This window comes from Miscanthus floridulus, chromosome 18, assembly GCF_019320115.1.
Source record: "Miscanthus floridulus cultivar M001 chromosome 18, ASM1932011v1, whole genome shotgun sequence".
In the NCBI taxonomy this organism is placed as follows: domain Eukaryota; kingdom Viridiplantae; phylum Streptophyta; class Magnoliopsida; order Poales; family Poaceae; genus Miscanthus; species Miscanthus floridulus.
Window position 1 is genome coordinate 97,856,012 of NC_089597.1, and position 72,089 is coordinate 97,928,100.

General features: G+C 46.8%; 1 protein-coding gene and 1 long non-coding RNA gene across 2 annotated transcripts; one reads left to right on the forward strand and one right to left on the reverse strand.

Annotated features, from left to right (window-relative positions):
- Positions 1-34,986: 34,986 nt before the first annotated feature.
- On the reverse strand, positions 34,987-35,544 carry LOC136520315 (uncharacterized). The gene is made up of 3 exons (XR_010775220.1): positions 35,453-35,544; positions 35,221-35,293; positions 34,987-35,149 (listed from the first exon to the last, which is right to left on the reverse strand). It is a non-coding gene; the product is annotated as an uncharacterized lncRNA (long non-coding RNA).
- Positions 35,545-39,359: 3,815 nt separating this feature from the next.
- LOC136521653 (histone deacetylase 2-like) lies at positions 39,360-44,049 on the forward strand. Its single transcript, XM_066515407.1, has 13 exons — positions 39,360-39,618; positions 39,701-39,756; positions 39,851-39,968; positions 40,065-40,127; positions 40,214-40,282; positions 40,380-40,546; positions 41,942-42,006; positions 42,079-42,125; positions 42,678-42,722; positions 42,824-42,874; positions 43,251-43,337; positions 43,602-43,689; positions 43,792-44,049. The coding sequence occupies exons 1-13, from the start codon at positions 39,517-39,519 to the stop codon at positions 43,884-43,886; spliced, it is 1,053 nt and encodes a 350-aa protein (XP_066371504.1). The 5' UTR covers positions 39,360-39,516; the 3' UTR covers positions 43,887-44,049.
- Positions 44,050-72,089: the final 28,040 nt, after the last annotated feature.

The following is a 72,089-nucleotide window of genomic DNA, read 5'->3' on the forward strand; positions in this document are numbered from 1 at the left end:
AGTGCCACCAGAGGGCTCTGCCGACGCCATCAGCAAATGATGGACCCAGATTCCACACGAACGTACCCGTTAGTGAGCTCGTTGAGCGCGACACTCGAGCCGTCAAGGCAAGTGTCGTTCACTCAGCCCCTCCGATTGCGAAAACTGAGGATGGGGTAACACGCAAACAACGGCCGACCCCTATTAGACCCTAACAAGGCTTGGGGGCTCGAGCCAAACAATACAGGGACATAGGTTCAAAGGCCCCACCTTGCCGAGCCCATAGAGTCCCCAGTTGGGGATTTCTGTTGGAAGACAGGGCAGGGAATATGGCGATGACCTCCATGGACTTCGTCAACCTATCACCAAAACCACAGTTCCGATCCCTAGTAACCCTCGACCCCAGCACATGCAGGGGGTCGGACCTTACTCGGGGGCTGGTTAAGGTATGGCTACCTCCTTTCCTTCCTTCGGTCTCCTCGCATTATAATCAATGGCATAATTCAGGGGAACATATTGGTAAGATCGTAAAAAATCAAATCGCAAAAAATCAAACAAAACGAAATTAAGACGCAAAAGCACGAAAGGCGTCCAGACTCGAAAAATACCGACACTTGTCCACATATTACATATAAGTTGTTCTCAAAATTGTTCGATTAATTACTCCTGCGGAGGGAGAACCATCTCTTTCAGACTGTTTGCCAGGTTCTTCGCAAGGGGAGCGACCATCTTCTCCATTTCCTCCAGCTCTTCATCCTCGTAGGTGGACGGAAAGCCTTCGCTCATCACCTTCAGGTTTATTTCCTTCTCGTAATGGGTGTGGGCGATGGTGAAGGCCTGGGTAATCCTGGCGTGAAAGGCACTCTCCTCAAGTTGGCCCACCCGAGCCGTGATACCTCCGACACGAGCCGCGAGCGGGCTGGTCTCCACCGGCTCTGTCACATTCAGGGCGTTAAGGACCACCCCGACTACAGCTTGTAGAAGATCATGCTCATCGCTCTCAACCTAAAGGGCCCTTCGTGTATAGGCAGCCTCTTTCTCCAGCTTGGCGGAGACGTTCTCAGCACTCAACCTTCCTTTCACTGCGTCACCAAGCTCCGCCCGGAGAGAGCGGACCACCTCGACGTCCTCATCCACCTTCTGCTGGAGGGCCGCAGCCCTACTCTCGGCCTTCCGCCGGAGGTCCTACTCCATCTCCAGCTCCTTCAGGACTTCGCCGGCCTTCTCATTGGTCGCGGCATTCCTCTGCAGCAGCTCGTCTCGCTCTTTTTGGAGTCTGGCAATCTCCTCTCCATCCAGCTTAGACCTCGCCGACAGGTCCTCGAACATCCCGTGCGCCTCTTCCGCATCCTGACGCGCCTAGGCCTCCCGCTCCTAGACGGTAGCAAGCTGGGCGGCCATGTCTGCCCACAGCCGGGCCTCCTCGGAGAGGCGATCCCACTCCGCCTTCTGCTCATGGAGGAATTGGGATTTATTCCAGCTACGAGCAACAAGAACCTGAGGAGGAAGAAGACTGATATCAGAAATGCGAAAACACAAAAACATACGAAGAAAGAAGAAAGCCTAGAAAATACCTGAGTGGTAGGGATAACGATCTCATGGAGGGCTCCTCTGGCCTGGTCCAGGGCGTTCAGCATGGTCGAGATCCCGATGTCAAGACCCTCCTGCTCCATGCTCTCGGAATGATCATCGAGTGAGAAAAGAGCCGACGTCGGGTCCTGAGCGGCCATCCACTGGAGCGGCGGCTCCCCCCGCGCAGGGGAGCGGCTTCCTCCCGACAAAGGGGCTGGTGGCGGCTCCCTCATGACCCGGTGCGGCACCACCGCCGCACTCAAGGACCCTCCGGCTGGACCCTCCTCCGTCTGGGCCGCTTTGGGCACCACGGGTGGATCCACATGGGCGCCTGGCGGCGCGGATTGCACCACGCCCTCGAGTGCCACCACGACTGCGCCCGGCTGATCCTGGCTTGGCGTAGTCACGATCACCTTCACCGGTGGTATGCGGTCCTCGGCCGGCTGTTCCACGCCCGCCATGGAAGAGACCGCTCGCTCAGTAACCTCCGCGGGCGTGGGAGCCACCATGGATGCCGTCGGTTCAGCCAACGCGGCCCCGACATCGGCACCACTCCTGCCCGAAACAGGGGTGACTCCAGGCGACGCCGTCTGTCTCGCTTGAAGGGCGAGACTCTTCTTGGGCGCCAGCCCCAGGGGGTGACCCATCCGCAAGAACCTACACAAAGGTAATAACCGTTAAGTCAAAATAAAAATGGAAAAAGGATGAAAACAGAGGAATCAACAGCTTACATTGACGTCCTCGGCCGGCGGAAGCGTTTTGGGGATGGATCCCCAGATCCCTGCCCCGACTCGTCTGGACGGGACCGTTTCATGCCTGCCCCCTGCTCCGGGGTAGGGGGGTTCATCTTGTCGGGCGCAGCGCCGGAGTCGCTCCCCTCCATCGTCTCGTCGGGCGTGGCACCAGAGCCGTCCCCCTCCATCATCTCAGGGGGCGCAGCACCGGAGCTGCTCCCCTCCATCGTCGCCTCGGGTATGGCGGCGGCAGGCCCACCCTCCCCTATCCACCAGTCCTCGGCCGACACGCCGTGCGAAGCGGCGGACTCGCCGGCCTCCACTGACCTCATCGATCTACTTCCCTCCGCGTGGAAAGGGAAGGGCCCCTGCACGGATGGGTGGCCACTCGTCAGCGTGTCCTCGTCCTCCAGGACGCCCCAATCCACGCCGATGGCTACCTCGTCATCGTCATCATCATCATCGTCATCGTCGTCATCCTCACTGCTCACGTCCTCTCCCCGATCCCGTGCCTCCTGCTTTAGTCGTCTCGCCTTTTTCATCTCTTCCCTTGCTTTCTTGTCCCGCTCGGCCGTGAGTCGATTCGCCGCCGCCACGACCTTGTCCTTCGGCAGTGGAACTGGGCTATCCTTAAAGACCAGCACCCTCGGCTGGTCCCAACGTCATAAAGCAAGTGTTAAGAGAAAAAAGAACAAAGAAAAAAGAAAAGAGCATGGGAGAGGAGGGCTTACGAATTCAAAGAACCCAGGCTCCGGCCGCATTGGGGGGTGTTCGGGCACCGGATACACAATGTTAAGGACTCTGCCCGCAGAATCCTTCGTCGGCTCCGTCGCCTCCTTGATGCGCTGCGCCACTTCCGAGTAAGGGAGCGCCTCATCAACAAGCACCGTCCCCTCGTACGATATCCCGGGCATCATCCGATGCAGGGGAAGCACACGCGCCATCAGGGGTGCCACCCTCCTAGCATGGTAGGCACCGATGATCCTTGTCCCCTTTACACCCCGGCCCTTTAGGGCTTGGAGGGTGGAAAGAAGGTCGGTGATGTGTTTCTTGTCTTTGGACTGGACGCCCCAGCCCCACGACTCTGGAACTTCCACAATAAGATGCCCAGTATACTTTGGTAGGGTGGCACTCACATCATCCCTAACATAAAACCACTGCGAGTGCCATCCCTTGTTGGATGTCGCCAGACGCATGTATGGGTAACCCTTCGACCGGGTATGGCGCAGATGAATACTGGCACATCCCATCGGCGCGTTCACTTCTTTCCCCCCAATCTTCCTCCTCGACAGACTAATGCTAAAGAAATACCGCCACAGATCAAAATGGGGATCGATCCCCAGGAAACCCTCGCATAGGGCAACAAATGCTGCCATATGCTGAATCCCATTGGGAGTTAGATGCTGTAGCTCTACCTCATAGTAATCTAATAGCCCCCGAAGGAATCTATGCACGGGTACCCCGAATCCCCGCTCATGGAAGATGGCAAAAGAGACGACATACCCTTCAGGCGGCACCGGCTCACCCTCGTCGCCAGGAAGCAACCACTCCTGGACGGCGGACAGTGGGCGGAGAAGGCCACGGCGGATGAGGCCCTCCAGACACCGGGAGGTGATGCTTGATCTGCCCCACAACTCCATTAAAGTAGTAGGGGGGAAGGGCAGGCGCGAGCTTGACGGCGGCTGGAACACGAACGCAGACCGGTCGACGGTGGCGATGCGGGCGCGAGAGGCTGGGAAGATTAGCGGCGGATGTTTCAGAACGCAAAGGAAGGGGAGCGAAATACGGAACCCTGGGGGCGAACCCCGCAGTTTTATAAGGGGCGACGGACGCAAGAAGGGCAACCGTCCGCCTCGATCTCCGGGCCTGCCACGCGCGCCACCGCGTCACGTCGCGGGACACGCGCCCACAGTCCCTATCCTCTCACCCCAAAAATCTCGGCGGACGGTTTGCCTTCCCCAAGCGAATCCAGACTCTCTACCCACTAGGGAAATGCAAGCCACAAAGGCCTGTTCTTTTCTCTTTGGCCCACCTAGGGCCCAGAAACTCGCCGGCCGGCCCAACTAAGAAGGGATCCACGAACGATCCGCAATCAAGGGCAGAAGCACCAGTTAGGACAGCCCTGAATCAGTTCCCAGCGAACGGGACGCCATGACCCACTCAGAAAAACATCTAGTTGATAAAAAACTAAGTCCTTTAGCCTTACCCGCGAAGGGGCCGATATAACCCCCCGGGCGACTCTACTCGAATCACCCGGGGGCTCGGGGGCTACACCCATCGGATGCGCTCGCGCGCTGTGGCAGAACCTCCTAAGTTATAGGGCCCACATGCACCTGTCACTGTCCGATGACTTTTGACATTTATGCATACGTTTCCAATAACTTAAAAAGACTGTCGGGTGTCCTCAGGGAACCCCGAATCATCCACGATTTCCGAGCAGGATCACGTTACAAAGTCATTGCAGTATTATAACATTTATTCAAATATCAATACCAGAGTAAAAACAGCGGAAGTCTTACAATAACATAATTTACAAAACAGTAGTTTCAAGCCTCGCAACTAGGTTCGATGTTTATTACAAAATGAAATAGTGGAGTGGCATTATAATATAATACACAACACACAAGGAGATTGCCCTGCCCAAGGGCCACACATTTACTTCTCATCGTCATCACAAGGTACAACTGTCATGCAACACGATCCAAAACAGATCTGCTCATGAGGCTCACCTGTAACAAGGGGTCAACAAACCCTGAGTACAAAAGTACTCAACAAGACTTAACCGAAATGAAAACTGATAAGACTCAGGAATGCAGGCTTAGGGATTCAAGGTATGGCTTTAACAATAATCAAAGTTATTTTGCGTAAAAGCTCTTTAACAAAATTCTTTATATAGAAAGCTTCATAAAAACATATACAAAGATGACCCGATCCGTAATGAGATCATGAAACTTCATATTCAACACCTTCACAAGCCTTATTTGAGTTCCAGTTATTAGTACTACGATGATGAATAGTGAGTTGAGTCTCCATAACCGAGGAGCAACGACGATTCGAACCAATTATAAACCCAGCTGGGACTTCCAGACCACACGACATATGCAGGTCCCTGACCTACATATACCAACCTACCCTTGGATCCTCTGAAACAAGAATGGGTCCGCGCCACTCGAGAATACAGTACTCCACCATTCCAGCCCATGGCCACGTGGGTACACGCTATTCCCGCCATCTCTCCACTCCCAGTGCGCGAGTAGCCATTCTCGTAATAGAATCGCCAAGTTCAGGCTTACCGGAGTATGTGGTTAGTACTACAAAATCTCACCTCATGCAATTCAACAACGGACGTGCCTTAATCGACACAGGCGGAAAGAACCCGCTCACAAGACCTCCATGTCTTGTAGCTCACACACACCGAGTCCGCCCGGTCTAGATTTATTACTCCACATTCCCATATCACATGCTAACATAATTAACCAATGTTCCATTTAAAACTTGCAGGTGACAGGTAATCGCCCGACTTTCATCGTTCTATGCATAGCTAAGCAAAACTAGGCATATACAAGTTTAAAACTGGTAATATGGTAAATATGGAATAACAAGGGTGGTAATGCACCAATTTGTTTTTCACTTGACTCCTAATCACTTAATGCAGTAACGAGAAGCAAAAGCGAAATCAATTCGTAAAATACAAGGTAGGGTTGTATGCATCCGGGGCTTGCCTTCGTTGACGGAAAAGTCCGGCTCCTGCGACGTTTCACAAGTATTCGATCCGACCTCAATAGACGGATCAACCTTCCCGACAACTTGATTAACTACCACGTGTTCACCTTCGTTTACTACACGTAATAACAATGCCATGTTTAACATGATGTGGAATACGAAACATGATGCTCGATGATGGATGCAAAATTAATAATTTGAATACAACTTTCCTTCGCGGTACAGTTGCAAGTCAAACTAATCAAACCTTTTTCGCAACACCCAATCAATTGCCAAGAATCATTATCAACTAATGATCCAAGGTCATCACTCAATCCAAAAGTCCAAACAAAAACCTAAATCATTAAAGGTTACTATTCGCTTTTATGAATTAATTATTTAATTCAAAATTATGAAATAAATCAACTTATTCCAATTGAGCTCAAAATTTTTGTAAATGTTCATTACATGATAACTAAGTGGCAAAACAAATTTCATAATTTTTTGGATAAATAAATAAGCCTAGAAAAATCATGGAAAGTCATTTATTAATTAATTGAGCAATTTTTATCACATCCCAAAATTACTGAAAATCAATGTTTCAAATTTTTTTCATATAATATACATCATAGAGAATTCACACAAAAATTTTATAATTTTTGGAGCTCTAAATAATTCTACACAAAAATAACAAATTACAGCACTATTCATTTAATTCTGAAAAATAGAAAAATCCATTTGAACGTTGAGTCACTTACACCCGGGTCCCACATGTCATCTTCGACCTCCGACGTTGACTACGGCGATGATGGCGCTGACCGGCGATATCTCGACGATGGCGAGATCAACGGCGACGGCGAAGGCACTAACATGATCACTACATCACAGCGCACCGATTTGTGGCACAAACGCGACCAATTACTGCCTGGACCGAGCACTACGCCGGCCATGGCGGCTGCGGTGGCACGGCGACACAACGCCGGCGAAACAAAGCCAAAAACGGGGAAACAGAGGGCATGGGAAGGTCTAGTAGCTCACCACGAACACGTTGGAGAAAAGAACGAGACCAGATAAGCTACGATGACACAGGTCGACGTTGACAGCGGTCACGGCGGAGCGATCTTCGACGACGGCGATGCTCCGGTAGCTGTGGTGGTCAAAATGAGAAATCAATGGGTCACAAAGCACTACATCATTGCGGCGAAACAGAATCAGCCAAAACCAGGGACGGAGAGGCACCGTGGAGCTCTGGCCGCGGCAAATCGTGCTCGGCGGAGGAGTTGCCGGCCGTGGAGAAGAAACACGACGAGTGGCGGTTCCCAGCGAAATTAAGCTGAATTGATGGGTTGGCTGAGCACGTAAGGATAAGGCGGAGCTAATGGATGCTTTGCTGCAATGGCAGAGGCACTGGTTCGACGATGAGGGCTCACCGTAGATGATCGGCAACGTCGAGAAAAACAGAGGGCGAAGGAAGAACAACGACGGCGGCGGCGGAGCTTTATAGGGCGGCCAAGGAAGTGCAAGGAAGCCACGACGAAGCCTTCAGCGCGCCAACGCGACGCCCAGACGGCCACGCGCGCGACTGGAAGCAAGCCGAAGCTCGCCGGCGGTGTAGCGCAAGCGGTGAACACTGTTCACAATAATTACAAGTTTGCCATTCGCCAAAATTCACAAATTACTCTCAAATTTTCATAACAACTCAAAAATCTCCAAAAACAAAAGTTGTTCAAAATCAAAAGTTCTACATCTTTGCTTTTATAACCATCTCCTAATTCGGTCTAGATTTTGAAATGATCTTTTAAATTCAAATAGGGGATATTTAACGAATTACGCCTTTTTGAATTACTCCAAATTTTTCTAAACAACTTGAAAAACTCCAAAAATAAACTTTGTATAACTTGTTAAGCTCTACACTTTTGCTTTTGGGATCCACCCCAAATTATGCTTAGATTTTGAAATGGATTTTCAGGGTAGGATTTAAATGCTGAAAAACGGGGTTTTCCCGAAAAATTCAAAAATCCAAACAAACTTTGAATTTAAGTAAAACAATACAATTCAACACATACCACATGAATATAAACTTGTTTTAGTGTATGCATCTCAAATTTTTCACCAAATGTCAAATGCTTTGCAATGCATATGATGACATGTCAGGTTTTAGTATTTTAAACACCCGAGGTGTTACAATCCTTCCCCCTAAAAGAAATCTCGCCCCGAGATTCAAAGCCATAGAGTAAGTAATGGAAAAGGAAATGTGTCAATCCAAAAACATCCAGAACTTTTCCATAAAACAACTGAGGTTCTTTCACAAAACACAATTTGTAGCAACCGAGCTCAACTAACATTATTCTATTCTATATTGACGCTAGAAACTCTGGAAACTTTTCTAACAAGTAATCTTCTGATTCCCAGGTAGCTTCCTCTTCTGAATGTTGATTCCATTGTATTTTGTAGAACTTGATTGTCCATCTTCGAGTAACACGATCTTTCTGATCTAACACTCGGATAGGATATTCGGAATAAGTTAAATCCGGTTCTAATTCTACTCCTTCAACTTCAACATTCTGTTCAGGCACTCGGAGACACTTCTTCAATTGAGAAACATGGAACACATCATGCACAGCTGTGAGATGTTCAGGTAATTTCAAGCGATATGCCACTTTTCCATACCTCTCCAAAATTTGATATGGTCCAATGTATCGGGGTGCCAACTTTCCTTTAACACCAAAACGGTTAACTCCCTTCATTGGTGATACTTTCAGATATACAAAATCTCCTTTGTTGAATACCAATGGTCTCCGTCGTCTATCCACATAACTCTTTTGGCGGGACTGAGCTATCTTCAGATTACTCTGTATTTGCCTAACCTTGTCTTCTGTTTCTTTCACAAGGTCAACTCCAAAGAACCTTCTCTCTCCTGGCTCAGACCAACTCAACGATGTTCTGCATCTACGACCATAGAGTGCTTCAAATGGAGCCATTCTAATGCTTTCCTGATAACTATTGTTGTATGAGAACTCGGCCAAAGGTAAGCACTCATCCCACTTATTGGAATAGTTAAGGACACAACACCTTAACATGTCTTCAAGTACTTGATTGACTCTTTCAGTCTGCCCATCAGTCTGCGGATGATAAGCTATACTATACAGAAGTTTGGTACCTAACGAAGTATGTAAGTGTTTCCAAAAGCTGGAGACAAACTGTGTACCCCTATCTGACACTATGGTTTTGGTACCCCATGCAAACTCATGATTCTTGCTAAGTACATCTTGGCATATTGGATCGTAGGATATATTGTCTTGACTGGAAGAAAATGTGCTGACTTAGTGAGTCGATCTACAATAACCCATACTGAGTCAAATCCCTTTGATTGTCTTGGGTAGACCAATAATAAAGTCCATACTTATGTCCTCCCACTTCCAAGATGGAATAGGTAATGGTTGTAATTCACCAGCAGACCTCAAATGTATAGCTTTCACCTTTTGACAAGTATCACACTTTGCTATATATCTAGCAATCTCTATTTTCATTTTAGTCCACCAGAATCTTTGCTTCAAATCATGGTACATCTTGTTGCTTCCCGGATGGATAGATAACCTAGTAGCATGTGCCTCATCTAGAATTGACTGCCGTAACTCAGGAACTTTTGGTACCACCAGGCGATCCTTGAACCATAACACATCTTCATCATCTATGTTAAAGCATTCCGCTTTTCCATTCTTGACTTTTTCCTTGATATGGGCTATACCCTTGTTTTCCTTCTGAGCAGCAATAACTTGATCTCGAATAGTAGCTTCAACAATTATGTGGGTCAAACTTCCTTGTTGAATTACTTCTACATTCAACTTCTCCATTTCTTGGCATAAATTCAAACCCATTGTTCTCACTGTTAGACAATTGCAATAACTTTTGCGACTAAGGGCATCTGCAACCACATTTGCTTTACCAGGGTGATAATGTACTTCCAAATCATAATCCTTAATCAGTTCTAACCATCTTCTTTGTCGCATGTTCAACTCTGACTGAGTAAAGATATACTTTAAGCTCTTGTGGTCTGTATACATATGGCACGTATTACCAAGCAGGTAATGCCACCAAATCTTCAGAGCATGAACCACAGCTGCTAACTCCAAGTCATGGGTCGGATAGTGTTCTTCATGCTGCTTAAGTTGCCTGGACGCATAGGCAATGACTCGACCTTCTTGCATCAACGCACATCCAATACCAATACCTGAAGCATCACAATAAACATCAAACGACTTCTCAATATCAGGTTGAGCTAACACTGGTGCAGTAGTCAACAGCCTTTTCAAAGTCTGGAAAGCCTCTTCACAATCTGATGACCAGACAAACTTGACTTGGTTCTTCAATAATTCAGTTATAGGTTTTGATACTTTAGAGAATTCTGGAATAAACCAACGGTAATACCCCGCCAATCCAAGAAAACTTCGAACTTGATGAACTGTGGTTGGTGGTTTCCAATCAAGCACATCCCTCACTTTGCCGGGATCAACTGCAACTCCTTCAGCTGACAAGACATGTCCAAGAAATTGCACTTCCTTAAGCCAAAAATCACACTTGCTGAACTTGGCATATAGTTGATGTTCTCTTAAGCGGGTCAGAACAATTCTGAGGTGTTCTGCATGTTCTGTCTTATCCTTGGAATACACTAGAATGTCATCAATAAATACTACTACAAACTTGTCTAACTCAGGCATAATACGGAGTTCATCAGATACATGAAATGAGCGGGAGCATTTGTCAAACCAAAAGACATCACCAAGTATTCATATAATCCATATCTTGTGGTAAATGCCGTTTTAGGAATATCTTCAGGCTTTATCTTAATTTGGTGATACCCTGATCTCAAATCTATCTTGGAGAAAACTTTGGCTCCGGCCAATTGATCAAAAAGCAAATCTATCCGAGGTAATGGATACTTATTCTTGATGGTCACTTCATTCAACGGACGATAGTCAACACATAACCTCAGGGTCTCATCTTTCTTTTTCACAAAAATTGCCGGACATCCCCAAGGTGAGGAACTAGGTTGGATAAACCCCTTCTCAATTAATTCTTGTAACTGAGCCTTCAACTCGGCTAATTCCTTAGGTGGCATTCTATAAGCTCTCCGAGAAATCGGAGCTGTTCCAGGTTGTAACTCTATATTAAACTGTACATCCCTATCAGGTGGTAGACCGGGTAAATCTTCTGGAAACACATCCGGAAATTCACACACTACCAGAATATCTCTAATCTCTTGACAGTAGTCGCACAAATCTTGCCCACTGATCCTTCTTAGGGTTGGAAGTTGGATGAGAAGTTGAGAATTACTATCAGGCAAACTTACTCTTAAGGTCCTATTCAAAATATCTATAACAGCCTTATGCTGATACATCCAATTCATTCCCAAGATTACATCTATATCCTGATCCTTAAGGATAATCATGGTAGTGGGAAAAATATGCCCACCCAGGTTTATGGGTACCTTGGTATACCATTTCCTTAGTACACAGATGTCCCCCGGGCGACTGTATAAAGAAACTTTCCTTTGTTGCCCCAATTGAAATTTCATACTTCATGACAAATGTTCTATTGATGAATGAATGCGATGCGCCAAAATCAAAAAGTATAACTGCAGGGTGATTGGCGACAGGAAATATACCCATCATCACTAGCTCTCCTTCAGGAATTTCCCCGGCTTGAATATAGAAAACCCTTCCTATCTTCCTCTCATCTTTGCCCTTCTGAGCATTCTGATTGTGGTTCTTGTTTGGTGCTTGACCCTATTGTTGATTGGCAGGGGCCTTCTGATAATTTTGATTAGCCTGCCTAGGATATGGACATTCCCTGGAGAAATGACCAGTCCTTCCACAATTGTAACACGGATAGTTATGACCCTGGGATGTTGGAGCATTGCCACCAGGAGCATTGGTTGACTGTGAGTTCGGATAGGTTATTGCAGGATGGACATTTGACTATTGCCCGGCTTGGAACTGCGGCGGACGATAAGGAGGACGATAATGGTTTACTGGATGATAAATCACTCTCTGCCTCTTTTGGTTTCCACCAAAAGGTCCATACGGCACATTCTTTTTCTTCTTGAGCTCCTTATGCTGCTGATACTTTGCCTCTGAAGCAATTGCAATATTTACTGCCTCATGATAAGTGATATTGGTACAGGCTATCATCATTGTCTGCAGTTTGGTATTCAGACCTCTCATGAACCATTTCTTTTTCTTGGCATCCGTATTGACATGTTTGGATGCATATTGGGACAGATGATTAAATCTTCCCACATACTGCATCACGGTTTGATCTCCTTGCTTCAAGGCAAGGAATTCATCCAGCTTCATAGCCATCACTCCTTCTGGGATATAATGGGCTCTAAAAGCAGTGCGAAATTCTGTCCAAGTTAATGGAACGCCTGCAGGTTGCATGGCCATCAGATTTGCATACCAAGCACCAGCTGCACCTCTAAGTTGTTGGGTAGCAAACACCGGTTTCTGAAACTCTGTGCAGTGAATAAGATCAAATTTCTACTCCATGGTCCTAAGCCAGTCATCAGCCTCCAGGGGTTCATCTGCCTTGGTGAACACCAGGGGTTTTGTATCCGTGAAATCCACATAGGTAGCCTCATGCCTGTTATGATTGCGGCCACAGTTTCCATGCATCTGATTCTGATTACTTTGAGCCATCTCATGAAGCAAACGAGAATTTTCCACAGTCACATTGACTAATGCAGCGATAGCATCAGCTAGATTGGTCGGCATTGGTGGCAGGTTGGGGATATCATCATCATCTTGTGAAGTACCAGGAATATGCGATCCCCGCATACGACGCATCTGTTCATAATAAACCAAACTTTATTCACAAGTCTTTATTCAAAGATCAAAGAGCTTACTACCCGCATTACAGCGATGCCACTTATTTAAACACAAGAACACATCTAAACAAGACTACTAGCTTAACTAGATCTTCTATTACACAACTCTACTCTTTTCCGTGATTACTTCAAACTTCAGGCTCGGTATCCATTCCGAAATTATTACCGCCTTCATCATCACTTTCATTGATCATTACTAATTCTTCAGGATCTTCTTCTTCTTCTGATTCACTTTCATCGGCAAGGATGACACCTGGGTCCATGGCATCAGCTTGAGGCTCATGATTCGGGTTTAGGAGATTGCTAAGCCTATGAACTTCCTCCTGTAGATAGGTATTATGTTCTTCTAAATCTTCTACATAGAATTCTAGCTCATGAGTTCTAGCTCTAGCTACATTTTCCCTATGCCAAGCCTCATTTCTTCCCTCCACCGTACGAACTAACATGCTTTCGCAGTTCCTATGTGCGGTGGTGAGACGCCTCAATTGATCCTGTAATTCTCCTACCTGTATAGCATCCAAAGCCCTATCTCTAGTAGCTTGTGCTAACTCTGTAGAAATCCTCTGTATTTCTGCCTAGAGATCAGGCCTAGAACTGCTACTGCTAGCACCATCATTTCTAGGGGCAAGTTGGTGACGAGGAACTCCTTTGGGTCCAGTGGACTTACGGGGCGTCATCTTGGCACGAGCCATACTGTAGGAAACCAATTTAATCCAAGTAAGACCATTTGATCAAAGTCTAAAGAGCAGCTATGATGGATTACATTACTCAAACCAGTCTCACTACTCAACTCCAGACTAAGAGGTGAAGGAAGTAACGAGTGAATTATGCATGATGCATGAATCATTCTTACGAACAGAAACATCAAAGTTTATAATGCACATAAACAACATTTATTTTTATATAGGGCATAGTAAGATTACTACTCCACCACATAAGACCCTTTTAATCAAATAAGGAATGGTGAGAAAGAAATAAGATAAGTCAGAAGCAATTTGGACCAAACTATCAAGTTAAATTTAGTCATCCAAATCATTTTGAAGTTTTTGTAAAACAATGCAACAAAAAACCTTGTAACGATTGCTCTGATACCATTCTGTGGCAGAACCTCCTAAGTTATAGGGCCCACATGCACCTATCACTGTCCGATGACTTTGACATTTATGCATACGTTTCTAATAACTTAAAAAGACTGTCGGGTGTCCTCGGGGAACCCCGAATCATCCACGATTTCCGAGCAGGATCACGTTACAAAGTCATTGCAGTATTATAACATTTATTGAAATATCAATACCAGAGTAAAAACAGCGGAAGTCTTACAATAACATAATTTACAAAACAGTAGTTTCAAGCCTCACAACTAGGTTTGATGTTTATTACAAAACGAAATAGTGGAGTGGCATTATAATATAATACACAACACACAAGGAGATTGCCCTGCCCAAGGGCCACACATTTTCTTCTCATTGTCATCACAAGGTACAACTGTCATGCAACACGATCCAAAACAGATCTGCTCATGAGGCTCACCTACAACAAGGGGTCAACGAACCCTGAGTACAAAAGTACTCAACAAGACTTAACCGAAATGAAAACTGATAAGACTCAGGAATGCAGGCTTAGGGATTCAAGGTATGGCTTTAACAATAATCAAAGTTATTTTGCGTAAAAGCTCTTTAACAAAATTCTTTATATAGAAAGCTTCATAAAATCATATACAAAGATGACCCGATCCGTAATGAGATCATGAAACTTCATATTCAACACCTTCACAAGCCTTATTTGAGTTCCAATTATTAGTACTACGATGATGAACAGTGAGTTGAGTCTCCATAACCGAGGAGCAACGACGATTCGAACCGATTATAAACCCAGCTGGGACTTCCAGACCACACGACATATGCAGGTCCCTGACCTACATATACCAACCTACCCTCGGATCCTCTGAAACAAGAATGGGTCTGCGCCACCCGAGAATACAGTACTCCACCATTCCAGCCCATGGCCACGTGGGTACATGCTATTCCCGCCATCTCTCCACTCCCAGTGCGCGAGTAGCCATTCTCGTAATAGAATCGCCAAGTTCAGGCTTACCGGAGTATGTGGTTAGTACTACAAATTCTCACCTCATGCAATTCAACCACGGACGTGCCTTAATCGACACAGGCGGAAAGAACCCGCTCACAAGACCTCCATGTCTTGTGGCTCACACACACCGAGTTCGCCCGATCTAGATTTATTACTCCACATTCCCATATCACATGCTAACATAATTAACCAATGTTCCATTTAAAACTTGCAGGTGACAGGTAATCGCCCGACTTTCATTGTTCTATGCATAGCTAAGCAAAACTAGGCATATACGAGTTTAAAACTGGTAATATGGTAAATATGGAATAACAAGGGTGGTAATGCACCAATTAGGTTTTTCACTTGACTCCTAATCACTTAATGCAGTAACAGAAAGCAAAAGCGAAATCAATTCGTAAAATACAAGGTAGGGTTGTATGCATCCGGGGCTTGCCTTCGTTGACGGAAAAGTCCGGCTCCTGCGACGTTTCACAAGTATTCGATCCGACCTCAATAGACGGATTCAACCTTCCGCGACAACTTGATTAACTATCACATGTTCACCTTCGTTTACTACACGTAATAACAATGCCATGTTTAACATGATGTGGAATACGAAACATGATGCTCGATGATGGATGCAAAATTAATAATTTGAATACAACTTTCCTTCGCGGTACAGTTGCAAGTCAAACTAATCAAACCTTTTTCGCAACACCCAATCAATTGCCAAGAATCATTATCAACTAATGATCCAAGGTCATCACTCAATCCAAAAGTCCAAACAAAAACCTAAATCATTAAAGGTTACTATTCGCTTTTATGAATTAATTATTTAATTCAAAATTATGAAATAAATCAACTTATTCCAATTGAGCTCAAAATTTTTGTAAATGTTCATTACATGATAACTAAGTGGCAAAACAAATTTCATAATTTTTTGGATAAATAATAAGCCTAGAAAAATCATGGAAAGTCATTTATTAATTAATTGAGCAATTTTTATCACATCCCAAAATTACTGAAAATCAATATTTCAATGTTTGTCATATAATATACATCATAGAGAATTCACACAAAAATTTTCATAATTTTTGGAGCTCTAAATAATTCTACACAAAAATAACAAATTATAGCACTTTTCATTTAATTCTGAAAATAGAAAATTCCATTTGAACGCTGAGTCACTGACACTGGTGACCCCACCTGTCATCCCCTTCCTCCCGACTTTGACTACGGCGATGATGGCGCTGACCGGCGATATCTCGACGACGGCGAGATCAACGGCGACGGCGAAGGCACTAACATGATCACTACATCACGGCGCACCGATTTGTGGCACAAACGCGACCAATTACTGCCTGGACCGAGCACTACGCCGGCCATGGCGGCTGCGGTGGCACGGCGACACAACGCCGGCGAAACGAAGCCGAAAACGGGGAAACAGAGGGCATGGGAAGGTCCAGTAGCTCACCACGAACACGTTGGAGCAAAGAACGAGACCAGATAAGCTACGATGACACGGGTCGACGTTGACAGCGGTCACGGCGGAGCGATCTTCGACGACGGCGATGCTCCGGTAGCTGTGGTGGTCAAAATGAGAAATCAATGGGTCACAAAGCACTACATCATTGCGGCGAAGCCGAAGCAAGACTGGCAAGGGCAGAGACTCACTGTGGAGCTCTGGCCGTGGCAAATCGTGCTCGGCGGAGGAGTTGCCGGCCGTGGAGAAGAAACACGACGAGTGGCGGTTCCCAGTGAAATTAAGCTGAATTGATGGGTTGGCTGAGCACGTAAGGATAAGGTGGAGCTAATGGATGCTTTGCTGCAACGGCAGAGGCACTGGTTCGACGATGAGGGCTCACCGTAGATGATCGGCAACGTCGAGAAAAACAGAGGGCGAAGGAAGAACAACGACGGTGGCGTCGGAGCTTTATAGGGCGGCCAAGGAAGTGCAAGGAAGCCACGACGAAGCCTTCAGCGTGCCAACGCGATGCCCAGATGGCCACGCGCGCGACTGGAAGCAAGCCGAAGCTCGCCGGCGGTGTAGCGCAAGCGGTGAACACTGTTCACAATAATTACAAGTTTGCCATTCGCCAAAATTCACAAATTACTCTCAAATTTTCATAACAACTCAAAAATCTCCAAAAACAAAAGTTGTTCAAAATCAAAAGTTCTACAACTTTTCTTTTATAACCATCTCCTAATTCGGTGTAGATTTTGAAATGATCTTTTAAATTCAAATAGGGGATATTTAACGAATTACGCCTTTTTGAATTACTCCAAATTTTTCTAAACAACTTGAAAAACTCCAAAAATAAACTTTGTATAACTTGTTAAGCTCTACACTTTTGCTTTTGGGATCCACCCCAAATTATGCTTAGATTTTGAAATGGATTTTTAGGGTAGGATTTAAATGCTGAAAAACGGGGTTTTCTCGAAAAATTCAAAAATCCAAACAAACTTTGAATTTAAGTAAAACAATACAATTCAACACATACCACATGAATATAAACTTATTTTAGTGTATGCATCTCAAATTTTTCACCAAATGCCAAATGCTTTGCAATGCATATGATGACATGTCAGGTTTTAGTATTTTAAACACCCGAGGTGTTACACGCGCACCCTCCGGCAAATTAACTTCGACGAAATCAAAAACACCCTCCAGGCGGTTCTACTCAAATCACCTAGAGGCTCGGGGGCTACTATCGGGGACCTAATACCAGGGTACCCCAGAAGGTGGAGCCGATAACCACCGAACGTGAAAAACCTCTGGACGCATAAGGGCGCCATGTCATCCCTTGTTCAAGTGATGGGAGTTCGGTTCCGCCTCGCCTGACACCTTTGGGACGGGCTCGGTCTCGCCCAAAGGTCGAGGGATAAACTCCGTCTCGCCCGACGCCTTTAGGGCGGGCTCGGTCTCGCCCGAGGGCTGAGGGATGGATTCTGTCTCGCCCGACCCCGGAGGGGTGGGGTCAGCCTCACCCAACGCCTTTGTGGGATAACCCTGCCTCGCCCAAAGGCTCAAGGCTAATCTTCATCTCGCTCGACGCCTATAGGGCGGGCTCGGTCTCGCCCGAGGGCTGAGGGATGGGGTTAGTCTCGCCCAAGAGATAAGGATTGGTCTCCGTCTCACCCGACGGCCAAAAACGAGCCTTGCCCTGGTCGATATCTGTACCTCATAATAATGGGTACAGGACGAGACAAGACGTTTGGGTCAACCATGGCTCCAAGGACCATACCCTGCGCCCTGGCAGGAAAAGGACTGCCAGGGAACAACGGGACTGATGCTTTAGACCCTTCCGGGTGCCGCAGAACCCAAAAGGCATTACAGGTGCGTGCATCTTGCCCTGTAGAGTTGTAGGCGCCGCCTTCAGCTCTGGGACACGGAACCCAACAAAGTTATACGACAACCGCTACGCTCCAGGAAAGGATTTGCTATCTCCACAAATGATGGATATTCCGTCACCATGCTGTGGACCCGAGGGAGCGGCGCCCGCTTCCCGACCCCTCAGGCCCACCTAGTCAGAAGGCCTTAGCCACGGCACTACATCGACCCCCGACCCCGCGTTCCTCCAACGAGGACTCATGGGAACCAAAAGGCGTGCGGAGCAAGGCTAGGGGAGGCTCATAAGTCAAAACCACTGTATTACAGCCCATACCCTGCGTAGGGCAGCATTCTGTAAACTAACCTGACATCCTACAGAGACATCGACAACATTGTAAGCACTTATCTTCCTTCGCACTGAAGGACCTGACCGGGTAGACGTGAGCCACAAGACTAAGTAGAGTACGCGTCCTAGAGCCCTCACCCTTGTAAAGCCAGCCCCTTCATCTATAAAAGGGGATGCGCTTCCTCCATCAAGGGGGACCCCGAAAAATAAGACCGAACAAGAGAATGCACTCATACGCACAGTCAAGCGGCTACGAAGCTCTTGACCACCTTTCAACCCTTCCATCAGAGACTTGGGACCAGTCCCTCTCTCGATAGTTTGTACCCCTTACTACAGACCGTTCACGGTGCTAATAACACAAGCAGTAGCAAACTGGACGTAGGGACGTTCCGCCTGAACCAGTATAAATCTTGTGTCCTTTAACGCACCATCCGAGCCTAACGCGCATTACTATAAATTTACTTGCTAGTGCTTGTACGAAACATCGACAAGGAGGTCCGGTCGGCTCCGGTTGGAAGGGCCAAGAGCGACAGGAGCTACGCTATGAGCTAAGTGTTCAAGCATGTGCTTGGAGTCTAAACCCGGCGGTTCTGTGGTCATGAGCTAGTGAACTTGATCGATGCTTGTTATCTTCAAGAAGGGCTCTCTCCTTTGTTGGAGGGGGCGCATCCCCTTTTATAGATAAAGGGGATGGCTTTACCCTTTACAAGTGAGAGGGTGAGGGTACGTATGCTACCGAGCCTTGTTGCCCATGTCTACCGAGCCTTGTTGCCCACACCGATGGGTACAAGATAATGGTAGGCGCCTACAACACTGTTGATGTCATTGTAGAATGTCAGAGAGGTCGTGCTGCCTTTTTCAGGGATGGTGGATGTCGGTACCTGCGAATACTATTTGATGCCTAGAGGTATGTGAGGAGTCTCTCTATGTTCACCTAGTATGATAAATCTTGGCGCCCATACCGCTATCGATGCCCAGAGACATGTGGGGGGCCTTACCGTATGAGAGTTTTAGCGGCCTCTACAATACTGTAGAGGGAGATGTCGGCGCCTACAATACTATTTGTGTCAGGGTGGTTGTAGAGTACTATTCTGTGCAGGGTATGGTCCCTGGTACAGTGGGTTTGACTTGTGAGCCTTGCCTTGCTTTTCTCCGCACGTCTTCTGGTTCCTACTGAGCGGGCGTCCCTGGTCGGATGGCTCTAGTCGGCTCTGAGTGCGCCGGTCGGAGAAGAGTGGTGAGCAGGGTTCCTGTGATCCCCGGTTGGAGACACAGGGTTGGAGTCAGAAGTAGTGTTTTGGGCCAGGCCTTCCGATTGGAGAGGCCGTCCGGTGGCGGCTGGAGTCAAAGCAAATGCTCCGATCAGAGAGGTGGGCCAAAGCAGCCGATGAGAGGGCGTTGTTCCTCTTTGGCCAGACCTTTCGATCGGTGACTGGGCCACCCTTCCGGCCGTCATTATAGACTCTTGGGCCGGCCCATGAGTTATGTGCTATCTTCTCGGGCTGAGCCTTGGCATGGAAGCTGGTCCTCGAGGGACCCCGGGTTTATGAACCCGACAGGGGCCCCCGAGCCCCCGGGTGATTCGGGCAGAATCATCCGGGGGATTTTTGACTTGCTGGCGGGTGCACACGAGCGCACCCACGGGTGTAGCCCCCAAGGCCCCGGGCGGTTCGGGTAGAACCATCTGGGGGGTTTCTTGTGCTATCAGTGGGGGAGTTTTTATTTTGAGACGGAGTTTTGTCGCCTAAGGCGTCGTTGTGCAGCCAAGGCGGTTTTTAGTTTGTTTTGAGAGATTAGGTGAGAGGGAGCTTGTGGATCCTGGCATCGGTGCATGCCGTGGGATCGAGCGAGGGAGTCAATCAAGGGTTTTGGATGAGACATAGCTCACTGATCTTGGTGTTGATGTGTGCCGTGGGATCGGGTGAGGCAGTTAGTTTTGGACGAGACAGAGCTCACTGATCCTAGCATCGATGCGCGCCGTGGGATCGAGCGAGGGAGTCAGTCTTGGACGAGATAGAGCTCACTGATGCTGGCATCGATGTGTGCCGTGGGATCGAGTGAGGGAGTTAGTCTTGGACGAGACAGAGCTCACTGATGCTGGCGTCGATGCGCACCGTGGGATCGAGCGAGTCAGAGTCATGTTTTGGATGAGACAGAGCTCACTGATCCTGGCATTGATGTGCGCTGTGGGATCGAGCGAGTGAGTTAGTCTTGGACAAGACAGAGCTCACTGATGCTGGCGTCGATGCACGTCGTGGGATCGAGTGAGGGAGTTAGTCTTGGACGAGATAGAGCTCACTAATGCTGGCGTCGATGTGCGTCATGGGATCGAGCGAGTCAGAGTCGTGGGCGAGATCGGGGTCGCAAACCTAGGTTTTTGGAGCATAGTCGAAAGCATAGCCAGATGGGGCAAGATCGGGGTCGCAAACCTAGGTTTTTTGGAGCGTAGTCGGAAGGGGCGAGTTTGGGGTCACAGTCCCAGGCTTTTTGTCTTGAGCCCCCGAGCCCTATTGGGCTTTAGTAGGGGTCAGTGTGAGTTGTGTGCGTTACCCCATCCTCGGTTCCTCACAACCGGAGGGGCTGAGTTTTGTCGCTTGTCCCGATCGCTCGGGCTTGAGTGACGTGCTCGGTGAGTTCGCTAATGGGTGTGATCGAGTGGAATCCAGGTCCATCGTTTATGACGGGGTCGGCATAGCCCTCTTGTGACATTCCACTACTCCTTTACCTGCAACCCGATAGATGCCTAGGTCGTTTCGGAGACCGACCCGGGTGGCCTAACGGCCTCCCATCGATGGAGATTCTGTGGGTTTGGCGAGAGGTTCAGGATTGAACGAGAAGGTTGAGATAACCCCGTCTACCTGACCGAGCGAGGGCCGCACGGGGCTCATCTATGTTTTTCTCCCCTGGCTCTATTGGTTGCTCATGTCGAATGAGGCAACCGTCGCTTCGTGACGCAACACGGAACATTGTGATGCATTTCGCTGCACGTGCGATTCTTAGTTCTCGAGCCCCCAGGCGGTTAAGAGCCCAAATCGTCCGAGAGGTTTGGGCATATGGAATGAATGTGCGTATGGATGTATGAAATGATTGTAAAGAAATAGAGGGGGTTGGTAGTGCTCACCTTGATGGCTTGAGTGACGGGGTTCAGAGAGCTTCAATCGGAAATGTCCGACCAGGACCTACACTTGTCAATCATGGGTGAGCCCTTGTGTGAATAGATTTTGTATTAATGAACACATGCGCACCTTGATGACTTGAGTGATGGGGTTCGGAGAGCTTCAGTTGGAAATGTCCGACCGGGACCCACGCTCGTAGTTCGTGGGTGAGCCTCTTGACGACCTGAGTGACGAGGTTCGGAGAGCTTCTGTCGGAAATGTCCGATCAAGACTCATGCTCATTGTTCATGACGGAGTCAGCATGGCCTACATGGGGCGCCCCTTTGCTTCCTTACCAGTCTCTTGGTGTCTATCCTGAGTGATTCGATCGACTCAGGGGGCCCAGTGATCCCCCCCGGTGGAGATCTTGTTTGGGTTTCTCGAGGCCTAGCCTAGGGAAGCAGGGTGCCACCCACCTACGGTGGCGCTTCAGTTTTCGTGCCCGTCATGTGGTAGTGGTGGGCCCAGTCTAGGCCACGTCCTATCTGATCAGGAGCCATTTCGTCAGGCAGGGCATGTCTCATCGGTCAGGGTGCGTCTTATCTACATTAAATGGGAAAGAGAGAGAGTTCCTCGCTCCACCGTTTTGCCTTCTCTTGATCAGCACGCCCTTCCCTCACTGTTGTTCCCTTTAAGTAGGAGAGGGGAAAGGGTTTTCGACCTATTCTTTTGCCTGTTCCTCATCTACCGCCGTCTCTCCTCTTCCTTCTTGTCGTGAGCGTTCCAAAGAGCCGCGGTGGTTTCTAGGAAAGAAAGGGGAGAGAGCGAGGGAGAAGAAGAAGAACTCACCGATCTTTCTACGATCCCAGAGTGAAATGTCAGACTGGAAGTCATCCACCATGAGGGAGTTAGTGTTGAAGGCCTTTGTTACGAAGGGATTTCTGTCGCCTAAGGAGGTGGCGCACTGGAGGGTTCCCGGACAAGAGGAGTACCAGCAACCTCGGCCCGACAAGGTGGTTTCCTTCCTCGCCTTCCACGAGGATGGGCTGGGATACCCCGCGCACTGGTTCCTATGTGGCCTTCTCAACGAGTGGGGTCTGGAGCTGTAGCATCTTAATCCGACAGGGGTGCTGCACATCGTCGGTTTCATCACCGTTTGCGAGGCTTTCCTTGGGATGGAGCCGCACGCGGATTTCTTCCGATGGCTCTTCTCCCTGAGAGCCTTGATGGTGGGGGACCCGGCTGAGGTCGCGCTGGTGGGGGGTTTCACCCTATAGAGAAAACCAGGCGTGGGAGACTCGTATCCCATGTACCTCCCCTACGACTCCAATCGAGGGTGGCATGGGGAGTGGTTCTACATTAGGAATCCGGCAGCGACGCCATTCCCGACGTTCACCGATGGTAGGCCGGAGAAGCAGGATAGTTGGACATGGGGTTGTGCCAAAAAGGAGAAGCATAAGGTGGGGGTCATCGAGGAGGAGCTCCGAAAGCTCGTAAAGCGTGGCCTTAACGGGGTGCGGGTGTTCCACACCCTGTACCATCGCCGAGTTGCGCCGTTGGTGGAGAGGACGTGGCCGATGTGGCTGTACAGCAGCCCGTCGGACCCGGATCGTGCATCGCCGGAGGATCTGCCGGACGATGAGGTCTAGAGTCACCTTGGCCGGGTGCTGTAGTTGAAGCCTAGAGAGAAGGTCGAAGGGAGGCCCGTGCCTTTTAACTCCTCGATCGTGTCCACCCTGGTATGCTTCCTTCTTTTTAGCCCGCATGTCTTCCTCTGCTTTTCCTATGTGTATTTTTCTTTCTTTTTTTATTGGGAGTCAGACGCTCTGTAGGGGCTTGGAAATTACAAGTCCCGGCTGCACCTTCCCAAGGGTCCAGAGGGTGTGGCCAAGCAGGCCGCTCAGAAGGAGGCGGCAGACGCCAGGAAGAAGAAGAAGGCTGAGGTCACCCACCGGAGGCACAAGAAGGAGAAGGAGGTTGCCTAGTGCGTGAAGGCCAGGGAGAGGAAGAGCGATGTCAAGGCCGAGCTCGAGTCAGAGGACCCCACGGATGTGGATGACATAGTTTTCTCTGAGGAGGAGGGAAGTCAGGAGGTCGTTGTGACCTCGATGGAGCGTCATGACCCCACGACGATGTCCACCGGTGATGAGCAAGAGGCCACACGGCGCGCGGTGGCTTCCGCACTGAGAAAGCGCGCTACGAGCCAGGCACTGTTGGTGAACGTGTGGTAAAGCGGACGTGGTTGCCACGCCCTTTGGTGGCGTCGTTGGTCCCATCGCCGCCTATGGCGGATGCGGCCGAGAAAGCCGGTCGGTCCGTGAAGCGGACTGGCACTTGTGCGTCGCCGAGACCGACGATGGCACGTGACTCGCAGCCAGGGGTGGCCCCGCCTATTGCGGACGCGGTCGAGCAAGCCGGGCGGTCCAAGGAGCAGACTGGCGCCCGCACGTCACGCGACTCGTGGCCAGAGGATGCCCCGCCCCCTGCTCCGATCAGGGAGTCCCGAGCCGAGGGCTGGGGCGACCCATAGGTCGGGAAGGAGCCGGTTGGGATGACTCTGCCCTCGGTCGAATCAAGGGGGCCCAGGTCACAGCCCAGGAGCGGCCCGTGCCCTACGGGCCCATCGACGCTGGGTCTTGCCTTCAGAGTCATACCGCTCACCACCCGGTATGTTCTCTTTTGTTTCTTTCTAATCTTTTGTCGTTGAGTTTTTCTCTAGAGTGTGATTTAACTGCGCCCTCCGTCAATGGCGGGGGGATGATGGGGTTGAGCATCGCCCCAACTCCTGTGCGGGAGGTATGGAGGCCCACCCTGCAGCGTGCTACGATGAGCGGTGGGGGAGCAGGATGGCGGTGGTGAGCCCTTCCCTTTCAGGGGCGGTTGCTGCCATAGTGACGGCGGCGGCGTCGACATTGGTGGTGATTCCGGTGCTGACGGTAGGGGCTACGTTGGAAGTAACCCTCATGGCCCCTCCTCCCCCGGTCATGGTAGAAGAGGAGAGAGGGACCGAGCTCCCTGCCTAGCCAGGTGGAGCGCCGCATGGCTCACCCACGTGTTCAGAGCCGAAGGCGCTGGGGGAGAGCGCGGTCGGGATGGAGTCTGAATGTTCGGCGGTGGTCCACACAACTGACGTGGTGGACATCCCGTCTGATGATGAGGCAGATGATACGGCGGAGCCGCCGGTGTCATTGCGGGAGCTAGCGGTGGTCCGGTCGGAGGCTGGGCCCTTCGATTACCTGCCGGAGGGTGACCTAGAGTGGCCCTGCCCTGAGGACCCAGTGAAGGCACGGTTCGTCCTCTGGGATTCCCAGGAGTGTCAGCTCTAGGACATCCCAGGGAGCAGGGGCACGTCGCGGTGTCTGAACTCACCAATCTATCCGCGAAGCTTGGAGATGCCCAGGAGCAGGTTAAGTTCGCTCAGCAATTGATTGAGGTTGACCTACAGCTATCTGTAGAGGTGAGTTTAGCGAACTTGTATTTGACCTCTGAATCTTTTGTTGGTTGCCTTAGCATGTTTGTTTTTCGTAGAGACTGAAGGGGACGTCGTCTCGCAAGTCCCGCTTTCTTCGAATGGAGCATGCCCAGATGGCCGAGCTTGAGTGTCAGCTAGCGTCCGCCTGTCGTGAGTCCTAGGACTGGGCAGCCAAGGTGACCGCGGCATGGGTGGAGGGGCAGCGTGCAGCCGAGTGGGTGACTACCGCCGAGCAAGGGCTTGAGGCGGCGAAGGCCAGTCAGGCGGAGACCAAGGCAGGGTTGCGAACATCCTTGGCGAACACCGAGGTGGTGTTGCGAGAGTCCTTGGCGGCCCTTGAGCCGGAGCGGGCCGCTTTGGTGTCAGCGTAGAATGCCCTGGAGTCAGCACGGAAGGCCCTGGAGGCGGAGCGGAAGGCCCAGTCGGAGGCGGACTAGGAGGTGCTCGCACTCCGAGGCCAGGTGATGGGGACGGAGGACGTGAGTGCCCGCCCGCACGAGCAGGCGGCCCGGCAGGTAGAGGATCTCTCCATCCTTGAGAACTTCCGCGTTGGTATGTGCTTTTTCTGTTCTTCATTGTTGGTTTTTTCCTTCAGCCTATTTATGAGCTTGTCGCTCTTCTCTCAGAGCTGGGTGGAAAGGTGAAGACGCTGGAGCGAGACCTGGAGACGATCAAGGCAACCCTCAGCCGGAATGCAGAGGAACTGGCCAAGTCCCGTGAAGAGCTACGTGCTCTCAAGGGGGGTCTTGACCAGATCCACAACGTTGCCTAGCTTGTCATCTCGGACGTCTTTGGGTCGGCGCCCAGTACTAGCACGCCCCGTGGTCTAGTTGGTGAAGGTCCCAAATGCGGTTCAGGACCTTATTAGGAGCGGGCTATTCTACGGGGCGTCGAGGGTGCTGACTTTGGTGGCGACGCACCATCCGAACCTAGACTTCGCTGCCATCTGCAGCGGGTATGCTGAAGGCTTGAGCATGGAGGACATCCAGTCGATCGGGGAGGGCTTGCTGCCGCATGCAAGGTCGGTGGCGGAGAAAGTCTCTGCTCAGTGGGTAATGGACGTCCGCCATGAAGATATGGCTAGAAGTATGCGTGGAGAAGACGCTACCCAGTCTATAGATGACGTGGAGCCTAGGTCAGAGGTGAACGTCGCTCCAGCCTTGACTGAGCCGAATGTCGTGCTGCTGGGGAGTGAGCAGCCCGCGCCCCCGTTGGTTGCTCCAACAGCAGATGCCGCCGGGCCGGTCTAATAGCTTGCAAAATATAAGTAGTTTAGTAAAGGTAGAAGTTTAAGTTTATGGGAGAGCCCCCGTGTAAATATTACTGTGTGCTTAATGACTACAGTCGGTTTTGTTTTCTGTGATGGAATTGCTCCTTTTGGGGGAGCCTGTTCCCTTTCGTTCCTTAGTTTTCCTTTAGCATAATTTTGTTTTTTTATTCTTTCTTTCTTGTACCTGCCCGTTTGTCCCATAGGCCGTGACCTTGGGAGCCCGCGGCATGGCCCGCGAGGCTCGGCTGCTCGTAACCATAGGGAAAGGTGGGGTGCGATCGGTTGGAATGAAAAGCAAAGCTACTTAACGCAAAACTGAGGAACAAACTATCCCATTGGTTGGGTAGGAAGGAATTTCACCATATGTAAACAAAACAGGGAGGTACTCATTAAGCATAATGATAGTAGTGTACCCTAGTGGAGCCCTCGAGTGCCCCAGGCCAAAAAGTGTTCGGGTCGGGGTGCTTTTGTAGGAGCATATACTAAGTAAACAATGGTAAGATTGAAGCTTAGGAAAAAATGACATAGCTATTCCAGTAGTTCGGAGGGATGGGCGTCATTGTCGTCCTTTGGTCGGTACGTGTCCTAGCCCGCTACGCCCCCTTTCTTGGTTGCTGGTTCCTTGCCTTTTTCTTCCTTCGGCCTATCAGGCTGCCGTAGAAGGTGCTTGAGGAGCTGGCAATCCTTGTAGAGGTGTTTTACGGGGTAGTCATGGTTGGTGCATGGGCTCTCCATGAGCCCATGGAAGTGGCCGAAAGGGCCCTGCTGGGGCTGCGTGCCCGCATGATCAACCATGGCGACTAATGCGGAGTTGGCCGATCAGCGGTGATTCTTTCTATTCTTTTCCCCCTCTGCATAGAGGGGCCTTTGTCCTAATCCTGGCACTTGGCCTTGCCCTTGCCCCGGCCTCCGTCGGAGCATGGTGGGAGCGGCATTTGTTGGGGGTTTTGGACAAAGGTCCGTGGTCCCGGGCCATCAGGGCTGGGATTCTGGTCACTGCTGCGTGTGTCTCGGTTCGGTCCGATTCGCGCGAATACAGGCGGTCAGTGTGGAGCGGTCGCTGGGTCAAGACGAGGTGCCTGTGCGGCCTCCTGTGCCGCACTCAGCGATTGTAGCAGCGATCGGGTGGAGCGACCCATCTGCCGCGTCTTCGTTCCCCTGGCGGAGAGTGAGGACGTGAGTCGGCATCGCGATATGGAGCACTCCGCTTGTTGAACAGCGGCGGTCTCCACTAGTGCTCGGAGGTTCTGGTGGATCGCCTGTTCATGAGGGTCGTTCGGCTCGGACAGGCCGCGCAGAAGCATTACCACGGCGGCGATGTTCTGGTTCACCCAAGCGAAGTGCGGGGGATCATTTCCCCTGCCCGTGGTGTTGTGCTAGATCTGACGGGTGTGCTCCAGGCGCCGCTCGCCGGTCTATGCACGCAGGGCGTAGTGTGGTGCGCCGAGCGTGCCGGCGTAGTTGGTGGCTGATGCAGCCGTCGTTGTCGTAGTTGCTCCCCGTGCTCAAGTGTGAGCTCGGGGGTCTCCGCGTGAGGGTCTAGAGAGGTGTGAGTCCGTGAGGACTCCGCTTCCACCAGTGGGTGTCCCAGAGGGTCCGCCATGGTGTACTCCTGAGACAAACGGTGGCTAGGTGCCATGTCGCCAATGCTGGAGCTATCACTCTCGCCATCGTCATCCATGAGGTCGAGGAAACAGGTGGGAGCAGAGCTCGCCATTCCCATGAATTCAGATGCGAGAGGGGGTGACGCAGGCATCCTTCAGAGCCCCCGGGCATATGCATCCGCGGAAGACATGAGGCCATAGGGGTATTGGTCGTACGACGGTTGTGTTGGGGACAACGGGGTTCCACCGGGTAATCAGCGGAAGATAGAGAATAGTAAGTAAATAACCACATGTATATTACTCACAGCGGGGTTTGAGCAGAGAGTTTGCTTGGAAAGAAGCGCAGATGCCGCATCGTCGAAGCCATGCGTCCTGGAGTTGATGGAGGGCGCTCCTCCGACAGGTGCCGAGACTAGGGATGAAAACGGATTAGATACGGACGGATATCACCGATATTATATTTGTTTTCATATTTCTGTCTGGATTTGGATTCGAATACGGATAGTGTCAACTATGTCAGATAGGATACGATTGGATATCGACATCATAAATATATGATTTGAGTATTCGAATACGGATACGGTATCGGATGTTGGATATCTGGACTCGGATACGGACAGATCTCAACCCCTCTAAACGGATTCGGTTTCAAATACGGTCAGAAAATATCCATACCGGAGCCTCCTCGTGGAGATGTAGCACGCCAAGCCGGTCAGCGATGAAGTCCAGGCTTCCAAAGAGGAAGGCCTGGGATAGCTCGAAGACGGATGGAACCCATATCCCAGCGGGTGAGAGTGCGGAAAACTCCAGCGAGCCGAAGCGAATTGTATCGCCCGAGCCCGCCACGACAAGGGTGGCGGAAAAGTGGGCCATCCGATGACCAAAAAAGTGTTGAACGTACAACGTCCTCCCCATGGACGGCGCCAACTATCAGTGCAGAAAGTGACCAACTAGTGAATATTTGTAGTTTTGCCGTACGTTGTGATCGGAGGTGGCCTAGCACTCAATGACACAGGATTTATACTGGTTCAGGCAACATGCCCTATGTCTAGTTTGGGTCGGTCGGTGACTTTATTCCTAAGCCTAGGTGCTCGAAGTTTGCAGTGGGGTTACAAACGAGAAGGAGGAAGAAGGGGTGTACAGAAGGTCCGATCGGCTCCAGTCGGAAGGGTCAAGTGCGACAGGAGCTACGCTATGAGCTAAGTGTTCAAGCATGTGTTTGGAGTCCGAACATGGCGGTTCTATGGTCGTGAGCTAGTAAACTTGATCGGTGCTTGTTATCTTCAAGAAGGGCTCTCTCCTTTGCTAGAGGGGGCACACCCCTTTTATAGATAAAGGGGATGGCTTTACAAGTGAGAGGGTGAGGGTACGTATGCTACCGAGCCTTATTGCCCATGCCTACCGAGCCTTGTTGCCCACACTGGTGGGTACAAGATAATGGTAGGCGCCTACAACACTGTTGATGTCACTGTAGAATGTCAAAGAGGTCGTGCTGCCTTTTTCAGGGATGGTGGACGTCGGTACCTGCAAATACTATTTGATGCCTAGAGGTATATGAGGAGTCTCGCTATGTTCACCTGGTACGGTAAATCCTAGCGCCCATACCGCTATCGATGCCTAGAGACACGTGGGGGGCCTTACCGTATGGGAGTTTTAGCGGCCCCTATAATACTATAGAGGGAGATGTCAGCGCCTACAATACTATTTGTGTCAGGGTGGCTGCAGAGTACTATTCTGTGCAGGGTATGGTCCCTGGTATAGTGGTTTTGACTTGTGAGCCTTGCCTTGCTTTTCTCCGCACGTCTTCTGGTTCCTACCGAGCGGGCGTCCCCGGTCGGATGGCTCTAGTTGGCTCTGAGTGCGCCGGTCGGAGAAGAGCGGTGAGCAGGGTTCCTGTGATCCCTAGTCGGAGATGCGGGGTCAGAGTCGGAAGTAGTGTTTTGGGCTAGGCCTTCTGATCGGAGAGGCCGTCCAGTGGTGGCTGGAGTCGAAGCGAACGCTCCGGTCGGAGAGGTGGGCCGAAGCAGCAGACGAGAGGGCGATGTTCCTCTTCGGCCAGACCGTCCGGTCGGTGACTGGGCCGCCCTTCTGGCCTATCGTTTTAGAATCTTGGGCCGGCCCATGAGTTACGTGCTGTCTGCTCGGGCCGAGCCTTGGCGTGGAAGCCGGTCCCCAAGGGACCCCAGGTTTATGAACCCGGCATATTTAGTCAAAGTTGTTTTCCGAGAAGTGAAAATAACAGATATTGAGGAACGGAGGGAAACAAATCTTAGGTCCATGCTTGCCTGCTCGTTAGAAAAGAAAAGAAAAAACAGAAAAACTACATAAATTCAAATTCAAGAAGGGTTTGACTGCAAAATGATTCAACCGTGCAAATGATGGGCACGTGCAAGCGCTATTTTTTACTATTTGGCCCTTTTTTCGAAAGTTTCTCTCAAATAGACCCCTGGTAGAAAGAATTCCAGAAATGAACCCTTGGCTCGGCGCCAGAGTGACTGGCGCCGAGTTTGGCACCACGGTCACTGGTGCCGAGGTCCTGGGCACAGGAAAATGGCCTGCCAGGGGCTCGGCGCCAGAGTGACTGGCGCCGAGCTCGGCGCCGTAGATCTTGGCGCCGAGCTCGGCGCCATAGTGAATGGCGCCGAGCCACCTGCATTTAACCCAGCCTGCACTTCTTCCCCGAGCGTTCTTCCTCTTATTTCTCCTCGGGTTTTTTTCTCGCCACTTCACCCTACCTCACGAATCGACATATTGGACCTTGAAAACCTTGATTTGATCCGTAGATCTTCGAGAGCAAGGTATACTCGCTCACCTCCTTGTTTTTCTCGCATTGATTCGGTACATATTAGTCGGATTTTTGAACCTAAGAATCGTCATCACTTAGGGTTTCATTGTATCCCTCAATATATGTATTATACAACCGTAGGTTCATTTCAAGGCGTGGAAAAAGCTAGCAAACCAAGCCGCATGTAGTTATGTTATGGGTTTATTGTTGTGGATGAAATGAGAAACCCTAGGTTTAGGGTATAATTTTAAAAGCTTTTGGTTCTTAGAACGAAATTGATTGTATTGTAGTTATGGTTCCCATTGATATTTTGTTGTGATGTTTTTATTTATGTTTGTTAAATTACATCCTATTTGTTAGATGTAAGAAATGTTTCGGGAGGAGTTTTGGCGAAAACGGGGTCATCCTCGAGAATTATACCCCGACGCGTCTAGCAAAGATGCCCCCGTTCCTCCTGACCTTCCTGTCCCTAACTGTGATTGTGGTTTCCCAGCCCATGTTTTTCAATCAAAACATCCGGACACAGCCGCGCGTTGCTTCTACACATGTAGTCGGTTTAATGTAAGAAATTGTTTGTACTATCCTTTTTCTTTATTTGTTTAAGTATGGTACTAATATTTTATTGGAATCTTGTTGTGTAGGACCATGAGAGGTGCTTTTTTCTTTCAGTGGATCGATGGTGCAGACAAGTTTGATCCTAGGTATCTCTTGTTCAACGATTAGTTTAGAGGGTGACATCCACATGAGCACTTCAAGCGGTGGGTTCCACCCCCCTAACCCTCCAGCAATGACGGCTAAGGAGAAGCACCTAGCCATAGTTAGACAACTCGAGGAACCTCCTCTGTGCGATTGTGGAGATCGAGCTGTGATAAACCCTGAGAATACGTTGGAGTTTGTGTGTCTAAACAAGCATGAAGTAAGTGCAAAGTGTATATGTTAAAATCTTGAGCTATATGTGTTTATGTACTAATATCTCATTATTTAGGTGTATTCAATGGTGAAGTGTCATTTCAAGGAGTGGTTGTATGGTCCTAAGAACCAATGGCCAGAAGAACCGCGGAGGGTTAAGGAAAAGAAGAAAGAACGGGTAATCTACAAAGCACCTCCTGTCATGTGCGAATGTGGTGTAAAAACCAACTATGGCCTAGTCCCTTCGGAGCTTAGAATAGGCCATTATTGCGGCCATATGATTGAGTATGATGAGGTTCGTTATTTTTCTGGTAAACATGAAATCATATTTTGTTTGTTTTGCTAAGACATATATGATATAATATTTGTTTTGAACAGAGCACTAGGAAATGCAGTTGGGAATATTATGATGGTCAAGCTAAGTTCTTGGATGAACTGAAGAAGAGGCAAGTAATTGCACGGAAGAGGAGATATGGACCTGACTACGTCAACCTATTCGTTAAACATCACAAAGAAAAGATGCGTGAGTTTGCTAGACAGCGCGGTATTTGTAACCCGATCGATGTTTGGCTTAACAAATGGGGATTGGAGAGGCGGACGACGTTAGAGGAGGAGAGGGCAAGGAATGAGGTAAGGGAGGAGACAAGAGTACAGATGCAGGTCTTGAACGAGCATGTTGCTACATTATGTGCCAGTGAGTGCTTGAAAACCTTTTTTTCGTTGCCTGGTTTTAAATGTAATATTATCGAGTTGCTAACTGATTGCATTTTATACATCAAGGGATTGGTTGCAGTGGGGAACATGCTGCAGAGGTGGCTCGTGCAAGGTATGAGGAGAAGAAGTTAGATGGCCATAGATCACAAGCTAGTCGCACTGTTCAATCACCGATTGTGCTGTGTGATGATGGAGATGAGGATGAGGATGACACTGGCAGACTGAGTGAGCTCATTGCTCTAGCAGAGGCGGGCATACAGGCGCAGGAGGCTGAGGACGACACTGGCAGACTGAGCGAGCTCATCTCTCTAGCAGAGGTGGGCATTCAGGCGCATGAGGCTGATGACGACACTGGCAGACGGAGCGAGCTCATCGCTCTAGTAGAGGCGGGCTTATAGGCAGAGGAGGATGACGACACGTTCTTCACTCAGGCCACAGTGGCCGCAGATGAAGCGGAGGCTGCTTACTACAAGCGACAGGCATGGATGAGTCGATGGAGCGTCATGGAGCTGAGAGGGCCCAAGCTCATCATGCCTCTTGTCCATGTCATCGTCGTCGTCGGCCTCCTCGTCCCCTGTAGCTGCTTGACTAGAGGAACCCAAGGCTCCTCTTCCTACGAAAGGATCGTACACGTCATGCGTCATGTTTGTCCTACAACCACAACGACCAGCCGCACGGCGTAGATGACGTGACAGCCTCTGTTGTACAAAACTATGTTAACTGAAAGAATATAACGTATTAATGATTTGTTTGAAAGAATATTTTTAATCTTACATCTAGGAAGCCAAGTATGTAGTCATCATTGACTCTAGGCCAAACGCGCTCGATCTCTTCAACTGAGCTTCTCAGTGTATTGCCCTGCAATAAAGTTTTCAATAATAAGACTTCTGAACAGATATCATTTAGTTTTGTTTTCTTTTGTACAAGAATGTAACTTATTATAAGGGTTATATGGCTCGAAGGTTGCAATAACTATAATAGATAACTCCTAATGTCGGTCCAAGAACGCCTAATGTATTGTTATGTAACTAAACATAACAAAATAAGTCGATTGGCTTACCACTCTGTCCAAGATCGGTCCTGCCTCCACCTGCCTTCCTGCATGAGTGGACCGGTCGTACGTCGTGTCTTCATCGTCGGAGGACTCGATGTCGGCGTAGTCAGTTTCGGTCCACTGTAGCCTGAGCCTGCACCTTGTCGAATGCTGGTACCAAGCTTGGTACCGCCTGAACTCACGGTTCGTGTGCGGCTCGTTGTTGTCGTCCAGGTTGTCGTGCATCTCCTCCCATTCCTCAATGTAGGACTGGTGGTGCCTCTCCCAGTCAAAAATCTTCTTGTTCCTCTAACGATCCAACCTACACGTATGTCATCGTTACATTAATCAACGTACGTGGCACCATATTATAAGAAATGGACCATCATCATGAGACATTTGAAATATCAAAACACATACTTGTGTAAGTCAACGCCAGTCAAGAACAGAGGCATAGGCCAAAGCTGTCTCACTCCAAATTGGCGTGCAACCCTATCTGGCAGGTGGTACTCGACAGCATAGAAGCAGATTAGAGGGCACCTCATCCTATAGAAGTAGTCGTCGGCCCCACATACGTTGCTCAGCTGAAAAGGAAGTGCGTCCTCTCCACCATATGGCTCCCACTCCACCTGCATCATGTCCAAATAAGATGTTAGATGGTATACTAATCCTTTTAAAAGCAGCATGGAAAATAAAATTTACTTACACTAGACGTCGTCAGCGAATCTAGCTCGTTCGTGTACTCAATGTACGCCCAGTCTATCCTCGTGTGCGAAACCCTGACCTGGTCCCAAAGGTACGCCCACGTCGGCTGGCGACTTGGAGGCTGACCTTGGAACCACTCACGACGAGCCAGTACCTCTAAATGACCAACTGGAAAATGAGCCCACATCCACAGCTGTAACAGGTACACGCATCAACCAAGTGACGGGTTTGCCATAGACCAACGACACCCCTCGCATAGCTGCCGGTATAGAAAACACAAGACTACAGAGCCCCAGCTGTACTGACCCGCCTAGTCCCAGTCACTGAGGCAGTGGATCCACATCTAGGACACATTGTCACCTGTCGCGTCGGGAAAGAGAACGCAAGCAAAAAGGTGTAGGATCCACGTCCGGTGGTAGTACCCAACCGTCTCCTCATCTGCCTCCTCGGGGCACTGTGCGAACTCTGTACGTAGCCATGAGATGGGAACTCCAGAAGTGCGAGCCCCTTGCTCGCCAAGCTCACGCCCAAGGAAGGCCTCCACTCGTGCTCTCCAGCCCTCTGACCTGCACTGCCTGGTGACTGGGTTCCCATGAATCCTTAGGCCTAGCATCTTCTGGCAGTCCTAAAGCGAGACTGTCATCTCCCCGAAAGGTAGGTGGAAGCTGTGAGTCTCTGGCCGCCACCTATATTTAAGACCAAGCAAGATTACTTGTCAAAAAGTCAATCGCATGAACAAATGGTCATGAATGGAGGCAATGATTCACTTTAATACCTGTCTACCAACGCAGTTATCGCCGTTGAGTTGAACTTGGGCAACCCACGATGAACCTGAAAGGAGATGACATCCAGGCCAGCTCTTTGCAGGAAAGGAGTGTACCTATCGTCGTACCGAATGTCCAAGAACCCACTGTGGGTCCTAGAACGAAGGTGCGGAAGGTCCTGCATCGAATATAACATAGTCACATGTTACTTTATGAACACATGTACGAATAAAACTTATAGATTATTACCTGCCCCAGCGCAACGAGACGTCCTCGGTGGGTCTCCTCGTACGTCGGGTCGAGCAGGTGGAATTGCTCCATCCTACAAAAAAAGTGAATGGATTAGAATTGCAATGTACAATGAAACATGAACTTATAAATGTATAGGTAATTGACACAAATACAAGCATAAATTGAGACATGCATAATTAAATATATGATATGACAAATATAAAATAATACTATAAACCAATAGTCCTACCTCACTAATCTGCCAATGGCAACTTCGTGAGTTGTGGCCAAGTCTACCGCACTTGCCGCACTCGTACTGCTCGGGATCAGTAACAAATGGAGTTCCTCTCCCACGCCTAGTTCTTCTAGGCATCTGATCCATAACCATCCTATGCCTCGTCCTCTGCCTTGATCCATGCTTGTTCCAATGGTAAGCTGGATCCGCAATGTACTTCAGCCCATCATATGGAGGCCACTCTCTAGGGTCTCGGAAAGGCACGAAGCGAGGGCTCCATGTGTTCACAAGCATGTTGACACTGAACTCATGAGGTATCCTCCTCTCGATATTATAGTTGCGATGCCTAGCTGCTGCCACCAAATGCGAACATACAAAGTGGTATTGCCTTGGTTTACCACAAGTGCACTTGAAATCTTGGAGGACAACCACATGTATCCTCGACTCTCGGACCTCACCGTCGGACGTTGTACCGCCCCTATGCTCGACCTGATAAGTCCCTGTGGCGTGGTCAAAGCATGCAACCTCATGTGTGCCAGCCCTTTCTCTTGCCTTCTCTAGGTGTGCCTTTGGTTTTGGAGCCCATATCTCTCCATCACTCCTCAACTGCAATGCATGGGCGTGTCTATCGTTGAACTAGGCAACAAGCTTATAGAAGGTGAATTGAACAATTGCATTCATGGGCATACCACGTATCCCCAATAGCAACTTATTGAATGACTCTGCCATGTTGCTGCACTGAAACTCGTACCTCCAGCCACCGTCATCATAAGCTCTCGTCCATTTCTCCAAATCCCTCATCAAACCTGTGAGCCATTGTCTACCTTCTGCATTTGATGCGGTTCTGACCTGCTCCAACTTTTCCCTAAAGTACTTGTCCTCAAGCTGTCGAGCAGCCTCCTGGAACAGATCAAAGTTTTTCTTGACACCGTCCTTCCATAGTAGATTCTCGGCAAGGTGTCGAGTACACCAACGATGGTGCAAAGGTGCATACCCCTCTAACTGCTCTCGTACGGCATTAAGTATGCCCTGATGCCTATCAGATATGACGCCAACCTCCCTGCCAGGGCCAACCACGTGTATCTAGACTAGCCTCAAGAACCATCCCCAACTGTCATTGTTCTCCTTCTCAACCAAAGCAAATGCCAAAGGAACCAACTTGTTGTTCGCATCACAGGATATGGCTATAAGAAGTGTGCCCTGGTATTTGCCAATCAAGAACGTACCATCAATGGAGAAGACGGGACGACAGTGCCTAAAGGCCTCGACACACTGAGAAAAGCACCAAAAGGCACGGAAAAATATCTACCTCCCATCCTTCCATGCATTAGGTTTTGGGATGTACTCATAATGTATGCCTGGATTCACCGCTTTGATTGCATTGAAAAGAACTGGCAGCTGCTCATACCCATCCTCCCAGTCCCCATATATCATCTTCCACGCTCGCTGCTTAGCCTTCCATGCTTTACCATAAGTTATCACATATCCTCCATACAACGCCTCAACGGTCCTGATAATTGTTCTCACCTTCATGTTGGGTTCTCCCTGCAAAATTCCCATCAACCGCTTAGCAATAAGGGTAGATGTCAATTGTCGATGCCTCAGTGTCGGCTCATGGTCAGCACAATTGTGTGGCCCAACAACTTTTGTGATCTTCCATTTTCCGGTCACCTGTTGCTTCCTTGCATAAACCCTCCATGGGCAGCGTTCCTTGTCACACACAACTGTGTAATGGCGCTCCACATATGAATGCAATACCCTGTAAGGTCTCTTTTGTATCACTGCAAAAGCCTGCAACCACCTCTTCAAAGCAGGGAGGTCACTGAACACCCTCCCCTCCTCAATTACCATGTTAGGACCAGCCTCAGGAGCTTCTAGGAGCTCATCATCACGTCCTTCTGCAAACGCCAGATCAGAATGAGCAAGATCACTAAACTCATGAACCCTAGGATCACGGCGGTCGGGAAAGATACGCCTCATCATCTCAACATCACTCTCCGTCAGCTCTCCAACAGGACGATCATCATCAGAATCAAGAGCCCTAGCCATCTCATATGGCTACGAATCATTCATAATTTCAACATTATTAGAGCCACGAAATCCATCTGAAAAGTGCACTTGCGCAGCAACATGGGGCACATCCATATTCTCAGGAATGTCTCCTGCAATGTCATTACAGAAATGAGGAAAGAATGAAAGAAATAGATGTAAGGAACGGGATAAGCTCCCAAAAACCATACGGTTAAGACACTTACTCGGATGATTCTGTGTCAAAGGGATCTCATAAGGAGGATCTGCCACGAAAACATGAGTATGACAACCATCTTCAAATAACGCATTAGGGGCAGATTGAGCATCAGGAACCGTAGGCGCAATCTGCACATGCAGGTAAGGTTTCGGAATGGGAGGGTCGATGTGTGCCGGATGATCCATTGCTGAGGTAAACCCATGAGGGATTGGATCAACTAACACCCGACGAACAACCACGTCCAAACATTGCAGCTGTCTCTTCATAGCCGATCTCACATAGTTGTCTCACTGATCCGCACAACCAATTGAGATCATTCGCCTGAAGATGTTCGGAGGATAACCTAGGTGCAGTACACCATCAACTGCAATATCATCATCTCCAAAGCAATGCAGCTCCTCCCGAGCCCTTGCAACCATATCACTAAATGAAGGCCTATCATTGAATAGCACAGGCACGCTTTGCATGTCAAGAAACTCAACATATCCATAACGATCGCTTTCAACCGTGCCTCCATGATATATGGTCACTAGGTTGTCCATCTATTTAAAAAACGTAACGAAACACATGTCCTTTAGTCCAAATTAGATGATAGATAGTACCTAACAAGTACTTTCTAACTACAAACTAAGTAATCATGATAATAACTATGTATATATTTATAGTGTACTCACTAAATAGCAAGATCATATGTAGTTAACTACAAATATAACTACATATCTAAGTAGCTATCTAACTATATCTATTTACTAATGTATCTATGTTTCTATCTATCTACATATATATCTCACTAAATCAACTAACTAAGTCATCACAGTATAACTAGTAAATAACAAACACCAATTAAATAGGTACATTGCATATTCATATTTTTTACCTTTCCGGGTCGACGGACGATGGGCGTAGGTCAAGGCGAAGATCCGGGCCTGCGGTGGCGCGGTCAACGACAGAGGTGGCGCGTGGCGGTCGCGGGGTGCCCGGCGCTCCGCGCGGCGAGACTGGCTCGACGGGCACGGGAGGCGGGGCGAGGCGAGGGTGGCGGTAGACGTCGGCAAGGCGGGGCGAGGCCGAGGCCGCCGGTGGAGACAAAGGCGAGGACAGCGGTGGAGGGCGTGGCGGCTCGGCGCTGCAGCCAACCAACGGGCAACAGCGCGAGGGCACGGCGGCGCGGTGCGGGCTCGGGCGAGGGAGCAGAGGCGGCGGCGCGGGCAGGCGGAGCAGCAGTGGCGCGGGCGGGCGGGCAGGCGCGGCGCGGGCGGGCGCGCGCGGCGCGGGCGGGAGCGGGCGCGGTGTGGCGCGCGCGGGCGCGGGCGGGCGTGGGCGCGGGCGCGGCGGTGGAGCGGCGACGGCGCGGGCAGCTACGGCTAGGGCGAGATGGGGAAGAAGACTGGCCGGTAGATATTTAGGGGGCTCGGCACCAGAGTGACTGGCGCCGAGCTCGATGCCAAGATCTACGGCGCCGAGCTCGACGCCAGTCACTCTGACGCCGAGCCCCTGGCAGGCCATTTCCTCGTGCCCAGGACCTCGGCGCCAGTCACTTTGACGCCGAGCCAAGAGTCAATTTCTAGAATTTTTTTTTCCACCAGAGGTCTATTTAAGAGAAACTCTCGAAAAAAAGCCAAATAATAAAAAATTGGACGTGCAAACGCCGCTGCGCAAAATGGTACGGTACGTCAGCACCGAATCCACCCGACGGCCCGGTACCGCAACCGCTCTTCCTGCCCGCGCCACAGCCGATCGGCCGCGGCAGGATTCCTCGGCCACCGCGACCATTCGGATTCTCCCCAACCCGGCACGGGTCCCTTCCCTCTCTCTCTCTCGCCGGTGGCAGATGGCCTCCTCCTCCTCACCGGCGCCCGCCCTGGCCGGGGAGGCCCTTCGCCAGAAACGCATCCTCTCCAGCAAGCTCTACCTCGAGGTCCCCTCCTGCAAGGTCGGTCGCGGACATCGTCCCATCTCTAGCTTCCAAGATACGCGCGAGGTGCCCGTGTTTCAATCTCAATATTTTCTTGCAGGCGCCGGTGGTGTACTCGCCGGCATACGACATCTCCTTCCTCGGGCTTGAGAAGCTGTGAGCTGCCTTCCCGCCTGCCCACCACCTATGCAGAAACACGCATCGGCGTTCAAATGTGTTTGACACTGCGTGCGTGCAACCCCTTGTGCAGGCACCCATTTGATTCCGCCAAATGGGGCCGCATCTGTAGGTACCTCACCAGGGAAGGGTACCTGGACAAGAAACGGATGGTGGAGCCATTGGAAGCCTGCAAGGAGGATTTGCTAGTGGTAAATTAATTAATAATTAGGAAGCTGTTTTTCGCCTGGTTCAGACTTCATAGTGTATTCGTCCTGATGAATCCCTTGCATGGCTTGCTTAACCAGGTGCACACAGAGGCGTATCTGAACAGTCTCAAAAGCAGCTTCAGAGTTTCCTCCATTGTAGAGGTAAGTGACTTTTCAGAAGAAGTGGGGTTGGCCTGATTGGTGGTGAATTATGTATTGTGGTTGACAGATGTTTGATATCTTATTAGGTCCCTCCTGTGTCGCTTGTCCCTAATTGGATTCTGCACAAAAAGCTATTATACCCCTTCCGGAAGCAGGTAATGTATTGTGAATATGTGCTTGCTTTTGGATTATTTGTAAACCCGAATGCATAATTTGATTATCAGGGAGGGATGATAAACTTTCTTTTCACAGGTGGGTGGGTCCATTTTATCAGCCAAACTTGCGATTGAGAGAGGATGGGCCATTAATGTTGGTGGAGGATTTCATCATTGTTCGGCAGATGAAGGGGGTGGATTTTGTGCATACGCTGACATCTCTCTGTGCATCCAGTTTGCTTTTGTCCGTCTAAATATCTCAAGGTAAAAATCCTTTATAGGTAGAATTTTAGCTATAACAACTAAGTTTTACTTAGTTATATGCTTGACTGTGTTAGTCTCTTATTTATATGCTTGGTTGACTGCACGTTCTGCATATGCTCCTTCCAGTGACCAAACAGTGACATTTTGGGTTACTTGCAGGTTATTGAATTTTGATCATCAATTAATTCATGCTATTGATATGAACAGCTAGAAATGGTATGAGTAGTTTGTCTCAGAAGTACAGCCGTACAGTTGTGGTATGGTTTGCCAATGTATTATAATAGAAATTGCTAGTCAAAGTTCTGTTTTGGGAACCATGTCAATGTCTAAAAATGTCACTCTTTTGTTACTGGAGCGAGTGTAGGAAGCATGTTGTTGTGGAGGGATGCATTCATTGTTCGCATGCATCATTGTTGTAGGAAGAAGGTGATTTGTCATACTATGAAGATCATCAGAAATTTTTTTGAGCATAATCATCAGCAAATTTTGTTTGAGTCTAAAAAGTTTGGTTTGGTAGGCAAGATAGATGGGTTTGTTAGTAAAGACTTCTAGCTTGTTAGGCAAGTTGATTTGGGCTTTGGTGCTATATAAACTGAAGAGATGTAGTGAAAAGGCAAGCAAGGAGTCGGATTAGGGAGGAGCGATAGCAGGGGATAAACCAACTCGCCCCCAACTTGAGGCTCTGAGTTATTTAGGTCTATTCCGTGCTTTTCTTTGCAATTACATCTCTTCTGTTTATATAGCACCAATCCCCAATCAATTTGCCTAACAAGCTAGGACTCTTACTTTACTAACAACCCATGTATCTTGCCTAACAAACCAAACTTATCTGGACTCGAACCAAATCTGCTGATGATTTGGTTTGAGACTAGTAGCTACCTGCAAAGCTACCGCTGCTCTGTGGCAATGCTGACTGCCTAGAAGCTCCGCTGCCTTATCTAGTTTCTGGAGATCCATTAGTTTCATGTAACTAACATGTATTGCTCTCCTGCCTCGCTTATCCTTTGTAACTGTGGCGCCATGCCAAAACCCCAGGGCTAATGCCCTTCCACCCACCAGGTGTTCCTGGAATCTGTGGTAATCAAATCAGGTGGGGACAAAATCGTCCCCCCCCCCCCCCGCACTTTCAAAAAAACAAAAAAATCTGTTGATGATCTTCACGGTGTAACTGAATCCTGCACCTTCTTCTTACACACTGATACGTGTGACCGATGAATGCAACCACAACGCATTTCCTGTGATGTTAATCCATCCTCTTTCCAAGAACAGTGCAAGGCTTGTAGGCATCTTCTCAGGCAGTCGGTCAATATATATATTTTTTTTGCTGGCAGTCCTATGCAAGGGTGTAACTTAGCTATACAAAATAAATTGACTTTCCCTTTCAAACATTTGCAGTGTATTGATCTTAGACCTGGATGCCCACCAAGGAAATGGACACGAAAAAGATTTTGCTAATGATGGTACGTATTTTAATTTTCTTTAGATTTTGGTTCTTTATATTTGTCAATTTGATACCAGTTTATCACTCACAGGAAGGGTTTACATTTTAGACATGTACAATGCTGGAATTTATCCCTTTGTAAGAGTCTACATCTTCATCACCCTCACTCCTTAGATATCTGTAGTATATGAAGCTATTTTCTTTTGTTATTTGTTGTGCTCTTATATATTGTCATATGAAATACATATTGATGGAGCGATTACTTATGTGGAACTTTCTTACTCACTTCTTGAACACAAGTTTTATTGTTAAACCCTAAATGTACAATCATCTTTTTGAACAAGCTTTATATACCATTTAGATGATGTAATTGTTCACAGATCGAAATTGAAAACAGCAGTTATTTTCTTTAACGACGCAGGAGAGGTGCGTGTCATTTCATTAAGAAGAGAAAAAAACAGTACAATGAGAGATCAAAAGACCTCTCCAAGAGAAAACAGTAGTTCCGTCCAGCTGTTATACTGCAATGAATTCTGACGGTCTCACACTATCAATTTCGCAGCAGTCCATGTTAATATGATGTAGACACCAAAACAAAGGACAAGTTTTGTATTTATCATTCCATTTTCTTCAACACCGGATATATTCATGTTTCTTGTTTCTTTGTAAACTTACATTCGTCTGTTTCAGGATTTCACTGCTAAGCAATACATTGATCAAAAAGTTGAATTAGTTGTAAGTTTCATCTTGCAACCTTTTAGTTATGCATTCTCTCCTTCTCTGCATGTACTTTATTTTTTAAGTTGAAATTCTTGTTATGTGATTGTGCATTATAGAGTGGGACAAAAACAGATGAATACTTGGAGCAACTTGACAGGGCTCTCGAGGTACATTTACATACCTGCAAAATTGGCTGGAACAAGAAATATTTACACTGGGTACTAGGTTAATGTTTTGAAATGTCATCTTTTGCATGATATGTATCCAAAATTTTGACTAGTCAGTATAATGTGACTTTTAATGTATCATTTTAACTTGCGATTTCAAGTGCATCTATCAATGATTCAGTATCCTCTTTGTATATATAAATCCAAATGAGCATGAGGTTTGAAACGGTCAAAGTCTGGTTCTACATGACTAAATCCTATTAAATTACGTTATAAGGAAATGGGTAAATGCCAATTCATTGGTGCTGTTTATTTGCTTGTTTTAAGTTTTAACAAACTTGTTATTCACAGTTCCTCTTGGAACATATTATTGCAGGTCTGCAGTATTAGATTTCAGCCCCAATTGATTGTTTACAATGCTGGAACAGACATCCTGGATGGTGATCCATTGGGCAGATTGAAGGTACTTCTCCTGAATTCTATCTTCAGAAAACCTAAGCATCCTCCAATGCAATGCTGCTAGATGCAGAGATCATGTTCACGATGTCATTAGTTACTAAAATAAGCTGGACACTGCACTAGTTATGCCTGACCACCAACGTTTTGTCATTCTTACACGCACAAATATCAAAAACACTGCAACACGCATAAATTTAGTTTTGCCTCTTCACCCTGCATACAACTTTATGATGATGCAGAATTTGATAAGTTTTCCCCCATGTTCCAGGTAAGTCCTGAGGGCGTGGTTACCAGAGACGAGAAGGTATTTAGGCTCGCAAAAGATCAAAACATTCCTCTGCTCATGCTGACATCAGGTGAAATACTTCTCACTCAAGTTTGTGGTCCGTTCCTCTAGTCATATGGATCTGCTAACGCTGTATTTCTGTGCACTATGCCCATCTATGCTGCGCTATCAGGAGGCTACATGAAGTCAAGTGCTCGAGTAATAGCCGATTCGATCATCAATCTGTCCAATAAAAACTTGATAGTATTAGACAGCCATCTGGGTTGAGCAAGAACTTGTAATATCTCATGGATGTGTATATGTCCTGTGAATAAAGGTGTTTGGTACTTCTTTTTTATGATGGATAACATGTATGCCACAAAAATGGTCTGTACATAACACGGGGTCTTTGTGAATCTATACAACGTCAATTGTTCAGTGCGCGTAAAGTGCTTCAGATACTAAAACTGCATTGGCAGCATCTCACGTGCTGCGGAGGATTCGGCACCTCCATGACGTCTGTTTTTTTTATAACACCATGTGGCAGCCATCCATGCTGCTGGGTCGCACGCAAGCGCGTTTGGACCCAAGGTGCACTGAATTTTATTGTAGCAAAACTCATCCTCGTCGCCGGTCCTCTTTGTTCGCAAATCCTGGTCGCGCTCGGTGCCGAACGGGTGACCTCAGTGTGAGTGGGCCGGCCCAGTAGTCCCCCACCCAACACTGTGGCCGCACCTAACACTGCTCCTGCCGCCAGTGTCGGAGACGAGGAACTCGCCAGCGTTAGGGTTTTGGGTTTTAGGGGGCTCCATCTCTGGCGGATATAGAAGGATAGAAGGATTTTTTTTGGGTGGGGGGGGGGGGGGGGGGGGGGGGGGGGGTGGGGGTTGTGACACGGCCGGCGGAGGCAGGTGAGACGATGGCAGGGCAGGCGGGAGATGGCGGTGGCGGTTGGGAGGGGTCGAGGGGCGAGGGTGCGAAGCGGGTGGTGCGGTGAGGCGGCGGGAGCGGCTGGCCGATGGTGGATGCGCGAGGGAAGGGGTGGCGGAGCAAGGGTGCCATCGGGGAGAGGACAGTGGAGCAGAAGTGCGGACGGCGGCCGCGTGAGGAGGAATACAAGTTGCTGTTGTGTGATAACACTGTCCATCTATGTTCGGATGTTTGGTTTGCATGTGTGCCGTGCGGGCGACAAAGAGCGGACTTCGTCGATGGCTCATCCACGACAGCAAAGGCATTCCCTCTGAATCCCTTTTTTCAATGCCGTTTCATTTCGCATCAGCAGGTCCGTAGTGTTCATTGTCCGCTGCCTGTGTTGGAGGTCCGCGATAGCCGCGATGAACACCGCCGCGGGGGCCATAGCAAGGCAACACCAAGATCTGAAAAGCATGGCTGCCTTCACTTCCCCAGCACCCGTGAAGAGGTGGATACGACCACCGCTGTAGCCGCCTGTGGTGCCAATTTGGCCCGGCTGCAGTGGGAGCAGGGGAAGGCTGGTGATGGCTGCGTGCACTTGTTGTTCATCGCTTGATCCGACGACCCCTAGGCTTGTTGGTCAACTTAGGGCAACCCGGGGACGTCCTCACTCTGATGGGTCCCCTCCCGTGCGAGCTCTTCGACGGTTCCTTTGCTAGTTTGCCCTGAAACTAGTCATTCTTCATCACGTAAGCACGATTGATTATTATTTGGTGGTATGCTCGTAAATCTCGATGTTTTTCATCACGAAAGAGTGATGGTTATCCGTTACATAAGAAAATTCGACTCAGTTATATGCGTTGTGAAAGTTGTGTGGCGATGGATACCACGTAGGAGCATGCATTATATTTGACAGCCTTATGCCCTTAGTGCTGTTGCTGTACAGGCCACATGAGCACAGCAGAAAGAGTGAAAGACGTATGTGTGTTGTGCTAAGGTTAATTTGGAGCTGCTAAGTGATAAGGTGCAAGGATTATCTCCCAAATACCAGTCCCTTTCTGCAGTAATAGCGGATTTGATTGTTACCCCTACAATTGCTGTCTGCAGTTATTGCTTCTGTCTTCTGACGTCTTCTTTAACCTTTACTGTAAGCAGTACTGTCTGCTTGGAACGAGATGTGGAGCGAGAGTGAATGCCGGCAAGAGGAGGGAAAGATGGACAACAGCGATCGCCGGTCGCCGTCGATGGATATTTACGCTGCCTTGTTGGCAGCGTCAAGGTCGTGGCCAGTCACGGAGCAGGTGGACGGCTTCGTCGGTGCTGACTGGTTGGACACGGACATCTCTGGATCACACATGGTGCAGGTAACTCGACCTTAATCTTCGCCGAAGACACCTGGTTAGTGCCTGGAACTGCTGCACAAGAGGGAGCAGGGCGCGCGCCACCTAGCGCCATTGTGTTATTGACACCACGGTCGTCGAAGCTGACCGTCACTTTCTCGTCTCGCGTATTTTGGGGTTTTTACAGTCTTGGCTTCTTGGTTTTCCTGTGAAAGTAACTAGGGAAGACTTCCACGAAGAATCTGGATGTCCATGTCCAATTGTCCATGCAAGTGGCAGCTTCCAGTCTTCCACTACGAGCTCGTTTCCCAGCATGTGTCACGAGCAAAGATATGTAGATTGCGCGGAGGACGACCGCCCGGGACGTCAGATTTGTAGCGCTGCTGACGATTCTGGGACAGTGCAACCAAACCGTGAAATGTGAATATCGGGTCATTGCGAAGATTTTTTTGGGGGAAAACGAGAAATGTAGTTGTTGGCAGCCAGAATTGATTGATTTCGGGCTTGCTGGCCGAGTGCATGGATTCAATTGGCTTAATAGACCGAGTGAGAATCGTTTTGGAGTATTCTAGCAAAATCGCCCTGATAAATGTCACATGGGAGCAAGCAGGAGAGGGGATGGGCGACACGTTTCGGAGAGAGCTCGACCCACGGCTGCCATGGTTGCACCCTCCGTGTCTGACAACAAGGCCCCATGCTGGGTCCGCTCATCAGCCAGGGGTCGCGGCGTCCCCGCACCAGTCCGCGGGTTGGTAGCTTCTGACAAGCTTTTTTAGAGAAGTGATCGTCAATATTTTTGGCCAACTCTGGGCCATTGACTCGCCTCCCTCACCTAGGGTTCGTCCTAAACCGGCCACTCAAACACCTGCTGGCTGGCTCTTCTAGACCCGCGGATTCACTTCGCTGCGCTGAGGAGCGGCGGTGGCAGCCGCAAGGACCTAGAGGAGCAGCGGACGCGCGGAGGAGATGCGAAACAGAGAGGACGACGGGAGCTCGAAGGATGCAGAGGACGGCGGCCACGTGGGCGTGGAGGAGTCTGGGCGGTGAGCTACGTCTGGGTGGGCCGCGAGCCGCGCCGCCGGTGAGCCGTGTCTAGCCGAGCCGCCGGTGAGCCACGTCTTGGCGGAGGGAGAACCAGAAGGTCATGCTGGAGGAGAACCAGTAGGCCGCAGTCGGGGGAGGAGCAGCGGGCCACCGACGAGCCACAATCGTGAGGTTCTGCAGTCCAACGGTGAGCAGTGGTCGCGAGGTGCATGCCCGAAGGATCAACCACTACGTGAAAAACGGTTCGTAGCAATAGGATAAATTTTTTATAGGGACGGTTGGTGATGAAGCCGTTCCTACAGTGATATACTCAGGAGCCATAAGACCAGCCGTCCCTATAAATGAAACAATAGGGGCGGCTGGTGATACGAGCCGTCCCTACAAATAGATCGGATTTATAGGGGCGGCTCACTCACCAGCCGCCCCCGGTGTTGTAATTTATAGGGGCGGCTGGTGATTGAGTCGCCCCTACAAATGCCCCACGTATAAATACATGCGATTTGTAGGGGTGGCTCAATCACCAGCCGCCCTTATAAATGACCCACATATAAAAAAACTGCAGCACATTCTTTCTCCTCGGGTCACTCACTCCAACCCGTGAAAGAAAGGTGGGGAGGCCTTGGGCACCTCCCAAAAATTACTCTACTAAGGGGGAAGGTTTTGGTCTCAAATCCTTTGGTGGAGAGGTTGTAGAAGGTAAGAAAATGCTATTCCACACTCTTTTTTTGAAGTTTTAATGGTTGGTTGGTGAGTAATTAGAGCTTTGCTTTTCTCTCTCTTCTATGGTGCTTGAGCTACTTATAAAGCAAATTAGACCCAAGTTTTGAATGTACTTGGGTAAATTAGGTAGGGGAACAAGATCATACCCTTATTTGGTCCATGTTTTTTTATTTTAGTGAACAATTAGTTAATTTTATGGATGTTTCATGTGCATGTAGATCTAGGGTTTGGTTTTTTTTATTAATTTTGTTTTTGTAAATTTATGTTTGATGAAATTAGACTAGGGTTTGCATGAAAGATATTGGGTAAAATATAATTGTTGCTAATTGTTGTCTTTGAAATTGTTTATTGTAATCAACAAATATGTATTTTAATTATTTATGGATAAATAGGCCATTAATTAATTTTCCTCTACCATGGTGTGTTTGTATGCTTCATGTAATTATATTTGATTTATATTCATATATATCTGAAGTATATACAATTATTCTCAAGTAATAATTAATTTGATTCATTTATATATATATATGAATAAGTAGTCCTTTAATGTTTGTTTTGTTGTTGTTGTAAAAGATGGAGTACAGAACTCTTGGATGTATGGTTCATTAAGGTTCAAGGCAGGTTTCCGTGAAGAGGTCGATAAATTTATTGAAGCCGCAAAGAAGCATGCAACGACGTTGACGAAGAATAAGGATACAATTATTTGTCCCTGTAAAGATTGCAAGAACCGTATGGCATGGACAGATATGACTATCATCATATCATATTTGATTATGCGAGGATTTGTTGAGGACTACACAGTATGGATTCATCATGGTGAAATGGTTATTGTTAACGACGAGGATGAGGAGGAATACGACAACGAAAACCCTAGAATCCCTGTCCCAATATTCAGCAGAGCTTGATGTACGAATGAATCCCAAGTTTGGCAATGAACAAGGTGGTGATGCTGGTGGTTGGGATGGTAACGACGAAGGTGGTGCCAATAATGATGGTGGAGCACTATGTCGGGGATGAAGATGATTTGGAGGACATGATTCGAGTCTCTTGGACCAGAGATTTTACTAAAGAGCCCGAAAGGTCTAGAAAATTAGAAAGGGTGACAAAAGCATCGAAGGAGACTGTGTATGGTGTTGAAAAAGGGCTGTCCGACACATTGGACATTGCTACGTTTTTGCTTGAGCTACTCATCCTGAAGGCTAAGTACGGCTGGTCAGACTATAGTTTCAATGATCTATTGCATCTCCTGTCATGGGTGCTGCCAAAACCAAACTCAGTTCCCGCCAACACATACCAAGCGAAGAAGGTCATAAGTCCATTGACAATGGGGGTTAAAAAATCCATGCATGCCCCAACCACTATATACTTTTTCATGGCGAAACGTTCAAGTCACTAGATAAATGTCCCCGGTGTGGGGCCAGCTGAGTACAAGAACAATGTCCTTTATGGTGGGGACGAAGCCTCCACGGGAAAAAGAGGAATAAGAAGGGTACAAAAAAATGGTACAAGAATTTCAGCCCCTAGAGGACACTCCATTAGGCAACAATGCAAAGCAGAGAAGAATTCCTGCCTTAGTAATGTGGTACCTGCAAGTGACCGACCGCTTGAGACGTATCTTCCTAAACCCTAAAGAAGCCGCACTCATGACATGGTGGGATGATGAGCGCAAGGTGGATGATGATAAGATTGCACACCCGGCTGATTGTAGCCAGTGGCAAAGGTTCGATGAGAAGCACAAAGAATTCAGCGATGACCCAAGGAATGTACGGTTTGGCTTGAGCACCGATGGAATGAATCCCTTCAATGAGAGGATGAGCGACCACAACACTTGACCAGTAATCTTGACCATGTACAACATCCCAACGTGGTTGTGTCAGAAGAGAAAGTACATTCTCCTCACTATTCTTATTTATGGTCCCTAAATAACTAGGTATTGATATAGACGTGTTCCTCGAGCCTTTGATGCAAGAAATGGAGAGGCTATGGAGGCATGGGGAGCCGATATACGATGCGTTCTGAAAGGAGGACTTCATATGTAGAGCAATAATATTTGTTACTACTAATGATTACCCCGTGCTATTTGCTTTGTCTGGATAGATCAAAGGAAAGACGAGATGCTTTATTTGCTTGGATGGTACTACATAGGGTGTACCTAGATGCATCCAAGAAGATAGTTTACCTAAGGAACCGATGCTTCTTAAAGACAAGTCATAAGTACCGCAGCAGATTATTCTTTAGATTTTATGACAACACCCCAAAGATTGATCCCCCTCAGGAGAGACGTCATAATGGAGAACACGTGTATAGAATGGTGAAAAACATACGCGTCGTCTATGGAAAGAAGAATCCAGATAGGACGAATAGATATAGAAGCACACCTCCTATCGAAGGCGTACCTTTCAAGAAACAATCGATCTTCTTTCAGTATCTGCCTTATTGGCCAGACTTAGAGGTCCCCCATGCCATTGATGCTATGCACATGTAGAAGAATGTCTTTGAGAGTCTCATTGCTACCTTGATAGACACAAGCAAGTCAAAGGATGGTCTAAAATCACGAAAAGACATGGTATAGCTAAACGTGATGCCACAGCTTCACCCAGTACCTGAGGCTAATGGAAAATACACTCTACCCGTGGCGTGCTTCAACCTAACACCAGACGAGAAGAGAGCTATATGCACTTTCCTAAGGGGCGTCAAAGTCCCGACTGGGTTTTCAGCGAATGTGAAGAAGCTAGTGTCGATAAAGGACTTATCAATAACACACTATAAGGCTCATGATTGTCATGTGATGCTGACAGTGTTTCTATCTATTGCAATCAGGGCTATAAAGCCAGAGTTCTTGAAAATGGCCATTACCCGCATGTGCTATTTCTTTTCGAAGATCTCACAGAAGACGATTGGCAAGCAAGAGCTTAGTGACCTACATGAATTTGTGGTGGAGACACAAAACCAACTAGAGATATGTTTACCTCCTACTTTTTTTGATATAATGCCACATCTCATGATTCACATGGTTCATCAGATACAGGCGCTGGGCCCTTGCTACTTGCATGAAATGTGGTCCTACGAGCGGTTCATGTCGGTTCTAAGTCGATACATGCATAATCGAGCATACCCAGAGGGCTCCTTGATAGAGGGTTACAGTACTAAATGAAGTCTTGAGTGCTGTCAAGAGTACCTAAAAGTATAGAAAGGGATTGGTAAACCCGATTCTCATCACAAGGGTAGGCTGGCTGGGAAGGGCACCAGTGGTAGAAAAGTGTTCATCGACCATGATTACAAAGAGGTGAGTCAGGCGCATTACAGTGTCTTGCAGAGTACACAACTGATGCAACGTACATTAATGAACACTTGGCTATCATTATGGCAGAGAGAAATGGTCGTTCGGATGATTGGGTCATGAAAACAGCACAAGCAACGACTAAACTACATGGTTGAAGGACCAAAACATACCATCTAGAGAAACCATAGACTCTATTACCATCAGTAGGTTGGTGGAGGAGCCATCGAGACAAGTGACATCTTAGAATGCTTATGACATCAATGGGTATACGTACTATACCCACTACAAAGGATAGTAAATATGTGAACCAAAACAGTGGCGTTCGAATAGAAGCTCTCAATGGATTGGGGCGAAAGATCCAATACTTTGGCATCATTGAAGAGATATGGGAACTTGACTATGGAAGAGATATAACGGTGGCCCTGTTTCTATGCCGCTGGATCAAACAACACCAACTGAACGAGATCGGATTGAGAGTCCTGGACCTCGAGAATTTAGGCTACCAAGATGACCCTTGGGTGCTTGCTTCATGTGTCGCATAAGTTTTCTATATGCCTGACCCACAAAGTAACCTCCCCCCAAAGAAGAAGACAAAGCACGTGGTTGCTCTATGGAAACAACACATTATCAGAGTTGATGGCGTGGATGATGTTGAAGCTTACAAGAACTACGATGAGATACTACTATTCACAGACTTTACTAAGAAGATCAGTGTTGTGGAAAAGAACCTGCCCAAAGACATATTGCCATAGGAACGAAAAGGTGTCAAGGGAAAAGTCGTTACAAGCGGGCTAGCTAGTTGTTGAACGTGGAGTATTTGTATAAGTGTGTGTTTGTAAGACTTCATTTATGTATGCGTGTGAGACTATATATTTATGTATGTGTGTAAGACTATATATTTATGTATGTGTGTGAGACTACATTTATGCATATGTGTGAGACTAACCTTTGCAACATCCAGATGAATCTATTTCAACTATCCACTCTATTACTACTAAAACTTTATGAAATCACTTAACACTTTATGAAATGAAGAAATGACCAAAATAAAAGTAGGAGATCTTGATGAGTTATACAACTTTTATATTCATCACCTTTATAGTTGAAATCATTTAGTGGTTGAAAATCTTGTTTGAAGCTGTCATTTTCTGAAATTCAAAATTTAAACTGTTTAAATTTTGTCAAATAAAAAGATGACCAAAATAAAAGTTGTAGATAGTGATGTGTTCAACAACTTTTATACTCATCACCTTTACAGCTGAAATCATTTAGTGGTCGAAAATCTAGGTTTGAAGTTGTCATTTTCTGAAATTCAAAATTTGAATTGTTCAAAATTAGTGACAAAGATAGATGACTAGACTGAAATGATAGAGCATGATTTTAGAAAATTTTAGGAAAAAAACCATCATATTTGGAGTTAGTATGAGGAGAGAAAAACTAGTTACAAGTTTCAGCCATAGATTAAAAAGAGAAATCACACTTGTTCATCATTGATCATAATGAATAGTTGTGATTTTTCTTTTTAATCTTTGAGGTAAAATTTATAACTAGTCTTTCTCACTCATACTAACTCTAAATGTGATGATTTTTTTCCTAAAATTTTCTAAAATCATGCCCTATCAAGTTACTATATTGATTTGGTCATTCTTTTCGTTTGACAAAGTTTGAACAATTGAAATTTTCAAATTTAAAAAAATGACAAGTTCTAACAAGATTTTAAAACACCAAATGATTTCAGCTGAAAAGTGATGAATACCAAAGTTGTATAACTCATCAAGATCTAAAACTTTTATTTTGATCATTTCTTCATCTGACAAAATAATAGTAAATATTATTCACAAATCAACATGTCTCTAGTATAGTTTATGAAACTATGAGTGATATGTGGATTTATGAACAATGTTTACTAACACTTTATTAAATGAAGAAATGATCAAAATAAAAGTTGTAGATAGTGATGTAGTTCAACAACTTTTATGTTCATGACATTTCTAGTTGAAGTGATTTAAGGTTTCAAAATCTTATTTGAAGCTGTCGTTTTCTGAAATTCAAAATTTAAACTGTTCAAATTTTAGTCAAATAAAAAGATGACCAAAATAAAAGTTGTAGATAGTGATGTGTTCAACAACTTTTATATTCATCATCTTTACAGCTGAAATTCATTTAGTGGTTGAAAATTAGGTTTGAAGTTGTCATTTTCTGAAATTGAAAATTTGAATTATCCAAAATTAGTGACAAAGATAGATGACTAGACTAAAATGATAGAGCATGATTTTAGAAAATTTTAGAAGAAAAACCATTACTATTTGGGGTTAGTATGAGGGTGAAAAACTAGTTACAAGTTTCAGCCACAGATTAAAAAGAGAAATCACACTTGTTCATCATTGATCATCATGAACAGTTGTGATTTTTCTTTTTAATCTTCGGGTAAAATTTGTAACTAGTCTTTCTCCCTCATACTAACTTCCAAATGTGATGATTTTTTTTCCTAAATTTTCTAAAATCATTCTCTATTAAGTTACTATGTTGATTTGTTCATTCTTTTCATTTGACAAAGTTTGAGCAATTCAAATTTTCAAATTTTAAAAAATGACAAGTTCTAACGAGATTTTCAACATTAAATGATTTCAGCTGAAAAAGTGATGAATACCAAAGTTGTATAACTCATCAAGATCTACAACTTTTATTTTGGTCATTTCTTCATCTGACAAAGTGATAGTAAACATTGTTCACAAATCAAATGTCTCTCGTATAGTTCATGAAACTATGAGTTATATGTGAATTTGTGAACAATGTTTACTAGTAATACTTTGTCACATGAAGAAGTGACCAAAATAAAAGTTGTAGATAGTGATGAGTTCAACAACTTTTATGTTCACGACTTTTATAGTTGAAATCATTCAAGGTTTCAAAATCTTGTTTGAAGTTGCCATTTATTGAAATTTAAAATTTCAACTATTTCAATTTTAGTCAAATAAAAGATGACCAAAATAAAAGTTGTAGATAGTGATGATGTTCAACAACTTCTATGTTCATGACTTTCTTATTTGAAACCATTTAAGGTTTAAAATCTTATTTGAAGTTGACATTTATTGAAATTCAAAATTTGAACTGTTCAAATTTGGTCAAATGAAAAGATGACCAAAATATAAGTTGTATATCTTGATGAGTTCTACAACTTTGATGTTTACAAAGTTTTCATTTGAGGTCATTTAGTGTCCTAAAATTCTATTAGTTGTTTTAAAATTCAAAATTTAAAATTTAAATATTATTTTTATAAAGAAGAAAATATAGAATTATATCTATATATATAATAAAATTGTTTATATATACATATATTTATATATATAGAATAATAAGAAACTAATATATAAATTACATTGTGTTCTTTATATATGAATGAATTACAAATTAGTAATTAAAATAAATTGAAAAATATTTGTAGGGGCGGCTAACTCAGGAACCGCCCCTACAAATCGATTTGTAGGGGCGGCTAACTCAGGAGCCATCCCTACAATTGCCCTCCGGTATATAAACCAGAGTCCGCGGGAGGCCAAAAATTTTCTAAGTCAGGGCGCTCTTCTTCCTTGTGGACGCCGTCAGGCTGCCAAACCCGCCGCCGCCACCACCGTCTTCGTGACGTAGCGCCGCTTTCTCTCACCTCCGCTGGCCCGTGTGTGCCCAGCCGTGCGCTTTGGCAGTCCTCCCCCGAGCTTCCTCGGCTTTGTCTTCCTTGGCTACGTTCGCCGCTGGGACTCGCTGTAGAACCCTAGCCATGGGCGACGCCTCTGTGCCCTACCTCTGTCGCCTCCATGCCCTTCCTCCGCCGTGCCCTACCTCCCTCGATCCGCCTCCAATCCCGAGTCCGTCTCCTATGCTGCGCATCGCCGTTGCCCCTGATGGCTAGGGTTTCCGCCGCCGTGCGCTCCGATGTCTGCACTCCCTCTATCGGTGGCCCCGGTGCTGGTGCACCCCGGCGTCCCTGCTTCCTCCCCTTGTGGCTCTGGTACCCATGCACTCTGGTGTCCATGCTCCCTCCCCCAGGTGGCCCTAGTGCCCTGGTGCCCGTGCGCTCTCCCTCCACCAGCGGCCTCGGTGTCGGTGCGCCCCGGCGTCCCTGCAGGTAAGCTCCAACCCCTTCTCCTCCATTCTTGCTCCACCACCACCACCACCCTTTTTGGCTTCAGAAATGCTTCATTGAACTAGTGGTAAAATGCTTCATTGGTTACTTTGTTAGCTACAAGGTGCTCATCATCCACAAATTATCTTTTGTTTTTACCTTTGTGAAATGTTTTTACCTTTGTGAAAATGAGCTGGTCTGGTTCTTGATCTTATAGGCTGCCGCTCTAGTAGTTAGTATGAGCAAATCTCCTAGTGCTCTAGTCTCCAATCCCATATTAATGACTAATGAAACCTGTTCCCTGGTAGCTCCAGCAGATTTTGCCACCTCAGCACATGAGGCTGCCACCAGCGCTACATTCTGATGTGATTGCAGCATGCATCTTCATGCCACTCAAATTATTTGACCTGAAGGACCAATTTCCAATAGTTCCTGCAACTACTGGTAGACAACCTTGCAACTGAGAGGGCTACATTTATCTAGGGCTGTTTGAAGTCTTTTATCCTCCCTCTTCTTTACATATCCCTTCTGCACTATATTCATTAGCTTGCCTTCCAACCATTCTGCCACTGGGCCCATAATCATCTAGGGAGCATTACATGTGTCAAATCTAAAATAGAAAGACTTCCTTAGTCTGGGGAAGTTTTGTCTTTGCTTACACGGTTGGCGTGGCTAGTTTTGTATTTTTGACATCTTGTGCGTTGAACATTTCCACTGGATAGTAGAGCCTATTGGAAGGGCATCGATCAGATCTGGTACATAAACATCTACTATCTGCATATAACATTTATATTTGTTTTTACCCTAATATGTTCCACCCTTTTTTGATCTCTTCATTGAGATTGAGCATGTTGTTTCCATTGTCATCCTTGCACGTATCCAGTGTACCATTGCTAGAGAATGCACCTATACTCTAAGAAGCACATCATAGTCTCATAGATGTCGTATTTTGAGATCACTTTACAATATTCCATGAAATATAATGGGTACTGGAAAAATATTATATCCAACGAGTAGGTCCATTCCATTTTGCCATCTCAACTGTCTTGTCCTAGTATAATCTGATGGGACATCTTTTGAGTCCTCTGATTTGCTCTGATTTTGGTTCCTGCATTTGCTGGTTTCGTTCAGGATGATAATGATATACTGCCAAGTGACTTGGTGGGTGTCCTTCACATATTAAACGATGGTGGTATGAGTCCTCTGATTTGCTCCAATTTTGGTTCCTACGTTTGCTAGTTTCGTTGAGGATGATAATGATGAGTGCTAGGAGATGCTAAAACTTTGTAACAATAATAATGGACAGCCATACATCATATCTTGTGGATGTAGGGCGTGATTGGTTGCCTAAACTGGACCGTCATATGGCCCATCCCGCATCCTTTGGTGCATTCGCCTGTGTTTGGTTGTCCCTACTCGCATCATTTGGCCGATGATGCAAACTATAGCAATCTGAGGTGGCTGTGGGTATTCTTCCTGTTGGTGCTTTTTTGTCTTCTTGTGTTTTCTCATGTCTATCATCAAACCGTGGGATATGTCCATTCCAAAGCAACTGTTGTAGGCATGCCTACCTGATGGCTAGGATGGACGTGTCCCACGCTTCCATGGGAGCCATGAACTTGCCTCAGCAATTTGTGTTCTTATTTGCCTCCTGGGATGATTGCAGTTAGCTTGTCAAGATGATCATAAGTTAGTTTGCAGTTAGCTGAGGACTGCATTTTTTGTGCCTATGATGTCAACCATTTTTTTGACTGAGGCTGATACAATTGTGAGATCCTTTTCATGCCTATGAAGATAACAATGCCAGTTGAGTAATGGATTATGCACATTGATGACCTTGGACTTCTGAGGTACTGGAGCATTGTTTCTTCTATCTTCTGCTTATGCTTCTCATGGCTGTCATCAAACCATGTGAGACATCCATGCCCAAGCAACAGCTAGGCGGTTGTGATAATCTAATGGCTAGGCTGGATGTCTCTCATGGTTTCATGCCTATCATGATCTTGGTTTTCTACTATCTGTTTGAGGTTTGTTGCTGTCTATGTTTCTTAAGCTCCAAGTTCAAGGTCAAATGAAAAGGCAATTAAATCTGAGGCAAATCGATTGAACTAACCCTCATCTTATCAACATCTTATACTTGCTTTCATCGATCTGCATCTATCTATCTATCTTCGATCCATCCATCTAGCACTGGTTCCTTCCTTCATCATGAACTACCACTGCTCATGTTTGCAATGATATGAGATGGATGCTACTACTCTGCATCATCATGTTCATATATGCTCTTCATTCCCTGCTAACTAGCTCTTTTGCTGCTGGTACACCTATCCATCATATTATTCCTTCCACATATATATCATGGGCCATGGCTGCTGCCTGTTGCATGTAGATGTAGCTAGCCTACTGGCCAGCCCTTGCATTGAGAGATATTTCATAGCAACTCCCTGTGATGCCTACAATAGTTTTTCATGCCCCATCTTCTGTTGCCTGTGCTACCTATGATGAACCACCCTAGCTGCCTGTGATGCCTGTGATGTACCCTAGCAGCATGTACCACTGCCTATGATGCCATTTTTTTAACTTGAGCACTGAGCATATGTCATTTTCTATGATTGTTACTGCCTATGATGCCTCTATTATGTTTCAACTAAGCATATGTCATTTTTGCCTACTAATGGGGCTACCTGCTGCACTAAGTTCACTGGTTCACTAGATTTTTGCCTGCTACTGCTCTATCTACTGCTGGTTGTTTTTTTGCCTACTGCGTGCTGCTCTATTATGTTTCACTGAATTTGGCTACTCTAAACTGATTATATCTACTGCTGCTGGTTGGATATGTGCCTAAGTTCACTGAATAGATGTTGGATAAAAAATAATTACCTTCTATCTACTATTGTTGGTCCTATACTTGGACTGCTACACTTACTCCTACCATTGCTCCTACTACTTGCTGTCTGCTCCTACTTCTACTTGCTACTCCTACTGCTGCTCTTCTTTTCAGTGATGCTCCTACTACTACTACTCCTAAGTGGTTGCTGCTCTTACTCTACTACTACCACTCTACTCCTACACTTACTCTACTCTACTACTTTCTACTTACTACTACTACTTGCTACTTCTAGCTACTAACTGCTGGCTGCTATGTTGATCAAATCTGACCTTTACTACTATTGTCTTACTACTCCTTTACTACTATTGTTTTTAAATGAACTTTACTAGTACTCTAATGCTAATCCTACTCTACACTACTCCTATGTCTACTGTACTGTGTCGATGAAATATGGTCGGCAGTCTACCTAGGGGTATGCCCAAGGTAGTAGATTGTTAGCAGACAGATGCGCAAGCCACAAACAAGATGGTGACGCAAGACAGACACGAGGTTTTATCTAGGTTCGGCCACCAAGAAGGCGTAATACCTACGTCCTGCGTATGATTGTATTGCTGTATGTCAATGAGAGATGTTTTTTAGAGGGGTCCCCTACCCACCTTATATAGTCTAGGGGGTAGGGTTATAGATCTGGAAACTAATCTTAGCCAGTTACAATTGCCATAGGTGGCCGGATAAGGATTCCTATTCTAACCGACCAGAATCTTGCTTGATCTCCAAATCTGCTTTGACTCCTTGCGCGGGACTCCAAACAGGTTGGCCGGGCCGCGCGTCGTCTTCTAGTGGACCGGACCCCCTGATCCGGGCTGGCCCAAGCCTAGCCGTAAGGGTATAGGGGTTAATACCCCCACAGCTAGTCCCCGAGCACCATGTATTATGCTACGACACGCCGTTCGATCTCCTTCGACTAATGCAATTCGTTTTCATGTTATCTCCAACTGATCGAAACATTGACCAATCAAATGCGTCAGCATTCTGATAAAAACAGAGAGCAGTAGACCACGATTATAGCCGAAGATTCCAGTTGTCCGAAGAATGTATGGTGCTCTTAAAGAAAAAAGAAAAAGATTTCTTTCCTTATCAAGTGTGCCCACTTGTATTTCTGATAAGAAATGTAAGTGACTCGTGGATAGTAGTAATCCTGGCAATCAGTCAAAGTGTAGGGGTCGATAAAATAAACACATTCACCGCAAGGTGAAGTGTGCCCACTTAGTCCCCAAGCCTGGTAGTAGGTGACGTAGGCACGTGGTGCCAGGGTCTAAAAAGAATTTCCACTGAAGTTAAGAATCCAATTGTCGTACAACCAATATGAGATGCACCGGCAGGTGCATCGTACCGATGTAGTCCCTGAGCTTGCTGGAAGGTGAAGCATAAGCCTTGTAGCAAGGTCCAAATAAATGCCTCTCGACTGTATGTAAGTACACATCACATGTAGCCGAGGAGAGCAGTCGCCGAGCGTTGTTTGGAACAGTCCCCGAGCATGGTAGTGGTCGGAGCAGTCCTCGAGCACGGTAGTGGTCTAGACAGTCCCCGAGCACGGTAGTGGTCTAGATAGTCCCCGAGCACGGTAGTGGTCTGGGCAGTCCCCAAGCACGATAGTGGTCTGGGCAGTCCCCGAGCACGGTAGTGGTCTAGACCATCCCTGAGCACGAGACATGCGGCGAAGAAACAAATGCCACTTGTACTATTATTTGGTGTATTTATTTATCTTCTTACTCTGTCAAGTCCAATCTGACACATCTGGTCAAAAAAGTAGACGGGTATAGCACGTCATACTGCCTTCTTGTCCTTTCAAGCAAACAGTCACTTGGCACCTGTATGGAGGTGCGTCAGTGTTGGCCCTCTCACACTAGCAATGAAGAGGCGCATACACTGATAACGAAGAGGCGCATATATTGGCATAGATCTCGAGGTTGTGAAAACAACCGTCTGCAGCGCGTGCACATGTCTCCCAAGAATCTTGGGTAGATGAAATGGCGGAACTCTTGATTATTTATAATATAGAACTGGTAAGTTACTTTTTACCGATCCCCATTACCATTCGCCACCGCAGCCTTCTTCTTCCACTTGCCAACCCTAATACCTCCAAAATCATCACCAATCACCCCTCCACCGTATCCACCTTCATCAGCAAGGGCAGATTCATGGCGAAGAGTGACGCCCAGAAGAAAGCCGGAGTCATGGCGAAGGAGTGGTGGAAGTCAAGAAGCAACGAGTAGACCATTGAAGACCTCGTCATTGTCATGGAACCGACCAATTTATAAGAGCACAAGTACAAAAACAATCGCCAAAACGATCAAATTCTCGAACTTGAGCCCATATAAACCCGGTAGTCAACTGAAATCTCGAAGGATTTCAAACCAACTTGCATACAACCAAGATCACAGTAATTCAACATAACATATCGTACGTTACAACATTTTGCATACGTTCGCAAATAGGTTACATCATCACAGAGTCATTGTTATTACAAAACAAGTCTTGTAATCACGCGGAAGCAAATAGTTTAACTCACACACCGAGTTCAAATACACATACTGGTTGGTTGATCACAGACCGCAAAAGCATTCAGATAAGAGAAAGGAGATCATGCCCATGATCTAGTCCTCATCACCCGCCGGGTGGAGACAATACTTGCAGAATCCCTGATATAGGAGGTCATCTGCAACAAGAGGGAATAAACCCTGAGTACGAAAATGTACTCAGCTAGACTTACCCGTCGAAAACCAAACAAATGACACCAAGGATTATGCATAGCTTAATGTAGTGGAGCTGGCTGACCCTTTCTTTTGCAGAAAAGCATAAGTAATAATGATCAACTCTTAACCTGAACTAGCAGTGACTTTTTAGCCATTAACCTGTCCTCTATATTAGCACCTGTACTAAGCAATCATTTTATTAGGGTGCAAACATTAATAACCATATCAGGTATTCATTGTGGCAACCTTATCATCATCCATTTAACCATATCGTTAAATTAATTGAATCTACGTTGCCGCTGCTCAGTCAAGTTCTCACTATCCGGGAGAGACGGCGATTCGAATCGATTCCTATCCAGCTGGAGGGGTATTCCTAAACACAAACCCTGCTTCCCCCGTCAGGGTCGCAAACAAGTCACCTTTGGTACGATTCAGGAGTCGCGAGTCCGAACAGATCGACATTCTCAGAGACCCACTCTGCCAAGGTTGTTCGGGACTCTAACCCGCCTTGGACTTATGCCAATGGCTCTCCGCACATCCTTACTACCTCCAGAATGTCGCCACTGCTCGCGTCCCCGGCCTGAGTCGAGCTACTAGGCTTCGCGGTCGGAACGACTTATCCGGCCAGCTAAGTGTTAGGCTGCGTTCAACATGACATGAGGACGTACAGCGTATCGGTCCTTAAACGACTTAGACGGAGTCACTATGTTCAAACCTACACAAGGCCCCGCCCGGTCTTAATTCATTATTCACATGGTTCTTTTCCACGATAGCAAATATAGCCAACCGTGATCCACCTCATCCTAAAGCTCGCAGGTGACAGGAAATCACCTGACTTCTACCGCACTAAGCATGGCTAAGCATTTAACCCGTCCTGAACTTAAATAGGATTCCAGTGCGATATCTGGACAAGGAAGGATATATAATGCAGCAATTGGTTCCAACCAATTCCTATACTTAATGCATCATCAACCATAAAAGATACTCAATGTATTTGTGAGAACATAGGAGGCTTAATATGCTCCGGGGCTTGCCTTTCAGGAACAAGGAAGGCTGGTGGTCAGGGCACTCGGGCAATTCCTCCGCGGCGACTGCTTCGTCGACTTCCTGCACCTCGGGTTCCTCCTCCTGGTTGGCTCCCTCGAACTCCAGCAACGTCACTCCCTTCGGCACACCTATTGCATGAATGCGCAAGATAAATATCATGGATGCACATGAACGACTGTCAGGGATGCTCGGAGAATGCACATGTTCGCTGTAGTTTGCATATTCCAACTTAAGCCCTATTCAAATCACTTTACTTACCAAGTCTATACAACCTAATGTATAATTGCTCATCTTCAGTTAACGACCTAGCACCTGCACCTAAGCATATTCTCAAGTTAGGCTTACCCCTAAACAATCAACGAGAACATTGCAACCACATACACTCAAACAATTGTATTTCAGCAAAATGAATACTATGTAGCGGTGCAGTAAACTAGCTATAACTGGAGATTTATAAATCCAATTGATATGCAACAAGACAATCTGGAAAGCTTATAAAATTGTCTACAAAACATTTTCAGACCTCAAAGCATGATTCAAACCTTTACCAGGTCGAATTCATCAATCAACAGAAGTCTATCCTCACAAGGCAGAGAATCAGCAAAAACTGCAACCTAACTTTAAACAGCTGTAGTTTCTAAACTACTGGGCCAAATGCCCTCAAATTTTGACAGGAGCTATCTACCTAATTTATCTACAACTCTTGTATTCAACTCACTCACAGAAAACTAAAATATCATGGGGAACTTTCTAAAGTCCCTAGATCTGTCCAGAGGGACATAATACCAACAAATAATTAGCAACTTATGATGTAAACATATAATTAGACAAAACCAACTTTACTATCTCATCACACATATCATAAGGACACCAGCAAGTAAAGTGTTCATCACCAAAACATTTCTTTTACTACCTTTCTTAATTTATTTAATTAATTAGTGGAAATAGTAAACATATATGAAAACTACCCCATTAATTCTACAAAAATTACAGTAGACACTACATGCTCTAAGTAGACTACCATAAAAATTTCACACCATTTGAGCAAGAATAAAAGCCTACACCAAAAATGATAAGGCATAATGGCTTAAATTGGCATAATTAGGAAACCCTAATGAAAAGTGTCAAGCAATTGATTTCATATTTTTCCTAGCATCCTTAGGGTACTAGGATACTACCTACCAAGTTTCATGGCCATTGGATTCATAGATTAATTACTAAAATTTACACAAGAATCATCCAATGATAAAAGGAAAATCTATAACTCAAAAACTACACATGCAATGACTCTTAAATTTTAACCAGAGCTTCTACTATACAAGACTAGCTTACCCACAAAATTTCATAATTTTTGGATCACAGAAACTCAAGATATGATTTAAACAAGTTTGCATGCATTCAAAAACACTTTTCAAGTTCCTATTTAATTCACCCAAAATTTCTACATAATATGCTCAAGATATATTTTTCTTAAATACTAGACCTAACAGTGAGTCTAACAAAATTGGAAGTACTCAATTTGGATCTACTAAACTCAAGATATGGATTTTACAACATTGCATTCAAATCTGTAAAACTGAACTATCTTTCTAATGCACAGTCGCTGACATGTGGGACCCGGCCGTCAGCTGACCCCACCGGTCAGTGACAGCAAAGCAGAGGAGGCGGCTGCGATGTGCGGACGACGGCGGAGCTCGCCGGCGGTGAGAGCTCTGGCGACACCAGGGTTACCTACATGATCTACGAGACGAGAGGAACCGATTGGTGCTACCGTCAAGATCCAAGGCTCAACGGAGGTGGCTCGTCGCCGGTGATGGCGGCATGGCAAAGCTCCGGCGTGGCGTACTAACGACGGCGAGCCCTTGCTGCCTCCTCCGAGCTCAGTATGAGCTCCACGAGGTCACTAAGGAGCTGTCCAAGCCAAGATAGGAGGACGAGGAGGTCTACGTGGTGGGTGGCCGCGGTGAGGTCACCGGCGCGGCCATGGCGGCCATGGCGCGGCGGTGCGCGGAGTCAGAAATGCAGCTTACCTAGTGCTCGTCTGGTTCAGCGAGAGTGACGACTAGGTTTGTGGGGTGCTAGCGGAACTTTGGGCGGGACGGTGCTGGGCGAGACGCGGCGGCGAGCGCGCGCGACCTCGGCGGAGCAACAGGCGACGGCGGTGGCTTCTCAGCGGCTCAGACGCGCGCGGGTGGAGTGAATGGAGCAGGGTCACAGCCGGGGTGCGCGCGGCGTAATGTGGAGCGCCGAGGCTCGACGTGGCCTGAGCGGGCAGCGCAACGGCGACGCGCGGCGCCACGCGGCAGACGACCTCTGTTGCCGGTCGGCCATGACCGAACTGAAACTTTCGTTTCAGTGTTCATCGAGCCCGACTGACAGGCGAATTTTAACACCGATTAACTCCTAAACCATGACATCTTAGAGGAAACAATGAACATGAAAGTTGTAGCCCGTACTTCCATCTTTAATTTCTATTTAAGTGCCAAGGACTAATTCTCAACGAATACAGAGTAAAATCAAGCCAAAGTCCAGTTCATGAAACTGAAAACTCAGTTTCATACTTAGAAAAATTTGAAGTGTTGAATCCAACCTCAAATCTGACTTGTGGGTCCTTTTGGAGCATGTTGTGCACTTTTTCATGACTTGGCTTCTAAACAAAGTTTGTTCCTTATTAAATTTTCTACAACTTTGTTTTAGGTTGCTCAGACATGCAAACATCCTAAGCTACACTTTTTAAACAGTCAAACAAAAGGGTTCAGGGGTCAAATTTGGTCAAACCATGACTTGGAAACCTAATTAGCCAAAGTGATCAACATGAACAATGTTCCAAAAGACATTCTAGGTGTAACTAAGTTACTTAGGATGATTATTAACCACACCACACATTGGTCACACAAGAATCAAGCATCACATGTATTGAAACAATGAAAAACACAAGGAATGTTGCAAATGTTTCATAGTCATGTTTCACATGTTTCATGACCTTGTTGCATAGTATTTACTAATCTTGTTTCACTAAGTGAGTGGCACATGTTGCACTTAAGTGTTGCACACTTTACATTTCATAAAAGAACAACACACATGAAATATACAAGACGTTGCAGTGTTTTGCAATTATGTTTCATGTGCTATAAGTTCACGAAGGGATGCATGATGCTCATGTTCATGAAATGTAGTGCAAATGTGGAAGCTAAACACCAGGGGTGTTACAGCCCTCCCCCCTTATAAAAATCTCATCCCGAGATTTGAAAAGCGTACCATTGTTGATAGAATTCCTTATAACCATCCCTCAAATAATCTTCCCTTTCCCACGTTGCATCGCGTTCACTACCCTGATTACTCCACATGACTTTATAGAACTTGACTACCCGACTCCGAGTCACTCGCTCACGAGTGTCAATCACTCGAACCGGCTTTTCTTCAAAGGTGAAATCTGATTTTAACTCGATATCCCCCAATGGAACTCTCTCTTCAGGGACGCGAAGACATTTCTTTAATTGGGATACATGAAAGACATTGAAGATAGCACTCATCTCAGGTGGTAATTGAATCTTGTACGCCACTTTACCACTTTGTCCAATGATTTGAAATGGGCCGACATATCTCGGCGCAAGCTTTCGCTTCACACCAAAGCGTTGGACACTCTTCATAGGTGAGACTTTCAGATAAACGAAGTCTCCAACTTCAAATTCAATAGGTTTTCTACGTCGATCAGCATAACTTTTCTGCCTAGCTTGAGCTGCGGCCATGTGGGTTTGGATAGTACGGACTTGTTCTTCAGCTTCTTGAATGAAATCAATTCCATAATATCTCCTTTCACCGGCCTCTACCCAGTTCAACGGAGTTCTACACTTTCGGCCGTACAAAGCTTCGAACGGTGCCATCTTTATACTCTCTTGATAACTATTATTATAGGAGAATTCAGCTAGGGGCAACCATTTTTCCCACGATCCCTTCACTGAGATGACACAGGCTCTCAACATATCTTCTAAGATTTGATTCACACGTTCAGTTTGTCCATTGGTTTGCGGATGATAGGCAAAACTTCTTACTAGCTTAGTTCCTAATAATCCATGTAAGTGCTCCCAAAAGCGAGCAATGAACCGTGGTCCTCTATCCGAGACAATAGTACGAGGGATCCCATGAAGTCGGACTATCTGGTTGAAGTACAACTCCGCATAGTCGGTTGGACGAAAGTCTATGCGGACCGGAATGAAGTGTGCCGACTTGGTCAGTCGGTCCACAATTACCCAAATTGAATTAAAATTCCTCTGAGTGGTAGGGAGTCCAACTATAAAATCCATACTTATCTCCTCCCATTTCCAACCTGGAATAGATAGTGGCTGAAGTAATCCAGCTTTCATGTGTACCGCCTTGACCCGACAACAAGTGTCACACCTAGCCACATAAGCGGCTATCTCTTTCTTCATTTTGGTCCACCAAAATCGCGGCTTTAAATCATGATACATTTTACTACTACCAGGATGAATAGATAGTTTAGAGAAATGAGCTTCGGATATGATTTGATTTCTAAGCTCTCTATCCTTCGGAACTACCAACCTATCCTTGAACCATAACACGCCTTCCTCATCTACTCGAAAATGTTTGGTTTCTTGCTCTTTCATCTTGCGCTTGATGTGAAACACACCTGCATCTGTCTTCTGTAGCTCGATAATTCGACTTTGTAGAGTACAACTGACAGTGATGTTGTGCAGGACTGTAGGATGAAGGAGCTTTGACAAATGGACATCACTCTCAATCAACGAGTGGCAATGAGACTTTCTGCTTAAGGCATCCGCGACGACGTTTGCCTTGCCAGGGTGATAGTGCACTTGAAGGTTATAATCCTTGATCAACTCGAGCCATCTTCTCTGACGCATATTTAACTCTGGTTGAGTGAAGATGTACTTGAGACTTTTATGATCAGTGTAGATGTTGCACACATTGCCAAGTAGATAATGTCTCTAGGCCTTCAAAGCATGAACAACTGCAGCGAGCTCCAAGTCATGCGTTGGATAATTCACTTCATGCTTCCGAAGTTGGCGAGAGGTATAAGCGATGACTCTACCCTCTTGCATAAGAACACCTCCTAACCCAATACCTGATGCATCACAGAACACATCAAAAGGTTTCTCGATATCCGGTTGCGCCAAAACCGGAGCCGATGTTAGAAGAGTTCGCAGGGTATGGAAAGCCGCATCACACTCAGGAGTCCAGACAAACTTCATGTCTTTTTGCAGCAATCGAGTCATAGGCTTGGCTATTTTAGAGAAATCCGGGATGAAGCGACGATAATAGCCAGCCAACCCCAGAAAACTCCGAACCTCGTGCACCGAGATGGGAGCCTTCCAGTTCAATACTTCTTGCACCTTGGTGGGATCAACCATAATTCCACCATCGGACAACACGTGTCCAAGAAAAGGTACCTCACGAAGCCAAAATTCACATTTGCTGAACTTTGCATACAGCTGGTGTTCTCGCAATCTAGTAAGAACCACCCGCAAATGTTCAACATGATCTTCTTCATTTTCAGAATAGACCAGGATATCATCTATAAATACCACTACAAATTTGTCCAACTCGGGCATAAACACTGAATTCATCAGATACATAAAATGTGCGGGGGCATTGGTCAATCCAAAAGACATAACTAGGTACTCATATAGACCATATCTTGTAGAGAATGCGGTTTTTGGAACATCCTCAGGCCGAATTTTGATTTGATGATACCCAGATCTCAAATCAATCTTGGAAAAGACTTTTGCCTTAGACAACTGATCAAATAAGATATCTATGCGTGGCAGAGGGTACTTATTCTTGATTGTAACTGCATTCAAGGGTCTATAATCTACACACATGCGTAGAGATTGATCCTTCTTCTTCACAAAGATGGCTGGGCACCCCCACGGAGATGAACTAGGGCGGATAAGGCCTTTCTGTAATAGTTCATTCAACTGAGTCTTGAGTTCGGCTAGTTCATTGGGAGGCATTCTATACGACCTTCTAGAGATGGGAGCTGTACCAGGAAGCAACTCTATCTTGAATTCTACTTCTCAATCTGGGGGCAATCCAGGCAAATCATCGGGGAAAACATCCGGAAAGTCACACACGACAGGGATATCTGCCAGAGACTTTGCGTGCACCACATTGGTCATGCAAGAAAGATTAATGTCCCTGGGTAACTGTACTAGAAAACCCTCCTAATTGCTCGGATCTCTGAGCATAACTACCCTAGTCGATGTATCAATAAGCACTCCATGACGGCTCATCTAGTTCATTCCCAATATCACATCGATACCTAGCCCCAGTAAAATTACCAGATCAACCTGATAACTTCGCCCTTCTATCACAAATTGTACATCCCCAACTACTAGCTTGGTTGGGATAATACCACTGGCAGCCCTAATACAATAACCCTCACCCTCAACAGTATATGTTTTCTGCATAAACTTGGATGCAAATGATGGACTAATGAAGGAATGCGAAGCACCTGAATCAAATAGTACAACTGCGGGGTGTTGGTCAATCAGAAACTTACCGGCAGTCACTACCTCACCTGAAGGAATCTCAGTAATATTTGTGTGGTTCACTTGTCCTTGACGGCCACCTTGGTAATTATTCTTCTTAGGGTAAGGGCATTCCCTTGCCCAGTGGCCTGTCTTATTGCAATTCCAGCATGGCATGTTGCTTGGTGGAGCTCTGGAACTGCCCTGACTGGTAGTGCCCTTGGGAAGAGCAACTGTAAATGCCTTGCGAAACCCAGTCTTGGCGGGATTCTTCTTCTGCGGGGGGCGAAACTTGGCGGCTGATGCTAGAGGACGGAATGGAGCCCTTTGTGCGACGGGAGCCTTAGATTGTGAGGCACCCGCCTCATAGGCCCTCTTACGACTTTTTGAAGCAGCATACACAGCATTGTTGTTCTCTTGCGATAAAGCATCGCTCACAAACTCATTAAAATGAGCGCACTTGCAATTTCCCATGGTCTTCATCAGTTTGGGGCTAAGTCCCCGCTTGAAGCTTGCAATCTTCTTGGCATCTGTGTCCACAAACTCGGTAGCGTACCTTGCAAGGTTGTTGAAAGCTTGCAGGTATTCGTTCAGGCTCTTGTTTCCCTGAGTCAGCTTCATGAACTCTGTATGTTTGATCGCCATAAGACCAGGAGGAATGTAATTTCCCCTGAAAGCAGACTTAAACTGATCCCAAGTGATTTGGGCATTAGCAGGCATAGTGGACCGATGATGACTCCACCAGATGCCAGCAGGTCCATGAAGTTGGTGCGATGCGTATTTAGTTTTGAGCACCTCAGTCAAGCGAAGCAGACGGAACTTCTGCTCGAGAGTATTCAACCACTCATCAGCTTGTAGAGGCTCCTCAGCCTCCTTGAAGATTGGGGGTTTCGTGTCAAGGAAATCCTTGAAATCACTGTACTGATTTGGATCCGGTCCTTGGCGTGGACCACGGCCATCACGATTTGCAATCGTACGGAGGGCCTCGGCCATAGTGCGCTGTCCTTCCGCAAGCATTGCTATAAGTTCCGTTGGTGTGGGTGGTGGTGGCGGAAGATCATCATCATCACTCGCACCGGTGGAACGAGTACGAGGCATCTGCACATGCGCAACCAGTAATTATTGATGATGTCAGCACATTGGAGAAGAACAATATAATCGTGCCAAACTGTATTTACTGATGAGAATGAAAACTTCATACAATAAACAGAGGCAATAATTCATTCTCCAATCACCACATCATCAAGTAAATTACTAGCGCTATACGCAGTGCATTCCAACATGACAAGTTTTAAACTTTACCATTACGATACGCATCCTGAAGGGAGCGAATTGAGGTACTTTACCAGTATGACTGCAAAAGCTTAACTAGTGAGACTTGCTAACGAACTACTTGTCGAAGTGATTACTGTCCACATTGGAGACACCTTGGACTTCTTCTGGTATTCCTCTTCTTCAAACTTCTTGCCGAGAGATTTCACTTTAAACTTGGGATAAGCAATTATAAGGGAGGGAGTAATGCAATATGAATGTCATGAGTGAATATGATGCATGCTCGTTCCGTACGTCTTCACAAACCTAAGAAATTTTAAGCTTTAGCGGACTATACGGTGGCATACATACGTTCTCTCAATTAGCGGTAACTAGTCGATCTACACGGTGCGTTGTTAGCGTACCTGCAGAAAAACTTCATTGCAGCCCAACCCAACAAGATATAATGCTAATTACACAAGTAGTACTAAGATACTCTCCATATATACATCCCCCGATATATATACTTTGGTATCCAAACTACCCGAGAAATGTACCCACAATTAAGTACTTTCATATATACATGTATGCAACATGTAAATACTCTAGTAACCACAACTAACTCTCCCCTAGACCGACGGTTGGACGGTCATGCTCTCGCAACTCACACTTACCTTAGCGTAGAGGCAATTGATCCATACATTACCATTCAAACGAATGGCATCCATGCAATATCACGCCGCATGGACGACGAAATAGAAACAATCAATTTCCCCCAGTTAGTAATTATATATAGGCCACCTAGAAGTCCTCAAGTGGGCTATAAGGGATGTGATCACCAGTATACCATAAAAATTTTGATTTTTGAACACTTATATATAACTATAAGTTTGAAAACCATTTTAACAACAAAAGCTTTAATTTTAAATAGCCGTAAGACATGTTTAATGTTGAATCTAGCTCCGATACCAGCTGTCACGGAACCGACCAATTTATAAGAGCACAAGTACAAAAACAATCGCCGAAACGATCAAATTCTCGAACTTGAGCCCATATAAACCCGGTAGTCAACTGAAATCTCGAAGGATTTCAAACCAACTTGCATACAACCAAGATCATAGTAATTCAACATAACATATCGTACGTTACAACATTTTGCATACGTTCGCAAATAGGTTACATCATCACAGAGTCATTGTTATTACAAAACAAGTCTTGTAATCATGCGGAAGCAAATAGTTTAACTCACACACCGAGTTCAAATACACATACTGGTTGGTTGATCACAGACCACAAAAGCATTCAGATAAGAGAAAGGAGATCATGCCCATGATCTAGTCCTCATCACCCGCCGGGTGGAGACAATACTTGCAGAATCCCTGATATAGGAGGTCATCTGCAACAAGAGGGAATAAACCCTGAGTACGGGAATGTACTCAGCTAGACTTACCCGTTGAAAACCAAACAAATGACACCAAGGATTATGCATAGCTTAATGTAGTGGAGCTGGCTGACCCTTTCTTTTTGCAGAAAAGCATAAGTAATAATGATCAACTCTTAACCTGAACTAGCAGTGACTTTTTAGCCATTAACCTGTCCTCTATATTAGCACCTGTACTAAGCAATCATTTTATTAGGGTGCAAACATTAATAACCATATCAGGTATTCATTGTGGCAACCTTATCATCATCCATTTAACCATATCGTTAAATTAATTGAATCTACGTTGCCGCTGCTCAGTCAAGTTCTCACTATCCGGGAGAGACGGCGATTCGAATCGATTCCTATCCAGCTGGAGGGGTATTCCTAAACACAAACCCTGCTTCCCCCGTCAGGGTCGCAAACAAGTCACCTTTGGTACGATTCAGGAGTCGCGAGTCCGAACAGATCGACATTCTCAGAGACCCACTCTGCCAAGGTTGTTCGGGACTCTAACCCGCCTTGGACTTATGCCAATGGCTCTCCGCACATCCTTACTACCTCCAGAATGTCGCCACTGCTCGCGTCCCCGGCCTGAGTCGAGCTACTAGGCTTCGCGGTCGGAACGACTTATCCGGCCAGCTAAGTGTTAGGCTGCGTTCAACATGACATGAGGACGTACAGCATATCGGTCCTTAAACGACTCAGACGGAGTCACTATGTTCAAACCTACACAAGGCCCCGCCCGGTCTTAATTCATTATTCACATGGTTCTTTTCCACGATAGCAAATATAGCCAACCGTGATCCACCTCATCCTAAAGCTCGCAGGTGACAGGAAATCACCTGACTTCTACCGCACTAAGCATGGCTAAGCATTTAACCCGTCCTGAACTTAAATAGGATTCCAGTGCGATATCTGGACAAGGAAGGATATATAATGCAGCAATTGGTTCCAACCAATTCCTATACTTAATGCATCATCAACCATAAAAGATACTCAATGTATTTGTGAGAACATAGGAGGCTTAATATGCTCCGGGGCTTGCCTTTCAAAAACGAGGAAGGCTGGTGGTCAGGGCACTCAGGCAATTCCTCCGCGGCGACTGCTTCGTCGACTTCCTGCACCTCGGGTTCCTCCTCCTGGTTGGCTCCCTCGAACTCCAGCAACGTCACTCCCTCCGGCACACCTATTGCATGAATGCGCAAGATAAATATCATGGATGCACATGAACGACTGTCAGGGATGCTCGGAGAATGCAC

Bases quoted from the DNA above. Each gene is read 5' to 3' on its own strand.
- LOC136521653 (XM_066515407.1), top strand. From the start codon at position 39,517: ATGGCCTCCTCCTCCTCACCGGCGCCCGCCCTGGCCGGGGAGGCCCTT. The intron at 40,283-40,379 runs GTAATGTATTGT...TTCTTTTCACAG, and splicing joins TATACCCCTTCCGGAAGCAG to GTGGGTGGGTCCATTTTATC. The intron at 42,723-42,823 runs GTAAGTTTCATC...TGTGCATTATAG, and splicing joins ATCAAAAAGTTGAATTAGTT to AGTGGGACAAAAACAGATGA.